General features: G+C 44.2%; 1 protein-coding gene and 15 non-coding genes across 16 annotated transcripts; 2 read left to right on the forward strand and 14 right to left on the reverse strand.

Moving 5' to 3' along the window:
• Positions 1 to 1,216: 1,216 nt before the first annotated feature.
• jcada (junctional cadherin 5 associated a) lies at positions 1,217 to 12,671 on the forward strand. Its single transcript, XM_071539821.1, has 4 exons — positions 1,217 to 1,634; positions 3,645 to 4,568; positions 6,312 to 10,048; positions 10,302 to 12,671. The coding sequence occupies exons 1-4, from the start codon at positions 1,264 to 1,266 to the stop codon at positions 10,334 to 10,336; spliced, it is 5,067 nt and encodes a 1,688-aa protein (XP_071395922.1). The 5' UTR covers positions 1,217 to 1,263; the 3' UTR covers positions 10,337 to 12,671.
• Positions 12,672 to 22,676: 10,005 nt separating this feature from the next.
• On the reverse strand, positions 22,677 to 22,748 carry trnag-ucc (transfer RNA glycine (anticodon UCC)). The gene has a single exon. It is a non-coding gene; the product is annotated as a tRNA-Gly (tRNA).
• A 567-nt stretch (positions 22,749 to 23,315) lies between these two features.
• On the reverse strand, positions 23,316 to 23,397 carry trnas-aga (transfer RNA serine (anticodon AGA)). Its single transcript has one exon. It is a non-coding gene; the product is annotated as a tRNA-Ser (tRNA).
• Positions 23,398 to 23,779: 382 nt separating this feature from the next.
• On the reverse strand, positions 23,780 to 23,851 carry trnag-ucc (transfer RNA glycine (anticodon UCC)). The gene has a single exon. It is a non-coding gene; the product is annotated as a tRNA-Gly (tRNA).
• A 3,305-nt stretch (positions 23,852 to 27,156) lies between these two features.
• Positions 27,157 to 27,238, reverse strand: trnas-aga (transfer RNA serine (anticodon AGA)). The gene has a single exon. It is a non-coding gene; the product is annotated as a tRNA-Ser (tRNA).
• Positions 27,239 to 31,689: 4,451 nt separating this feature from the next.
• Positions 31,690 to 31,761, forward strand: trnag-ucc (transfer RNA glycine (anticodon UCC)). Its single transcript has one exon. It is a non-coding gene; the product is annotated as a tRNA-Gly (tRNA).
• A 415-nt stretch (positions 31,762 to 32,176) lies between these two features.
• On the reverse strand, positions 32,177 to 32,258 carry trnas-aga (transfer RNA serine (anticodon AGA)). The gene has a single exon. It is a non-coding gene; the product is annotated as a tRNA-Ser (tRNA).
• A 3,350-nt stretch (positions 32,259 to 35,608) lies between these two features.
• trnag-ucc (transfer RNA glycine (anticodon UCC)) lies at positions 35,609 to 35,680 on the reverse strand. The gene has a single exon. It is a non-coding gene; the product is annotated as a tRNA-Gly (tRNA).
• A 3,003-nt stretch (positions 35,681 to 38,683) lies between these two features.
• Positions 38,684 to 38,765, reverse strand: trnas-aga (transfer RNA serine (anticodon AGA)). Its single transcript has one exon. It is a non-coding gene; the product is annotated as a tRNA-Ser (tRNA).
• Positions 38,766 to 39,165: 400 nt separating this feature from the next.
• On the reverse strand, positions 39,166 to 39,248 carry trnas-aga (transfer RNA serine (anticodon AGA)). The gene has a single exon. It is a non-coding gene; the product is annotated as a tRNA-Ser (tRNA).
• A 456-nt stretch (positions 39,249 to 39,704) lies between these two features.
• Positions 39,705 to 39,786, reverse strand: trnas-aga (transfer RNA serine (anticodon AGA)). Its single transcript has one exon. It is a non-coding gene; the product is annotated as a tRNA-Ser (tRNA).
• Positions 39,787 to 40,925: 1,139 nt separating this feature from the next.
• trnas-aga (transfer RNA serine (anticodon AGA)) lies at positions 40,926 to 41,007 on the reverse strand. Its single transcript has one exon. It is a non-coding gene; the product is annotated as a tRNA-Ser (tRNA).
• A 416-nt stretch (positions 41,008 to 41,423) lies between these two features.
• trnas-aga (transfer RNA serine (anticodon AGA)) lies at positions 41,424 to 41,505 on the reverse strand. Its single transcript has one exon. It is a non-coding gene; the product is annotated as a tRNA-Ser (tRNA).
• A 508-nt stretch (positions 41,506 to 42,013) lies between these two features.
• trnaa-ugc (transfer RNA alanine (anticodon UGC)) lies at positions 42,014 to 42,085 on the reverse strand. The gene has a single exon. It is a non-coding gene; the product is annotated as a tRNA-Ala (tRNA).
• A 364-nt stretch (positions 42,086 to 42,449) lies between these two features.
• On the reverse strand, positions 42,450 to 42,531 carry trnas-aga (transfer RNA serine (anticodon AGA)). The gene has a single exon. It is a non-coding gene; the product is annotated as a tRNA-Ser (tRNA).
• An 898-nt stretch (positions 42,532 to 43,429) lies between these two features.
• trnag-ucc (transfer RNA glycine (anticodon UCC)) lies at positions 43,430 to 43,501 on the reverse strand. Its single transcript has one exon. It is a non-coding gene; the product is annotated as a tRNA-Gly (tRNA).
• Positions 43,502 to 70,939: the final 27,438 nt, after the last annotated feature.

Consider the following 70,939-nt stretch of genomic DNA (forward strand, 5'->3'; position numbering starts at 1 on the left):
GCATTACATCATAATGCACCCTGGGTATCATCAGTTCAATTCCTCATCAGTTCTTGATATTAATACTTACAGTAATTTTTGGAAGAAATTCAATGTTTCTAAAAATGAATTATCTTATTTACATTAATGTATCAGTGTAGATTATATTTTTAATAAGTAGGTCTCAAAGATTCTTCATAATTTTCTTGTAATGTTCCTCAAGTATTCCATCTTCAAGTTTGGTGTAACACTTCAAAATCAGGGCATACAACGGAGCATGGATCGTGTTGAAGCATCAATGCCTGTCAATTCTGCTGTACTTTTATCACTTCCAATTCTCTCATTTGCATACTGATTCAGAATTGGGCTTAATTTTTCAATACCCAACCCTAAGGCATTTTAAGGCATATGACCAAAAAAATGTCCTCTGAATTTTCGACTAGAACCAGACGATTATTTTGAGGTGGTTGGAGGAGAGAAAGAGATGTCAGGAGAAAGAAAGAGAGATCGTGGAGAACGGAGTACAACATCATTTTCCAACAGTCTCTAATGTTGTCCCTAATCCCCCAGCGCCTCATTGATGCCAAACATGAACACTGCTTGGCTGCTAACCGCTACCTTACAGCCACTGTATATAGGTCTACAGGGAACCCACTGTAAACAGTGACATTTTGTGTTTTGACTGCAGTACCAGCAGCCTTCTGAAACTCTTGTCGTCACCGATGCCAGTGTTACTGTGGGTCGTTCTGGAGAGGGTTTGTTTACCTTCCTCTCCTCCTTAGCTCTGGACGTGCATGGGTTTGGTGCCAGTGCTTTCCGAGTGAGATGGAGAGAGGGTTGTTGCTAGGAGGACTGGAGACGAGAGGAGGGAGGGAAAGGATAGGCAACACGGGCTGGCGCGAAAACGGGCGATCTCGGTTCGTCGCGGCGGCTCAGAATTGGGGTTTGGGGGGGTCTTTTTGTTCCGTCCTCTCGACTGTCCATTTGGGTTGGGACCCTTAACAAAGACGGGACACGGGCAGAGGGGATAATGGTTTTAACGTCACCTTCTTTTCTCTCTCTCTCTTTGTCTCTTCCTGTCGTCCCCCTCTTGTTTTCCCAGTGATGGCCTCAGCTGCGCAGCTGTGCCGGTGATCCCGCCGCTGCGCATAGGGAAGAAGCAGAGACGCCTTGACAACCGACCTCCCTTCCTCTCTCTTCTGATTTAAAAAAAAAAAAAAAAAAAAAAAAAAAAAGATAGAAAAAAGAAAGAAAGCAAACACACCAGCATAAACAAATGCGACCATGTACAGTGTGGAGGACCTCCTCATCTCTCATGGATACAAGCTGCCCCAGCACCCCTCTTCCTCCTCCACCCCTACCCCAGCCCCTGCGTCCTCGTCCCGCCAGGCGCCCTCCCCCTCACCGCCGTCCTACAACAAACGCCACGAAATCCTGGAGAACAGGCCCGGCCACAGGACAGTGAACGGGTATGAGAGAGGGGCCGGGGGGCCCTACGGGAACAGTGGCGGCACCAGGCAGCCCCAAGCCTACGGCGGCGGCTGCCCCAACAACAACAACGAGCCCAGGGACAGGAGCCAGCCCAGACGAGAGGGCGACATCCGGAGCCAAGGTGACACCCACTCCTTGGGCGAGTCCCTGACCTCAGACAGCGGGTAAGATGTAGTCTGTGTTATACCTTGAGACCAATCATTTGCTCCTGTCTGACCGACCCTTTACATGCCTGTGGTTGTCCTTGTTGCTTATTGAATAATGACACAATCAGTCTTTCTTATGGCGCTTTGAAGGAACAGATGAATGAAATTAAAGAACTAGTCAAGGACTTTCGCATGGGGATTTTGCACCACATTTTGAGTGGAACTGCCTCACACTGTCTCTCGATCCCTCCCTCCATCTCTCTGTCGCTCTCATCCCTCCCTCCCTGTGTCCCTGCCTCCCTTTTCATCTCCATTTCCCTCCCTCTCCTCCTCTTCCCAATAAAGTCATGGGCCAGGGAGGAGGGATAATGTGTGCTGGAGTCTTAATCTGCCACATGGGACCTTGGAGTTGTAAACAAAGCTGCTGTTTGGTAGACCTCTGTGCCCCATTGAGCATGCCCAGTCTTACACACACACACGCACACACACACACACACATACATACACACACACACAGACATACACACACACACACACACACACACAGTCGTATACAGACACACACACAGCTTGCCATGTGCTGTCAGGTTTATCAGACCCCCCCCACCCCCAACACACACACACGTGCACGATCAATATGCCTAACCCACCTCCACTGTTTCAAAGGCATTATACCTCCTTATATAATGCATGTGCCATTAATAATACAGGCTTCATATAGGGTTTATTTAAATATGTATATGGAAGTTAGGCTATATTTAGCTCAGTCTGGAGTTATGCAATTGAAACCCTCCTGGGTAAGGAGTGTTAAAACGTATGATGTTTCCAGAGATACAGGCTAGCTGCAGTCAATCTGTTTTTTCCTGAAAGCAGGCCTGTTTAGTTTGCCTATTCGCACCAGTACTGGGGGTTAGTGTGCTGTAACTGAGACAAAGTCAATACAGCTGTTCCCATGTCCACACAATTAGATAGGCTTGTCAGATTTTTCCCTTTTTTCCTTACATTTTGTTTGCCTGATTTTCTTTTTTTTCTCCTAATCCGTTTTTGCCGACAGCCAGTGACAGAGCATCTGAAAATAGTCATATGACCTTGAATAATGTCAATGGGTGTGTTAGTGATTTTTTTTTTTTTTGAGACGGGTAATCCGCATTTTCATGTCCCTGCTCTGCCAGTGCTATCAGAGCATTCTATTGGGAATGTGGGAATTGCTAAGACATATGTTCTGCAATTTCAGTCTGTTGTTTGTTGATCCTTCTTTTTTCCCCTCATCCAAATCCGTTTTGCCTGGCAGCTTTAGTTTAGATAAGGAACAGGCCTATCTTGGCACTCCCATTAGGCAGTGCTACTTAGACCCAATTAAACTAATGATGGTAACTCATCTTACATGAGATGCCCCCAAATGTAGCAGATTGGCATGGCCGACTTCCCCCCCAGCACACGTCTCTGGCCAATGATGATCATGGATGGAAATGTCAAGGATGCTCAGCAGCCTCGGCCCCGGGGGCGTACACATGTGCATGCGTCTTGTTTACATTGTCAGTCAGTCACTCCAGAAATAACCGGGCTGTATCCAGAGACCATTGAGCCTTGCTGCAGCCCATCAGGACTGCCATCACAAAGTCCCCTCAGATGTAGGAGCTCTCCTTAGACTATTCTAGTGAGGCATTACTACTTTTCTCAGGTCAAGAGCGGAATAGAAAGATGATTGTCAAAGAATCGTCCTTTGAGTTGTTGATCTATCTTGAAGGACATCCAGGACTCACAGCCACAGTGTGTCATTGTGTAATGTGTTCATTATGCCCCAAAGAGAATCACAGTACCAGGCACTGCACTGCTACTCATGGTCATCTGTCTCCATCTAGTGGGAGATGGACTCAATTCACATCTGCCCACATTGTAGGACATTTCAAAGTGCTTGTAACTCTTCGGGTCAAAATTTTCAGTGGGTCTTGTTGTCTTATGTATATGCTCATCTTTTAATCAGTTTGTAGTGAATCATATGAACGTTCTTTGTGTTTTGGCTCTCAGGTTCTGTGATGGCCCCAGAGGTCCGCAGTCACAGTCCAAGGATGTGTCCTACTGGAGAAGAAGAGGCCAGGACTTCACTGTGCTGCTGGACTATGCTGACTTCAGAGAGTCCCGCGGAGGAGGACAAGGGGGCTACGGGAGGCCGGAGGCGCCACAACAGCCAAGAGGCCAAGATATGTCTGCAGAGGAGCGTCAGAGGGCAACCCAGGAGAGGCAGCGCTGGGCGGCCCAAGCCCAGGTGCAGGCACAGGTCCAGACCCGCTCTAGAGAAAGGGAGGCTGCTCTGCACCAGTGGAGGATGGCCGCTGAGAGGAAGTGCCAGAGCCTGGGGACCGATGAGTGGCGTCCGGCTGTGAGCTTTGGCCGCCAGCTGTCAGAGAGTGAGGGCGAACGTTGGGCACAGGAACAGCAGCGGCTCCATGCCAGGACACCAGAGGGCATGGTAGTCCACCCCAGGACCAAAGCCAAATCCCAGTCCCTGCCGCGGATGCTGCAGCCTGACAGCCTGCAGTATGTTGACATGACCTTGTCCGGTCAGGAACTGTACAGGAGGGTCAATGGCCACCCACTGTCACCCCATGACCTTTACAGAGCTCCCCGCTGGCCGGAGAATGGCAGGCCGGCTAGCGCCAGCCAACTCTCCATGACACCAAAGCCCCGCTTCACCCGACCCCCCAGGCCCCCTTCCTATGAGGTGCACCAGCAGATCAGGGGAAGCTGTGAGGTGTTGTCTGGGAGAGACTCAGCTGTTCCCCAGGCCAGGGACCGAACACCACTTCCCCTATCCAGGACGGGTGACCCCCAGCTGGACTATTTTGCACAGGACTCTGGACCTCCAGGATACATCCCTCCCCCATCATATAAGAGAGCCCCTATAATGAGAGGGGGTCGCCGGGGCTATGGTGAAATCGCTGTTGACTACAGGTAATTGCTATTTTTTCACAGATATAAATTAAGCCTAGTCCAACACTAGACAACAAGATCTGTGTAATGTTTCCTAGGATTTAGTTTGAGTTGTCATTCCATAATAGTTGTATGGTGCCCTTGATTGAAACACTGTCGCCCCTCTAATAGATTTGTTTATGTTTTGATTTGCCTTTATTTCATTCATTCAAGTCATCATTTTCACTTTCACATTGATTAGCTGAGTTTTCGAATTAAAGACTGACAGTATTTGACAACTAAACATTAGTTTTACATGTATTTTGATTCTATAAAAGGCTGTAATGTATGTAAACATTCAATTAGGCTAAATTGAGGTATAGAGCTCTATTTTCATGACGGCGCATGGCGGGCCTTTGCACCGGCAAAGTGCCATTTTCATTGGGTGCAGGTTTTTTTCTCGCCTGCGCCTGTTTGGTATTTCAGTGAATTGCCTTGAACTTGACTGCGCCTAAGTGGGAGGAGAGGTACAGTATGGGGTGTGTCAGTAACGATCAAGCAGTGCAATGCAATTTTGGTGTCAAGGATTATTGGGATTTGCGCTTATGACTTCTATGCCATTTTTGTGGCTTTACCAAGTGATGCGCGCATGGACAGATCCTATTCAAAAGCTTACCAAACCTTTTTGTGGATGATATGTCGGCCAATTTAACTTAGATATATTTCCTAAAGATCTAACTATATACACATGTGGTTGTGGTGTGAATGATTTTCATCCAACATAGAACTGTCAGTATGTGCCGTGATGCACAGAGTGGGGATTGTGGAGGTGGCCTCTATAGTGGGGGGCTGGTGGCTGCCCCCTTCCCCTCGCCAAATTGTCCCTGCGGTTGGCCGCCAGCTTCTGTTTGGCTCTTCACATAATATCATTGAACTGTTTCCTATAGTGGACAACAATTCTCCTAGAACCTGAGAAAAATGTTAACCAAATGATTATATGAATATACTTAGAAAGTATGCGGGCCAATAAATCCAGATTAAGGCTTTAAAGGAAAATACCACTGAATTTCAGCATTCAAATGTTATTTTGCCCTAGGAAATTCACAAGGTGTTCCTGAACAGAGATAACATAGCCCCTTCATGTGTCATGTCACACCTATATAGCTACTCCTGCATTGATAGTCAGTTTGAAAAAATATGGGAAAGCTGAAAATGACAGTACCCAATATTATTTACAAATAGCGCTCAGGTAAGATAAATCTACTATAAAATCAAGTTCAAATAGGTTTCTCTGTCAATGGAGCCGCTCCAGTCTCCTCAAAATCAGTGTATTTTCTAGTTTCTCTGGTGAGTTTTGTTTATAAATTGAACTGTTTTCAGAGTAGGTCCACTAAAAGTTGACACAGCTAATGAAAACCAATTCAGATCAAAATGTTTGTTTACACAGAATAAACTTTTAATGGAGCATATTTCTGTGTGGACCTACTTTGAAATTTGTTAGAGCATTTTTTGGCCAGCACCAATTAGGAACTTGGATGTACGCATCAAAATATTTTTTGGGATTAGCTGACCTGTCCAATGCAGTAAGGATTATGTTGTTTTCTTAAATTGAGTGGTATTCCCCTCTAAGCTATATTTCTAAAACCAGTCCCTAACACAATGAGATCATCATATTGGCTAGCATCCCTTTTATTATATTATTAGCTTGTACATTTTCTATTCCATTATTACTTTTTGAAGTCATTGCTATATGATGAAATGCAACTGTATTGTTGTAACTCTCAGGTACAGAGGCGATGTGTACCAGCAGATGCAGATGGCTCCAGATGGATCTCATTGGTTCACCAGACATCCAGCAGGTTCCTGGCCTGACCCCCAGAGAGAGAGAAGCATACCTAGCCAGAAGCAGCTTTACCCTGTCTATACCGCCCAGGAGCACCCTGGTGGAGGGGTCCAATACATCCCCTTTGACGACCCCCGTGTCCGTCATATTTCCTCAGCCCTGGGTGGCAACTCCCTGACGGACGCCGACAAGATCCGCCACATCCGCAACGAGCTTCCCAGCGTCACCGTGTCGGAGCCTGTGTCCGACGACAGTGCCTTTTTGCCCCCACCGTTGGGGCCCTTCATCGCGGCCAAACCGATTGATGATGCCAACCAGACGTCTTCTAGCGACTTCGACAATGACAATAACAGGTGGCACAGCGATTTGCACAAAGAGACTGTCGATAACTTCCCAGCAACTGACCAAAACTGCAACAACAGATATCCCAAAAACCAACGTCCTCCTCCCTCGCCATCCTCAGCCTTCCAGGCCCCATTAACGACCTGCTCCTCATCCCGCCAGGGCTCCAGCTCAGACCAGGGCTTTGCAGAAACCATCACTCAAGTGAAGAAGATTGTCCCAGATTCAGGGCCAGAGAATAACAGGAACAGTAAGAGAAGGGTGAGTGAGACCATCTTCTGCCTTGTGTCTGTCCCCATTCACACACCGACTAACATTAACAAAGACTCAGATCAGAACAATAATGAGACGATACCAAGCCTGACTGTCACCAACACAGACAGCATCACTGTAGGCCACACAGAGAGCCAGAACCTCCGGAGCAAGTCGATGACCGAGATGCCCATCAGACCCCACCACTCCCACTTCCACACCAGCAGCACATCCTCAATGAGGAACTACAAGAGGGCTCCTCTAAGGAAAGAGATAATAGATGCCTGGGCCCTTCAAGCCAGTGAAGACAAAGAGTTATGCTACGCCGGGTCCTGGCCTGGAAACCAATACCGTAATCAGGAGACCCAGACCAGCTCACCTTTGACAGTGATGAAAAGCCCAGTCCCCCAGAGCCCTCCTGGAGGACAGGAGCCTGGCCATTCTGCCTCAGATGCAACCACAGACAGTGGTGTGGGGACAGATAGTGGCTCTTCCTATGGCTACCCCATGGCAGGTCAGAAGAACCTCCATCCCTCCAGCAACAGCGCCTTCTCCCGTCTCAGCCTCAGCCCAGCCCAGCCGCCATCACTGCAACCCTCACAACAAGCCCCACCCTCCCCATCCAAAGAGGAGAGGGGTCAGGGAGACCAGCAGCCATCCTCCCCCAGGAAGAGTAACTCCAATCCCCTGGACAGTGCAGAACAGGTAGCCTTTGGTCAGTTCCTCCTAAAGCCAGTGAATCGGCGACCCTGGGATGCCATAGGAGAGCTGGAGTGCTTCAACAAGGAGCTCCAAGACACAATCAGCAAGAGACCCAATGTGGACCAGTGCATTGAGGATCTGGATGAGGTGCATAAGAACATATTAGAGCTGAGTAAATCAGGAGGGCAATTCCAGAACCCAGCACTTTTCACTGCTGGTCCAGACCCAGGCAGGGAAGCAATCAGTCTTCCACCAATGCACATAGATAAACCCAACAATATGAAAACCAGATCAGAGTCCTGGTCTTCTACCACTGATCTAGACTACAGGGACATGAAGAGTGCATTCTCCAGGCCACAGACCAACACCACACCATCAACAAATGAGCTATCCATACTCCGAGACCCAAGCCCCAGAGACTATTGCCTCCTGTCCTCGCACACTGACTCAAACCGGGTCTACAGGCAGGACATCCCAGTCCCCCAAGAATCCTTGCTGAGGGACGTGGGGTTAACAGTCTACACAGAGACTCCCGGAGGTCCTGGAGAGCCAATCCAACGCTCGCTTTCAGTCCCATCTCCACTCGATCACCAGGAGCTTAATCAGTCTGCGCAGCTGTCATGGGAAAGCAGGACAACACTTGTTAAAACTAGTGGTAGCTCTGAGCACAATTCAAATACAGAGCTTCAAGCTGAGGATGCTGAGAGAAAAGCTGAAGCAGGTAACATGCTGCGATTTAGGGGTGAGCAGAATTTGAACATCTGTAGGACCAGGAGTGAAAACAGCAGATCACCCAAAGGTGAAGGCTCACCACATATCACCAGGCTGACCAGGGAGGCTGCATTTGTTTTTGTGGATGAAGTTGATGAGAGATACACCATCTCTGAACCTCTGACCTATAAAAATGAGTCAACAATAGCAGACAAGCATCTGGAGAACCTACTCATTCAGGAGAAAGCCAATGCTCTCCCTACAGAAGACCTCAGTAAACTGTATGAGGTCAAATGCGCAAAAGGTATCCCTGAGAATGAGTCCATTGAGCAGAGGGCAGCCAGGATCCTGGGCATAGCTGTTCCAGTGGAAGCCTTGGGTGTGGCTGACAAACAGGCAGAGGACAAGCAGGAGGACTCAGAGATCACCGTAGCCGCCAACACCACCAGTGTAGACATTAAAACCTTTCCAGTAGAGGCTGAGAAACACAGTCCAGGCAGAGAGACACAGCAGGTGATGGGACAGTGTGAGCAAGTGATAGAGGAGTCCCTGATTAGCCAGGGACCAGAGACGGAGGAAGACAATGAGACAGGATCAGGTGTGGACCATGTAGAGGGTGAAGACAGACAAAAGCCCAGCAGCAACCACAGTGACAGTGCAGACAACCATGATAGTGAGACTCAGCCCGCGGTGGTGCTGGACCTGCCTGAGTTCCCACCCAGTAAGCTTCCCCTGTCCCTGCCTGTCACCCCTGATGAAAAGCTAGCTCTGAGCATGTGCAGTGGGGAGAAGAAGGGGCGCGGTGGAGCCTCCAAGCTTATTGAATCCCTGCAGGACAAGCTAAGCTCTTCTGCCTCTTCATCAGCTATGTCTCTGGGCAGGTCAACCACAGACAGAATGGCCCGTCTGAAGGAGTTGGACTCAGTGTCCCGAATAAGACGCCTCAGTCTCAAAAGTTCAGACTCTGGAGGAGAGGCTGATTCTGAGGAGAGAGATGGAGACACAGAGGAGAGTGGGGCTCACGAAGAGGCGACAGGGGAAGTTATGCAGAAACAAGAAGAGGAGGAGGAGAAGCAATTGGAGGAGGAAAAGATAGATGAGCTTGAAAAGGCACATGAAACACACGAGAGGGCAGAACCTGAAGAGGAGGAGGAGAAGCAATTGGAGGAGGAAAAGACAGATGAGCTTGAAAAAGCACATGAAACACACGAGAGGGCAGAACCTGAAGAAGAGCAGAATGACGAGGTAAATCAGGTAGAGCAAAGAAAAGAAGAGCAGACGGAAGTCGAACTTAAAATCAGTGAAGAGATGAATGCAGAGATTGCACTAAAAGCAGAAGACAAGGAGGAGAAAGAAGAAGAGGTTGAAGTAAAAACAGAGGAGGAAGGAGAGGTAGAGGTGGAGCTGAAAATTGTGGAGGACGACAAACAGAAGCCTTTGGAGAAGGAGAGAGACGGAGAGAATACACCAGAGGTCAGCGGAGCGGAAGCGACGCAGGAGGCGGAGCGAGAAGAGCTGCCCAGGCCGAAGCAGCGCACCAGGCTCCAGAAGCCTCCGCTGCTTCCCAAACCTCGCAGTGTTCCCAAGAGAGAAATCACCCTGCCACTCAGCTTCAACAGCGGCACCTGTGGCTCCTCAAGCATGGAGGACGAGGAGATGCTCTCTGTCTCAGGTGGGTGCAAACTAAGGAAATTAGAGATTAACCATTTTATATGCCTCGTTTGCCTCCAGAGGGAAGCAGCATCACAGCAAATATACAAAGGAATTAAAGTAAAGTAAGTTACTATGTATTGAAATAGGAATACTATTGATTGTCATCCTATTGCTATAAACTTCAGATTTCCAAGCTTCTAAGAGGAAATAATATCATTCTGAGTAATTTTTGATTGTGTCCTTATCTCTTCTTTCCTCTCTTTTCTCATTAGACTCGTACGACCCCAGTCGAGTGGAGCGAGTGTAACCTCTGACATTGCCTTCACCACTGTGGAAATTTGGCTTTTTCACGTTAACAGCTTTTCCCAACAACAAAGCTTCCATCTCACCTCACGGTTAGTCAGCTGTGACCCCCAGTGTTGTTACACAATACTCCTCACAAAAGTGACTGTCCTGGTGCTGCAAGAGCATTTTTACAGCCAAATAAAGGTGCCACTGGTGCCAATTCTCCAGGCCTTCACTCCTTTTCAGCTTCCTCATCTTCATCCTCCTTCCATTCTGTCCACCTCTCAAAAGTTTTATTTGCTCAAACAAGCGAACCTCCTCCTTTTGAAGTTGTCTTATTTTGCTTTTTGGAAAAATGCATGTCATTGTCCCCCTCTGCACTCGGGCTCCTCTTGAGCTTTGGTGTTGAAATATGAATGTAAAAGTGCTTCTGCTCTTCAAACAAAAGAAATGTAACAGAAAAACAAAATAAGAAAATGGTATTGCATTACAATCAGTGTTAACCTACACCAAATGTACATAAGAAAGAGGTATAAGATTTTATTAAGAAAAAAAAAAGGATTTAAGACATTTAAATGCTGAAGAAATGTATATTTTCTTATCTGTTAAGAAAAGACTAGGTTTTTGGAAGTGTAGTCTTGGGGTGCATTACCAATAACAAACCCCCCTGCTCTTTATTCTTATACTTGTGTGATAGAGAATGTATTGGATTGGAATGAGAAACACTGTGGTCCTTGAATAGTTTCACTCAAGAGCAATATTGTTGTACGGGGCTTTCGTGACAAATGTTTTGAGTAGCAGTTACGTCTCCGGTGCAAGGAGCTGATCTCATTTAAACGCCTGCTTTAAAGCTAAAGTGTTAGGGAAGTTGCACTGCTAAGATTACCGGCTTTGTGTTACTTGTGAGCACCTGATAATCTCTTCAAGTCCTCAGAGATTACACTCGGTCCGTTCTGTTCTCAGTGTCACTCCCACCCAAGTCTTCAGCCTCCCGGTTTCCCGGTGCCATCAGTTGTGCTTGTTCTCTCAGCATCAGCAATCGCAACGTGCATCAGAAATATCTGATTTCGCAAATGTGTTTATTTTTGTTAATCAATCCTCATACTGTACAAAAAGAAAATATATATTTTATGGCATTAACAGAAGTTTATATTTAACCGTGCAGTTTTCTTTGCTCACATCTTAGTTTAAGATTTAACGTGTGAAAATATATCTAATTTCAGAAGTGCTTTTTTGCAAGAAATGATAGATGTAGCTATATTGATCGCAGTGTGCCTTGTACACACTACTGTTTCTGTGGAAAAGTTCATTTGTGTGTAACACATACAGTATTTTTGTTGTACAAATCTTACTTTTACTCATTTAAACTGGACATCGGTAATCCATTTTACTTTTATGAATAAAAACATTTGGCGTTATTTTGGCAATAATACTAAATATTAAGCTAAAGATGCTTAATATTGATGCTGTACAGAACATTGCTGTTGGAATACTTATTGCGGTATCTGAAAGTGTTCAATAATTTAATGTAACTTTTGACATATCAGTGCTTTATAAGTCGAGAACATAACTGGCAATTGGTTTACACACTCTTCACTTATGGGGTAGCAATACAAGAAGGTTGAATAACATACCAAACAGAACTATGTGCTATGCATTGGACATCAACATTTACTGGGTTTAATACCAAATTCAAAGCTAAAACTGGGTTTTCAACATATGATTTGCTTGTTTGACCATGTCACTTGCAAGACGTTGCTGTTGTCTTTAACCCCCTTGATCCACCTGTATTTGATGTTGATCTTGTTGGATCTGGTTCTAGACTTGCATGAAAGTGGCTTTGACCTGAGTTCGTCAGTGAAAGTTCGATACGAGGTTTGTCATTGTCCCGTTGCCAACCCAGTACCTGTACCTCTGTGTTCCAGGTAGACTAATGTTATCTGGTCATTCTCATAGATCTTTTTGTACTGCAAGTTATTTGTAACATATAGACTATTGGTGCACATCTTGCTTTGATATTTTCTATTTTCATACCGAAGTCTGTACAGCTTTTTTTGTATGCGCCAGCATCCTTCTTTTTTTGTTGTGCATGAAATGCGTAAGAAGTTACAGAGAAAAAGGTGTATTTGCATATAATTGCATTTGGTACTATATAGTCTATCCAATAAACAACTGTTATATTTCATATAATGCATATTTTATTTTCAAAAGTTATGCTACATATTTAAAACAGAACAAGGTATTTTTAGATTATTGTGAAAAGGGAACTGTTTTTGAGGGCACAACATTTGTCTATATTTGGCATGATCATTAAGAATGATCATAAATAGAGACAAGTGTGTGTTATTATTGTACAATACTGCAGACTATTCATAAATAAAAGTCTTTGCATGTAAAGTCTTTGCCTCTGATTTTATTGTGTCCATTTAGAATCTACATGACTCAGTGCAAAGACGCAAGTTAGTTTAAGTTATATAATTTTCGGACATAAAGGCAGGATAATAATATTGTTGTGATCGTGACTAATGATGTGGTACCGTATTGATTCCTGTAGGGAAACTGGAGCTGGTGTGTGAGCTACTTAGCTCTGCTGTAGTTTTGTGATACCAATAAACTGTCATCATCCCACAGAGAGAAACAGCAGCACTACAGCACTTCTAGTCTGCATAGAACAATGTATGTTTCCTTGACTTATGTAGGTTGAGTTAAGCAACCAAGTAAAGCAGAATCAGTCAAAACAATTGCTATTCTATTTATTGCGTTATTTATAGAATAATGCAAGTCAATGCAACAATAATAATCATGCAAGTTATGGGATCTTCAAAAGATGGATGACAGCATTTTCTCCTGGCTCCTTGCCGGCTCATTTTCTGACTGCATCAAAATGAATCTTTGTTTTGATGAACTTGGTGTTGATCCTCAACATGTAACTGCCTGGGCCTTTCATGTAGCTTTGTGTATAGATTAATTTACCTTCAGCAAATAATTAGTCATACACACTATTACTATACTATTACTTAACTATATTTTACAAGGTAGTTCAGATGCCTGTTTGGAAATATTGAGGACTTTACAATGAGATTCAGAAATAGTAGAAAAAGAAGTGTCAAAATATGTCACAGCCACAATGAACATTCTTTTGCCCTATTTGCCATATAAATATTTGCTTGTGTATCATCATGTTAAGAGGGTAGAGATACTGGCATTTTTTTGGGCAATGTGAACAGGCAACACTCCCAACAACAGACAATCAAAATGGAGTTGAATTCTACTTCTTCAGTATGATGAAATGGGTTTTTAAGTGAAATTTCTCGACATTATTGTGATTATCAGGACTCTTGATGAAACTTAAGGGTTAGGCTTTTAAGGAGTGTAAATATCATTCAAATCTAAAATATTACACCAAAATTGATTGAATTTGATACAATCTAGTCTTAATGTGCTTCAGAACTGACTTGATAATACTTTTTACCATTAAATATTCATTCAGTTGCCCACTGAAAGAACCAAACCCAGATTGATTTTACAGAATTATATTGGCTCTATCTCTCTTGTGGCTCAATTCCTAACTGTCCCAGGAATTTGATATTTTACATTCAAAGTGCCACTGGGGCACTATAAAGAGCTGTAAAGACAGACTGGAAGAGTTTCACCAGTGTGTGCTGCTTGTTCCCAAAGTGCTCCGGGGGTTTCTGGCTTCATCCACCAAACCTTTCATTTGTTTTGCCCTCATTCCAGCTGAATGACGCGGCCACTGGAGTCACAAACACTCCGGCTCACTACATGTCATACGGCATCTGACCACATCTTCTAGCTCCATCCAGGATGACAAGGTACTTTCCATTCGAGGAAAAGTCAAAGAGGAGTTTTTCCCCAGAACTCGTGGTGGAAGAGTTTAGAGCTGTTGACCACTACCACTGGGGGGAAATCTGTCCCTGCTGAGGGGATTCCAGTGAACACCAAATATGCAAGAGGAACTGCTCACACATCATGAAGAGTACTGTGTGTACAGAAATGTGGTAATAATAAGGTCTAATGTTTCTCTTAAACTGTGACCACAGGCAGCAATACACACTGTCATAACAAAGGTTATTTATAAAGTTTAAGTAAAGGTGAACTCTCCATTTATCATTGCATAAAGGTTGCGTTATATCTTGGCCTCCTGTATCAGATAATACTTGATGACAAAACTCAGAGCAACTCCCTCCACCAAACCAGCAGCCGGTCACATGATGCTGTTAGAAAGGGGAAGAGTGGGCTGGAGCCACAGATATGAGAAACACTTCACACGTTTCAAGCACTTGGGCTTCCCTGATGCATAATCAGGAGTAGATACCGCCCACGGCTGATAAAAATAATGTAGTAGTAGCTTCACTAAAAGTTTATTAATGCTCTCATCTGCTGTATATGTGCTATCAGAGCATCTAGCTGGGGATTTGTCAGTCTGGATTTGCCATTTCACAACAGGAAGAAATTTGGTTCCAGTGAAAAGGGATATAAAAAAGTTTTCACCATGCTGTGTTTCCCTTTCAGTCTGCAGCCTGCTTCACTTTGCTTCTGTAACACAATGCCCGGACCCTTAGCTCTCTGAATAAGTGACAGCAACATATTTGACACTCTGAAACCTGCTGAAGCTGGTTGGTCATGTTGGATCTAAACCTGAGACTCACATCAGGATATTATCTCTGAGCAGCATCAGACGACAACAAGGGGTTTTCTGCTTCAATCCTCTCATGGTTTCCAGCTGTAAAACCAGACTGCGCTCGTAGATCTGGCCTCTGATAAAGAAGTGACAGTCAAGATGAGTATTACTGGAAAGGACAGAAGAGAGGTTTGTTTCAGGTGAGCTGGGGTACGAGCTTCCATGGTGACGGAGGAGTGGGCGGGGAAACTTCCTCTCCTCTCTCTCAAATCTTAGTGGACTTTCTCTCTTCAGATTTTACCATGGAAGTCAATAACGAAATAGGACAGAAAACCTTGCTGGAAAGTTCACCCACTGAACTTCATGTCTTCAATGTTGAACACAGGTTTTCCACACTGATTACACCTAAAATCCCACTGGGACTGTATAAGATTCACTAACAAGGAGCAAAATGAGAGAGATTGTGATAACATCAAAATAACTATGATGTATAGATGAATCATGAATAATAAATACGGAGGTGAAAACCTTTACAGACTAGAGTTTTCACTTATTGGAAGTAAATACTTTCATATATTTGTTTTTAATTCCTAATCCACTTTGATAGAAAAAAGTATTTTGTGTAGATTTTATATCAAGCATCCCAAATGAATACATCATTTTGTGGTGCAAAAATCTCCATGGAGTTGTATAATATTCTTGATATCCAGCGTATATTTCTTACCCACATGGAAGGAGTAATACTGCTTAAGATCCATGAGAGATAAACTTCAGTAGATAGTGCTGATGGCTGAGAATGTTTAATCTATGACAGTATGTGTGATCAAGAAAAGCAATAAAAATGGTCAAAACTCCCAAAGTGCCGTTTCATTAGAAGTGGCATGGTGTGGCTTTACTGGATTCCCCAGCTAGACACTCTGATAGCACATAAACAGTAGATGAGAGCATTAATAAACTTTTAGTGAAGCTGACTAATACATTATTCTTATTATTCATATTGAGTGGTGGGCGGTATCTACTCCTGATTATGCATCAGGGAAGCCCATTGCTTGAAACGTGTGAAGTGTTTCTCATATCTGTGGCTCCAGCCCACTCTTCCCCTTTCTAACAGCATCATGTGACTGGCTGCTGGTTTGGTGGAGGGAGTTGCTCTGAGTTTTGTCACCAAGTATTATCTGATACAGGAGGCCAGATAATGATATTCACTGGTTTTCTCCCAATATGACAGACTGATACCTCCATCTGCTGGAGGAAGCAGACACAGCTCCCTCAGTCTCTTTCTCTTCTCTAGTTTGACCATGGAAGTCAATGAAGAAACTGGACTCACTGAAAAGTGCAGCCTGTACTTTCATCTATAGTGATGTTGATGTTGATAGTGTTTCTTAAAACCTGAGGCACCAGAACCAAATGTGTTCCAGGTATTTCACACTGTAGTTTATGGAACAAGTTTAGGAATATTTACTGCTAATTGAGGAAACTTAATTTCCAAAATGACCAATATTAGAAGGAACCAATAGGCCTCCTGGTGAAATTGTGTTCTCTGAATATGAAGCACTAACTTTTTAAAAGTGAGTATGCAGCAAAGTGAGTGTTACACTTCTAACAGCTGTTTATACAAGTGACGTTTTTATGTTGCATTGTCTTAAAAGTTATGTTGGTTTGGTGAAAATAAAAATAAGATGGATGACTGTTCTTAAACGATTAAATTAATAATTTAGCCTGTAGCCTGATTAGATTACTAAATTAATTTAATAAGATGCGCTAGGCCGACTATGTTGATAGAGTCACTGTTGCTGTTTCAATGCATCTTCATGTTTATTCCATGATAGAGATTAATTAATAAGTACAGGTGGGAATGACAAGTAGGCTACATTCATATTTGGCAATAAATAGGCTTCTTTTTCCATCCATTTATTTGAAGTTGATCCGCCATTACTTCCTATCACATCATCCAATGTTTAGAAGTAAATGTCGAACATCATCAAAGTTGTGGAAACCCGGACAACCGTCCAGAACATCAGTCATTCGGCTCTGAGACGGAGAAGGAAACCTACGTGCAAATTCACAGCTCTTCGACGACTTTTTCGACGTTTCCACGGTTTTTTCGACGTTTTCTCAACTTTGGTCCATCAGTTGCTCTTCTTGACGGTTTCTCATGGAGCAGGTGAGGAGACAAATTGTAGGTTAATTTGGGGGGGGGGGGGTTAAAAAAATGTTTATTTTCAAATTGATATCGGCTGTTTATTTTCAAATTGCTCCATGAAGTGTCAGGAAACTGTGAAAGTTCCTGTCGGTTATGTCACTAATGACCAGACTACTGTGTTGTTCCAGACGAGCAGCAGCCGCCATGTTGTGCCCAGACACCTGCTGGACCACAGCTACCGGAGGAGCCACAGCAAGCTGAGAGCCAGGAAGGAGGTTCAACTCTTTCTTACTGTCAGCCACAAAACATGATGCACAAGACAACTGCACTGTCCTGTGTCATATTACATGACCTGACCTCTCTAAATGGATCTTTGTGTTTAAATTGTCTTTACTTTATTTTGAGTTATTTTAATTTATTTAAATGAACTTTGTAAGTAGTCTGTATGTGAAAAGGGCTTATTCTCAATTGTACATATTATTCAGTCTGCTTTGCCATGCCTTGTATTGTGAGGAAGAAGTCATGGTACTGGACAGGTAATAAAAACAATAGAAAGCAGTAGAGTTGTTGTCATTGTTTGTGGTGTTGCTGTTGCTCTCAGGAGAGCGAGGCCCTGCACTCCTCTCCAGCCGCTCCTGTCGGCTCCTCTGGCCCGCAGCAGGCTTCCCCTCGCTCCCTCCCAGCTGAGGAACAGCAGGCTAGGTTAGCTGAGTCAGCCTCATCTTCACAACTGACTGTTTAACATTCTGCTACTATTTTATTACCTTTATTTCATTTGACTTTGCCTATAGTTTGAATTCATCCTTTCCTTTGCCTCTCTTTTAATTTTTACTTTTGTATTCTGTTCTATTGTATGTTTGTTTTACTTTTGTATTTTGTTTTTATTTTTTAAAGCACTGTGTAGACTCTATTTAAGAGAGACTATATAAATAAAGTTTATTATTATTGTTATTATTATTATCATTATCTCTGCTGCGCCCCTGGTCTCCAGGCTGGCTGACCCCAGACCCAGATCTGCTCAGTTCTTCCCACAGCTGGAAGACTCCTCCCCTGACTCATCCCCTGATGATCCACGGCCGCAGCGTAGCAGAGTACCGGCGGCTTTACCGCTCGGTCGTGGATCCCGTGCTGCGCTTCTCCTCCGGCCGGCCTCGGCCCTACAGCCTGCAGCTGGGGCGCAGGATCGAGCGGCGCCTGTGGGAGGCGGTATCCTTTGGTGTGGGAGGAGAGCAGGTGTCCCACATAGAGATAGATGTTAGTGACAAACCTAAATGTTCTCAGCCTTGCAGGAAGAGGGCCAGGCGCTAAACTAGGCTGCTGCACTAGCTCTGGGCATCTGTACATTAGCCTTAGTTTTATATTAAATAGTACAGTCAGGTATGGATTCAATTAAAAGATTCAACTTTATTGATGCCCATGGAGAAATTAGATCTTTGGCAGCAAGAGTAATAGGTGCAAGAGGTTAATGGTTAATAAAAGCCAAATAGAAATATGCATATAAAAGTCAGTAAATTAGGAATATGGGGTAACTAAAAATATATAACTATACAAGTAAACATGATAAAATAATATTACTGATAATAATAATAATATAGTAAAAAAAAGCAGTATAATATAAAATAATAAAACAATACAATCCATTATAGACAGTTGTGTAGCAGGTGACAGTTTAAACATGTTCTCTATGGTATTGAGATCTCCTCCTCACAGGACCGGCTGGCTGCTCACACATGGATTAAGCCTAGTCCTGGACTAACATTTCATTTCCAGTGGAGATCTCCATTGACGTAAAGTTTTTCAGGACTAGGCTTTGTCCGTGTCCGAGCAGCCGGCCCAAAGTGTCATGGGAACTGACCCACCTGGGTTAGGTGACGTGGATAATGAGACAGAGGCTAGAAGCAGCTCATGCTACTGAGCGTTTGATTCCACGCTGTGCTGCAGGTCGGAGGTGACAGATAGTTGAGCTGTTTCACTTTAGGCAGCAGCAGATCGGCCCGCCCACCATTCTGGACAGGAGAGCTCGTCGTCACGGTTACCTCTCTAGGTAGCGATGATGTAGGACCGGTTGGGAATCTTTGGTTCTACTGGTTGTTGCCTCTCCCAAAGGCTCCTGTGCTGCATCCAGGCCTACATTTAAATCTCTTCCACCTCACTTCACCCACTGGCAGTCATGCAGTTTGAATGTGTTGTAGAGCGGTGGTTCTCAACCTCATGAGCCCTTAAAATGAGACGATGCCTGCCTGCGACCCCCAGTCACAGGCTGCAGAGTGATGAACAGTTCATGAGTTTCCCTTTCCAGGTTGTTTCGTTTGATTGGTTGTGAGAGGAGGCATGGAGGCTGAAAACTAATCAGTATTTCACAAGAAAAATTAGAGAAAAATCAGAAAAAATAGACACAATGATAAATTTGTATAGTAGAAATATGTTTTTTTCCTATTCCATTAATCATCTTGCGACCCCACCAAATTATCTCATGATTCCCTGGGGGTCCTGACCTCCAGGTTGAGAACCACTGTTCTATTTGCCAGGTTCCTTTAATTAAATGTATTCAAACAAATGTAGAAACAGCTTCAGACTGGGTCAGAGCACCTCTCTTTTTGTGAAGCTCACAATCCGATAGGTAGTCTAGGGTCCGTCTTGCCCACTCCTCACTATGAATTTCTTCAAGTGCTTGCTGCAACTAACTTGAGCTGTTCCCTATAGTTCTCGGCTTCAATACTGTCACACATTTTCTGTCCAGAGCCAGCTGAGTGGTGAGAACAGCTGGAAATTTGTTTCTGTGTGCAGGATCGAGTTGATTGAGTATCTCCATACTCCAAGGGCAGACAGGAATCATACACTTACCCCAATCAAGTAGTACCTGGAGTCTAGATCAATAACTTCCCTCACTTTTGTGTATATTCCTGAGTGGTGCATCTTCACATTGCACTGCATGCATTTCAAAGGAATGCCCCACATCCGCATCGGTGCCCACAGAAACATACCCTGTCTGAAATAACTGTGGATCAGGTGGTGATCTTGTGGGCTTGCAAGGACTTGGTGGATGAAACCAGTTCTGTGAGAAGTGTTGTCTCAGCTGCCCTGTGCTGTCGTAGAGACACTGGGCAATCCATCCCTAGTCTGCTGGTTTGATCACTCTGCAGAACTGCTTGGGGAGAAAACTGGCCCATTTAACCTCCGGAGGCCTCAGATTAACATATGGTGCATTTTGTAAAGCTCCTTGCCGCTCTTGGGTAAAAGCTGATTTTTGTGGACCAGTAGCAACTGACATTGGTGCTTGTGCAACTGCATGATGATTCACCGGCGATGTTGTGGGAGGAGCTGTAGGTGGATCCACAGTTGTTCTCCGTGGGTCTGCGAGACTAGTCACAATATGGTCATTTTCAATGTGTTGCAGCAAACCAATTGCACCCCTGACTTTCTTGCCACACTGGTCACAACACTCTTCAGCATGGTAGTCTATTAAGTGTTCAGTGAAATCCTCCACATGAACTTCCTTGCTATATAGAGAGCACTTGATTTGCAGTTGATCAGACTCACTAGGCTGATTCCCTGTACTGGTCTGTGGGGCTGGTTCCTTACCCTGACTCACTGTACTGGTTTGTGAGGCTGGTTCCTTATGCTGACTCACTGTACTGGTTTGTGAGGCTGGTTCCTTATGCTGACTCACTGTACTGGTTTGTGGGGCTGTTTCCTTGCGCTGACTCCCTATACTGGTCTGTGGGGCTGGTTCCTTACATTGACTCACTGTACTGGTCTGTGGGGCTGGTTCCTTGCGCTGACTCCCTGTACTGGTCTGTGGGGCTGGTTCCTTGCGCTGAGTCCCTGTACTGGTCTGTGGGGCTGGTTCCTTGCGCTGAGTCCCTGTACTGGTCTGTGGGGCTGGTTCCTTATGCTGACTCACTGTACTGGTCTGTGGGGCTGGTTCCTTATGCTGACTCAGCTAACTGAACAAAAAAAAGTGTTTATTCTTTCTCTAGGTCTGAGAATATTTCCAGTGAAGTTTTTAACTACTTTGTTCATTAATTTAAATTAAAACAACTGAAGCAAAATTAATGGGGAAATGCATCATTTTCCTGTTTTGGAACAGAAAATATTAAAAGAATTAATGCAAAATGATTTATAGCAACAGTAAGCAGTGACCAAAATATCTAGATTTACTTTTTTCATCACATACCTTATGATAACCACATTTGCAAGGAATTATTTTCCCGAAGATGTCAAAGGCACGGGTTTGGCTGTGTAATGGATAGGCATCAATACGTTGCAACACATCCTTCCACTTCTTGCTCCCAGGCTTTTTGTCTGTTGTAAACCGGATTCCTGACCAGTATGAGTCAGGTTTACCATTTTTTGTCATGTCTGCAAATATCAAATATCAGGGTAAATATCAGACAAATCTATAAATTATGTTAATGTTGCTGTAATGGCGGCAGAAGTGCCAACACTAGCACTAGAATAGAACAAGGGCACAAATGATGATGGCACGTTTATCAACCATCAACTAGCTAGTGTTGCCACCTGTTCCGGTTTTCCTTTGTCCTTCTTTAATTGTCTGTTCCGGAAAATGAGTTGCTTTTCCCGGGACACAAAATGTCCTGGCTCGTGACCGTCACTTGTTGGACCACGACCCGCGTTTGAGAAACGAATAGTCTTAAACGTGTTTACGAGTGTTGAATCTTGCTGTTGCCTTTTATGAACACCACTGAGAGAGAGTGAATTTTTACAGTTTTTTTCCCTGTCACATGACTATGTGTTGTCACATGACTGAGATGTTAGCACTGGCTAGGTAATTCATTGGGACTTGTTAGGCATTCCATGGTGATTGTTAGGACTTGATTAGCACTTGTTAGGACTAGTTAGGATTTGATTTGGCAGTCCGATTGCTGGAGGGTGTCCACAAAGATATAAGTTGAAACTCTCCCTACCTGCTCTGGTGTGGAGGCTCAGAGTTCAGTAGAATAGTCTTACTGCTCTCCCAGTTCTCCCAGTCTGACTGCTGCCTTTCTGTTCTTCACACTGACAGAGAGCTGATGGTTCAGTCTAGACCGGTCTGCACTGGAACATAAAGAAAACACAGGGAGGATGATAGAGGTGTTTGTGTGTGTGTGTGTTCTTCTTAACCAATCTTTTCAGAACCAAAAGTAAATTCCAGTAAAGTCTAAAAGAAAAATAAATATTTCTGAGGACAATATTTTTTTCCCATTGCTCTCATTGGAAAATGATCAATTTTATCTTTGTTGTTCATCAAACATTGTCTATTAATCTAGTTTTCCTCATCAATGATTGATTCCCTTCTTCCCTGCATACCTAAATAGGAATAACACAAAATTTTAGATTTCACAAATTGTATTCCAAGACTGGAAATTCAGTTTGCGTTACTTAACATTCACAAATACATGTATGAGGTTCTCAGATAGATTGAGGAAGAATTGTAAACCTGTAAAACGTGGATGGTTTTAAAAATGTGTAAATGAGAGAATACAGCTGAACATCACTGACACCAAAACCAAAAGACAGAAACAAGGTATTTTAATCACAGTTCATAATTAAGTACTACCTGGGAAAAGAAAGCTCTGCGATGGCCGGGAATCGAACCCGGGTCAACTGCTTGGAAGGCAGCTATGCTCACCACTATACCACCATCGCTGAGGAAAAACAGCACTCCTCCTGCAAAGTCAGCAGTTTATGGCAGGAATTCAACTGGAAGAAGAGGAGGCAGGGAAAAGAGGAGGAGAGGAGGGAGGGGAAAGAGGAGGAGGAGAGAGGAGGAGAAGAGGGAGCTACAACAGCAAGCAAACAGAGAAGAGAAGAGAAGAGAAGATCAGTGAAGATCAGTCTTTAACAGTAACAGTTCTACTGATTTTATACACTGTGCTTCCAAACCAAACTGAAATAAAACCACTTCAGACTGCTCAGACAACACAAGGTAAAATATCAGCTCATTAACTCAGATCAATAAAGTCGGCCAACTTTCCTTTGTGACCCAGGAACTGATGTTCATGCAGCCATTTTGTCTGCAGTCTCAGTAGTGGAGGACGTGACAGAAGTCTCAAAGTAAATTACAGAAGTCTTAAAGTAAATTACATGTTTGCATATGTGACCTGCAGCAGCCAATCAGAAGCTTCTCCATAATCTGTTGAGTGGGCTCTTTGTAGACAATTGTTTCTACAAAGCTCTCCATCAGTTTGACAGAGGTAAACCAGTAGAGTCTGTCGTTGTCAGCTGGATTCAAACCTGCGCGGGGAAACCCCAATGGATTTCTAGTCCATCACCTTAACCACTCAGCCACAACAACTCACATAACAAGATGTTGCCATTTGCCAAGTTGCTGCTATTTAAACACCCTGACTATATTTGTAGAGGAGTTAAACTACCAATAAAGACGAAGACTAATAGTTCCTGACTGAACTTATTTGTACTTTAGTTACATGCAACATGGGAAAGAAACACCTGGCATGAGCCAATCAGTGCTTAGTGATATTTCAAGCACCTTTACAATTTCTGTAGATGAGTTGCCATTAGCTAATGCCAAATTTGCCTAATTGTTCAAAAATAAGATATAACTTCATTCTCATAAGTCCAATAACAAGAAGCACTTGAGCAGCCTAACGTCCCCTCATTTCTCCTCATTAGTATGTAAATTTTATAAGTAAGTACTACCTGGGAAAAGAAAGCTCTGCGATGGCCGGGAATCGAACCCGGGTCAACTGCTTGGAAGGCAGCTATGCTCACCACTATACCACCATCGCTGAGAAAAACAGCACTCCTGCTGCATAGTCAGCAGTTTATGTCAGGAATTCAACTGGAAGAGGAGGAGGGAAAAGAGGAGGAAAGGAGGAGGGAGGGAAAAGAGGAGGAGAGGACAAGTGAGGAGGAGGAGGAGGAGGAGGTATAGCATCAAGCATACAGAGAAAGGAGAAAAGGTGGAAGGCCTACCATGGAGGGCCAAGAGTCTGCAGGTATTCACTAAACCAGGTGATTAACCTAGTTCCTCTCTGGTTGAAGTTGTGCTAATCAGTGAAATCAACTGGTGCAGTGATTGGTTGCACACTCTTGGCCCTCCATGACACATGGTTGCCCATCGCTGATTTACAAAGCTCTGTGTTGGTCCAGTAGAGTCGGCTGTTTCCCACCACAATGAAAACAGTCAATGGATTTTTAGTCCATCGCCTTAACCACTCGGCCACGACAACAGACATTACTGATAATACTGACGCATAGAAATGAAACTTGGGAGATTTTACCAGTGTTGCTCTATATTCCATTGGTTTCAAATCACTAAAACTTGTTTAGCCTCTGTAGTGGAATTAGGCTCAGAAAGCCCTCAAGTCACCATTTGCAAATTCAGTTATTTGAAGCTCTATAACTATTTGAACAGCCCAGTGTTGTCAGCAGGATTTAAACCTATGAGGGACGCAACAGATTTTTAGTCCATTGCACTAACCTCTCAACCATCAACTCAACATACTATTGTGCTTTGAGTTTATCAGCATTTTAACTCCTCTACAAACATGAAGGTGCTCAAATTTGATGAAGAATTGCAAATGTATCTCTTCAATATGATCCTTCTGAGTTGTCGTGGATGAGTGGTTAAGGCTGACTTGACTGTATTGATCCAACAGAGAGCTTTGTAGAGCTTCCAAACATTTATACAACACCTCTAACATGATTGATAGAGCCGAACTTTACTGACACCAAAAACAAGAGACAGAAATCTCAGTTCATAAGTAAGCACTAGCTGGGAAGGCCATGTATTGGCCAGGAATCAAACCCGGGTCAACTGCTGGGAAGGCAGCTATGCTCACCACTATACCACCATCACTGAGTAAAAACAGCACTCCTCCTGCAAAGTCAGCAGTTTATGGCAGGAATTCAACTGGAAAAGGGCCTACTTTTGATTCTCACCTCATATACTTGCAAATGAAAGCATCCACTTGTCAGCAGGATCAAACCAACACAGATAAAGTCTCATCAATTTCTAGTTAATCTCTTTAACCGCTCCTGAGACAACACATGAGGTAAAATATCAACTCCTGAACTCAGAGACAACAGATCCATACAGTCGTCCAACTTTCCTTTGTGACCCAGAAACTTATGTTCATGCAGCCATGTTGTCTGCAGTCTCAGTGGAGGAAGTGACAGAAGATTTTTAACACATCTCAAGTCTCCATCAAGTGTTTTCTCACTAGGAAGTATAGTCATTGTTGGTACAATGAGTTTCCTGAAATGTAGTAAAGAGCATTTCAAGATGATCAACTGGTATAAATCAGAAAGAAAGAAACCCCAAACAGATTTCTAATCCATAGCCTTAACCACTAATCTCTATGTACAAAAATAAAGTCATTTGGATGACAGTTATGCAAATGCCAGTCAAACACAAAGGTTCGGAGCTGCTGAGAGAACTGTGTCAAGTCATCAGAGTTAGAAAGTCCATTTACTTTGGTATTGTGTGTTTAGGACAGAGGGAAGGTCTACAGAGAACGATGCATCATTGTCGACAAGATTCGAATCTGCGTGGGGAAACTCCAATGGATTTCTAGTCCATCGCCTTCACCACTCGGCCACAACAACTCTCTATGCAATTGTACACATGCAGCATCTATCTGCAGTCAGTATCCACCATGGGAGACAGACTGGAGTTATCCTTCATGTGTTACACATAGCAATAATCCTATAAAGAAGATAAAAGGTTTCAGTTCAGTTTTGTTATTCGTGGCATGGCATGTTATTCTGACAGCACAGTTTTTGTGGCACAGATAATGATTTATTCTGCTTGTTGATTCTTTCCTTGACATTCTCTTTCCCAGAACTTTATGGAAAAGGTATTTTCTCAATGGAAGAAAACTTCATTTCTTGTTTTACCTGCCATGAACCTTACAGGTCCTTCATAGCAACCCTTCTGCATGTTGTCTCACATTGCTTCTGACTGTTTCAAAGTTACAACTGTTAAATATGAAAAACTGTAAACTGTACATCAAAGCTTGTCTATAGAATATTGGCTGTTACATATACAGTAATTGATATAGCTTCCTCTTCTTGGATAGGGAATCAAGCAAAGGTTGAAACATGCAGTGTTTCACTAGGAGACGACACAATGCTCTCACCACCTGCAGCCAAAATCAGAAGAATGCAGTGGGCACAAGGTGACATGATCCACATGCTTATAGCCTAAAACACAACAACTCTCTCATGAATGAGCTGTGGGACTGAACACAGTCTGTACTGTTCACCTCACAAACCACTTGTTCACACAAAGTGAATTCTCCATAAGAGGGAGGTATTTCTGTCAATAGAGGCCTGTCAAGGAAGAGTTAAAAACCATTGGTTACCCTTGGTTACATGTTGTAGTGACAAAAAAGTAGCGATTGTCATAAACAGTAAATAGTTCATCCTCCCAGAACCTTTTCAGCCAGGAAAGTCATGATATGACAAACCTTCCAGTGCAGAGAACCTTCTCATATTCTTTCGTTTGTTGTCACTCCTCTGCAACATGGAGGCATTTCCTACAGTTACCGCTGGTAGCGAATAGGGCTGGGCAATATATCGATATTATATCGATACCGTGATATGAGACTAGATATCGTCTTAGATTTTGGATATCGCAATATCGTGATATGGCATAAGTGTGGTCTTTTCCTGGTTTTAAAGGCTGCATTACAGTAAAGTGATGTCATTTTCTGAACTTACCAGACTGTTCTAGCTGTTCTATTATTTGCCTTTACCCACTTAGTCATTATATCCACATTACTGATGATTATTTATCAAAAATCTCATTGTGTAAATATTTTGTGAAAGCACCAATAGTTCAGTACAATATTGTCACAATATTGATATCGAGGTATTTGGTCAAAAATATTGTGATATTTGATTTTGTCCATATCGCCCAGCCCTACTTACAACTGAACATTTAGCCCACTTCGGAGAAAATACCGAGATATATATTGTGTATCGTCATTCAGCCTAAAAGTACCAAGATATGATTTTTGGTCCATATCGCCCAGCCCTAGTAGCAAACACACATTACACAGAAAAACTGCACAGGTCTTCAGTCACACGTTGTCGGCAGGACTCAAACCTGCGCGGGGAAACCCCAATGGATTTCTAATCCATCGCCTTAACCACTCGGCCACGACAACTCACATCACTAAGATTTACTCATAGAGCAGAAACGTGGTATTTGCCATACTTGCTCATATTTAAACACCTTGATATTTGTAAAGGAGTTAAACTACTGATAAACACAAAGCACAAGAGTGTTTCATCATGACAGGTGAATGGACAGAGAAGTGACTAAAGAGTTCATGTTCAGAGCATGACAGAAGATTAATGACAGAAGATTTTTTAAATCATCTCAAGTCTCCATCAAGTGTTTTCTCACTAGGAAGTATAATCATTGTTGGTACAGTGAGTTTCCAGAAATGAAGTAAAGAACATTTAAGATAATCAACTGGTCCAAATCAGAAAGAAACCCTGAATAACAGTCACTGACTGAAGGTCAAATTTTTACTAACTTTTATTTACCACTACATCACTGCGAAATGACTGGTTGTAATTTTGGGTGGTCGCAAGATGATTTATGGGATAGGAAAAAATATATATTTCTACTATACAAATGTATCTATTTTTAATATAATGTCATTTTTGCTTTTTTGCTTTAGAAAAACTGAATACTTTTCAGCCTCTTGGCCTCCTTTGGTAATTAATCAAATGAAACAACCTGAAAAGTGAAAATCATTCTTTGGTTGAACTGTTCACCACTCTGCATATGCAGCCAGTGAGTACTTTGTTTTAAGGGGTCACAAGCTAAAAAAGCTGAGAACCACTGCTCTAAGCTGTGTGCATCTCTGCAGGATAGTTTGGTGACCTGCGTGTAATAATTTCTCACACTGACCAACTTATTATTTCTTCTCAGTCATCATCGTTGTTCTTCTTTGTCCCCAGAGCTTGAGTCCATATGAGCAGGTTTGGAGGTCTTGGTGGTAAATGATATTAGATGCAGGAACTTTGCCACAACTTAGACACAACATAATGAATATTGCTGCTTCTACAGTAGCTTCACACTGTTGACTGTGGTGGAACTTACAACTTTCTACAATAAAACTATACAGTCAGTACATGATTTTAGATATCATTGTAGATATTGTTTATTGAAAGAAAAAGACAAAGGGTTTGGAGGAATTTGATGGAAATGGATGTGTGTGAGCACAGGTGTCGGTGGGCTCAGTTTTTTCACTTGAAGAATTTGGAGCCCTTGCTGGATTTGGCCTCCAGCTTCTTCTCCTTCTTTTCCTCCTTCTCCTCTTTGCGGGCCGGGGCACCCAAGAGTTTGCGCAGCCAGCTACGCTTCTTGGACTTTTCCTTTCCAGAAAACTCAGAGACGTCCCTGTGCAGATCAGCAATCTTCTCCATGATGCTTCTCTCTGTCTCGGCCCACTCTCTCTCTTTCTCCTCCAGGACCATCTGGCTCTCATCTTTGGCCCTGGGGAGTTCGGTCTTCTCCTCCTGCCACTGGAGGAGCTGTTTGTCCAGGAGCTGCTCAGACTTCTTCAGGGCGGCCGCGATGCTGTTTTCTGCAGCACTTCCCTCCTGCTGAGCCTTCTGGGCCTTCTCGCTCTCCTTTCGCAGAGTTTCACGGAGCTCCTCTGCCTTGCAGACAGCCTGCTTCTCCCTGATGTCCTGCTCCAGTAGCTGGGCCTGCAGGCTGAGGATGGCTGCCTCACTTTTCGCTGCAGCCTGGGCGCTGAGCTTCTTCTCTGCGCTGAGCTTTTCTTTTAGCTCCTCCATTGTGTGCTGAACAGCCTCCTTCTCTGCCTCAAAGGCTTTGATCTGAGCAGCCTGCTGCTCAGCATCACTCTGGGCTCTATGTAGCTGGAGCTGGAGCTCAGAAATCGCCATCTTTGCAGCCTGGGTCTTCTGGCAGAGAGCTTCCTTCTCTGCCTCCAAGGCTTTGATCTTAACTGCGTCGTCTTCAGCTTTCTTCAGCTCAGGAACCTTGTTCCCTGCAGCCTGGGCAGTCCAGGTCCTGTTGCCGAAGGTCTTCTTAGCCCCAGAGACGTCCAGCCGGATGGCCTGTTGCAGGAGTGTCATCTGCACATTCTGGATCTGCAGACCGACTTGTTTGATGTCGTCTGCAGCCTTCTCTGTTGCACCGGCACTCAGTCGGATGGCCTTCTGGAACAGCTTGTTCTGCTCCTCATGCAACCCGAGAAACAGCTTCACGATCTTTTCCTCCTGGGCCTTGGCCTGGGCCAGTGCCTCTTCCTGGGCCCCAGGAAGCCTGAGATGTTCTGCTGCTTTCATATCCATCTGATGTGCTTGGCTGTTCAATTTCTCCTCCTCCTTCCCGTGGAGCTGGGTCAGGACCCCAGTACTCCTCTCCATAGGGGGCTCCAGGTAGGCTCTCCGCCCGGATGTTCTGTGGGCGGGGCTTACCTGGGCCTCCAGCTCTGTCTGCTTGAACTCCATGTCTTCTTTCCACTTGGCTCTTTGAGGTTTTCCTCTCTGTGTTGCTTCCATCGCACCAAACACAAGAATGGAGTTTGAACACTGACACTGCTAGACACTGCTTTCACTGAATCATTGTGGCATCACATTGGATGAGGTCAGTGAGATTCCAAGTTCCCCCTGACTGATGCCCACAAAGATTGTATGTGTTTTGAATGACAAAAAAGTGAAAAAAAAGTGTAATGTGATTTAAGATAATACCAGTTAGTAGTGGGTGTTTAGAAAAACTGTTTTGGTTACAGCTGTCTCCATTTGATATGTTAGCAGAATAGAGACTGAAGTTGGTACGGTTCAGGAAGAGAATTTACTGTAAAAAATTTGTTTAGATGCATTTTTATTCAGTTAGGGATTATTTTGACACTTAACATAACACCAGTGTAAATGGCAATTGATAAGGAAAATAGGTGTATTTTGGAGAATAAGGTTTTCTGTGGTCAGGGTAACTGTGGAAGAAAGTGTCAGAATAAACATTGTGCTTGAGCTGTTCACACTAATGACTTCAGTGTGTGTTTCCTTGTTGCTCCACAGCCTGTTCCACACTCTCATTATGATAATGAATATTGATAATGACTTTTTATTTATAGAGCACCTTTCATACAAGGACAGTAGCTCAAAGTACTTTACAGGATGGCAAAAGAAAAACAGATAAAACTGACATAGTATCCAGTCAATGTATTGAGGAAAAAAAAAAGAGAGAACAGGATGTACAGAGAAATCACATCGAAGAAACAATAAAATTGGCAAAGCAAAAAGTAGACAGTATTACTATTTGTAAGCTAAGGTATCAACAGGACATCTGACGAAAATGTATTTCCAGTGTTTAATTATACTTCAAATTAATGCCATCTACATGTATATAAATATTTGCCATATTTCAGTGTATTTTCAAGCATTTCTCTAAATATTTTCTGAAATATACAGTATGTATATTTCAGAATATATCCATCCATTCACATGTTCATGCATTTACACGTTAGAGGATGTCGCTACTTTGACAATTGTCCTTATACGTCTGTGCAACAAATGCCTAACAGGTAAATGGAATAAGAATCGGCAAATACACTCAAGAATGGTTCGCCTAGCTTGCCAAGACCCTAAAGACATTTTCCGTGTCCTAATTTAGAATTTGTCCTTATTTACAAATAGTTACTGTATATGTTCTCAAATAGGGAAGGGCTTCATAAATTAAGAAGTGAATTTAATTCTGAAAAACATTGCGTTCGTACCATGCAAAAGAGTGTGTGCATTTCAACTCATGCAGTGAATCTATTGCTTAGATGTAGAAATCAAACAAAGTACAAATCTAAATTAGTTGAAGAAGTCCAAAAAAATATTTTTAGAGATATGAGATGTACAAAATAGTGTAAAATGTAACATACTACATAGGTGGTAGTGGACGAAAGGAATTGTGAAGTGGCTGCTGTATGAATCTGTTTTAATAATTACTGAGTGTGTTTGACAATTTGTACACTACCAGTCAAAAGTCTGGACACACCACATTTCTCTATATTTTTACCATTTGCCGCATTTTAGAATAATAGTAAAGACATCAAAACTACAAAATAACACAAATGGAATTATGCAGTGACCAAAAAAGTGTTAAACAAATCAAAAGTATCTTATATTTTTGATTCTTTAAAGTAGCCGCCCTTTGATTTGATGGAAAGGCAAAGGCTTTGGAAAGAAATTCATACAGAGGCATCAACTTCACTATTTATATTTGTCTAAGAAAGAAATTTCAAGCATTTAAGCATAAAGAGATTAACTAGAAGTTGATGAGAGTTTGTCTGTGTTGGTTTGATCCTGCTGACAACAAGGGGATGCTTTCATTTGCAAGTATATGAGGTGAGAATCAAAAGTAGGCTTGTCCTCTACACACAGGGCTTTAAAATACTTCTCTTCTTTTCTGTTTGCTTGCTGTTGTACCTCCCCTTCTCCTCCTCTCTTCTCGTCTCCTCCTCTTTCCCCTCCCTCCTCTTTCCCCTCCTCCTCCTCCTCCTATTTTCTCTGCCTCCTCCTCCTCTTCCAGTTGAATTCCTGACATAAACTGCTGACTGTGCAGCAGCAGTGCTGTTTTTCCCCAGCGATGGTGGTATAGTGGTGAGCATAGCTGCCTTCCAAGCAGTTGACCCGGGTTCGATTCCCGGCCATCGCAGAATTCTCTTTTCCCAGGAAGTACTTACTTATTAACTGTGACTAAAATACCATGTTAGAGATAGCTGGCTGTATCAGTCTGGTTAGAGGTTCAGCAAAACGTTTGTAGTAATGTAATGCAAACTTGATTTCTAGTCTTGGAATACATTTTTTGAACTCTAAAATTCAGTGTAATTTCCATTTAAAGGATAATTCTGGTTATTTTCAAAATGGACCTTTTTTTTCCCTAATTTTTGCCATCATGACGATTGATTGTGTTTTTTCAATGTAGAGCATGCATAACTCCAGGTCCTGTAATCCCTGTCTGCAAAGCCAGCCTTCAATGTCTGATTATCCGTTGAGTGAAACTTGCAGTGTTCGATATTAGTCTGCGAAGGTCTACAAAGGCTGTTTTACACCTTAGTAAATTCATACTTCGTTGTCGGCAGGATTTGAACCTGCGCGGGGAAACCCCAATAGATTTCTAGTCTATCGCCTTAACCACTCGGCCACGACAACTCACACTACCGAGCTCACTGAGAACACCTTGACCTTGTAGAGGAGTTAAACTACTACTGTAATAAGCTCAAAGTACACAGTAAATGTACACATAAATTCTCTGAAAGTGAGGACGGTGTTACTCTCTGTTCTAGGTGTTTTATGGTCTCAGTAGAGGCCTGTCATGGAGGAGTTAAGAGTGGTTACCAGGACATCCAGCCATGTTGGAGGAGTGACAAAAAAGTGAAGACTGTAATGTAAAGAGCTGTTCCTCCCTCAATGTTTTCAGCCTTTTACATTATAATTTAAGAAACATTTAAGTGCAGAGAATTTGAACATTTTCTTGTCCTGTCTAGGGACAAACAAAGACGACAGAATCTGCTTTTGTTGTCACTCCACCAACAGAAGCATTTCCTACAGTTAGCAGTTAGTTACAGTTAGTTACTCTCCAAACATTCCATGTGAAACCTCAATGGATTTCTTCTCCATTGCCTTCACTCAGCCACAACACCGACACAGAAATTAAACTTGGAGTTGAGTGTTGTTAACCCTCTTTCTGGATTATAAATGTTACGAGTGTTGGTCTATATTCCATTGGTAGTTTAGCCTCAGTAGTAGAATGAGGACACAAAGCCCTCAAACCACCATTTGAGATTTTATAAAGTCATTTGAAGCTCTATAACCACTTAAACAGCCCAGCGTTGTCAGCAGGATTTAAACCTATGAGGGACACAATAGCTTTTTACTCACACTAACCTCTCAACCACCAACCCACAGCATAAAATGAGCCTCAGAACTTATTTGTAAGTCAACATTCTTTTTGGGAAAGAGACACCTGGCATGAGCCAATCCATGCTTAGTGATATTTCAAACAAAACCCAGAGATCCTCAACAGTAAAGTCTACTAACTAAATAAACACTTCTGAGGACATTATTTTTGCCATTGCTTGAAAAAGAAAATGCTAAATATAGGGTTAGGGCTCTGTGTTTTGTTCAAGGTCAAATCCAGAGTCTGAGCTGAGACAAGACTTCTACAACACTTCCAAACAGACTTAAGACTGGTTTATGCTGAGTTCTGAGAGGGTTTCAGACGTGGTCTGAAGTTTGGACAGGGCTTCTGTTTGGGGGGGGCGATGCAGTTTGAAAATGTGACCCCCTCCAGTTCGCCTACCAGCCCGGACTTGTAGTTGAGGACGCCATCATTTACCTGCTAAACCGCGTCTACGCCCACCTGGACAAACCGGCGAGCACTGTGAGGATCATGTTTTTTGACTTCTCCAGTGCTTTCAACACCATCCGGCCGGCTCTACTGGGTGAGAAGCTGACAGCGATGCAGGTGGATGCCCCCCTCGTGTCCTGGATTGTCAACTACCTGACTGGCAGACCACAGTATGTGCGCTTGCAACACTGTGTGTCGGACAGGGTGGTCAGCAACACTGGGGCCCCGCAGGGGACAGTCCTGTCTCCCTTCCTCTTCACCCTCTACACCATGGACTTCAACTACCACACAGAGTCCTGCCATCTTCAGAAGTTCTCTGATGACTCTGCTATAGTTGGATGTATCAGCAAGGGTGAGGAGGCTGAGTATAGGGCTGTGTTGGGAAACTTTGTCACATGGTGTGAGCAGAACCATCTGCAGCTCAACGTGGCAAAGACAAAGGAGCTGGTTGTGGATCTGAGGAGGGCCAAGGCACCGGTGACCCCTGTTTCCATCGAGGGGGTCAGTGTGGACATTGTGGAGGACTACGAGTACCTGGGAGTGTACATTGATAATAAACTGAACTGGGCTAAGAACACTGAAGCTCTCTACAAGAAGGGCCAGAGCCGTCTCTACTTTTTGAGGAGGCTGAGGTCCTTCAAAATCTGCCGGACAATGCTGAGGATGTTTTATGAGTCTGTGGTGGCCAGTGCTCTCCTGTTTGCTGTTGTGTGCTGGGGCAGCAGGTTGAGGGCAGCAGACGCAAACAGACTCAACAAACTGATCCGCAAGGCCAGTGACATTGTGGGGGTGGAGCTGGACTCTCTGGTGGCAGTGTCACAGAGGAGGATGCTGTCCAAGTTACATGGCATCTTGGACAATGTCTCCCACCCACTCCATGACGTGCTGGTCAAGCACAGGAGCACATTCAGTGCAAGACTCATTCCACCGAGATGCACCACAGAGCATCACAGGAACTCATTCCTGCCTGTGGCCATCAAACTTTTCAACTCCTCCCTCAGAGTGTCAGACACCCTGAGTCAATAGACTGGCTCTTGAACTTATTTCACCCTGTCAGCAGTTTATAACCCATAACTTATAACTTATATTTAACTGTGCAATACCGATTTTTTTTGTGCAATAATTCAACTCTGCAATAATTATTTAATTATTTAATTATTTAATTATTTGCACTGGTGTATATATTGGAGTATGATGCACATATTGTACATAATTCTTACTTTCTTATTTCTATTTTTCTTATGCTTATATATATTCTCTTCTACAATGTGAGCAACTGCAATGTAACCCAATTTCCTCTCGGGGATCAATAAAGTATTTCTGATTCTGATTCTGATTTTGAAACAGAAACCTCTGCCCATCTCTGCACACAATTGGCCTGATGTAATGAGGTGTGAAGGGGGCTGGGAATGGATTTCAGTCTGTACCTTCTCCTCAGAACAACTTCTGGTAAGCTGCTGTGTAGACCAGGTGAAGCTGTGTGTTTGAGATACGTCTACAAAGTTCTCCTTTGTCCATGTCGGCTGTTTCGAATCTGTGCGGGGAAACCCCAATGGATTTCTTGTTCATCGCCTTAACCACTCGGCCATGACAACTCATACTATAAAGATTTACACATAGAAGAGAAACCTGACATCTGTCAACCCATACTTGTTGATATTTAAACAGCTTGACTATATTTGTAGAAGAGTTAAACTACTGATAAACATAAAGCACAATAGTGTAAAATCATGACAGCTGAATGGACAGATTTGTTGTTCATCAAACACTGTCTATTAATCTAGTTTTCTTCATCAATGATTGGTTCCCTACTTCCCTGCATACCTAAATAGGAATAACACTGAATTTTAGTGTTCAAAAATTGTATTCCAAGACTGGAAATTCAGTTACTTAACTTGCGTTACTTAACATTCACAAATACATGTATGAGGTTCCTAGGTTGATTTGGAAAGAACAAATGTAAATCTAAACCTGCAGAAAGTAGATGGTTTTAAGAACTTGTAAATGAGAGAATGATCTGAGAATGAATTAGTAGGCTACACGTCTAACGTGATTGATGAAGCTGAACATCACTGACACCAAAACCAAGAGACAGAAACAAGGTATTTTAATCACAGTTCATAATTAAGTACTACCTGGGAAAAGAAAGCTCTGCGATGGCCGGGAATCGAACCCGGGTCAACTGCTTGGAAGGCAGCTATGCTCACCACTATACCACCATCGCTGAGGAAAAACAGCACTCCTGCTGCACAGTCAGCAGTTTCTGTCAGGAATTCAACTGGAAGACGAGGAGGAGGGAAAAGAGGAGGGAGGTGAAAGAGGAGGAGGAGGAGAAGGGGGAGGTACAACAGCAAGCAAAAAGAGAAGAGAAGAGAAGAGAAGAGAAGAGAAGAGAAGAGAAGAGAAGAGAAGAGAAGAGAAGAGAAGAGAAGATCAGATCAGATCAGATCAGATCAGATCAGATCAGTCTTTAACAGTAACAGTACTAGTAGTACTATTAGTAACAGTACTACTGATTTTATACACTGTGCTTCCAAAACAAACTGAAATCAAACCACTTCAGAGTAGAGACTGAAGAGCTTTCTGGGATCAAACAGGTCAAACTAACATCTCATATGTCTTCATGTAGTGGAGTTATTTTACAGCCCTGTGTGTATTTGTGTATTCAACATCAGTACAGAGATATCTGCTCAGACAACACAAGGTAAAATATCAAATCATTAACTCAGATCAATGAAGTCGTCCAACTTTCCTTTGTGATCCAGGAACTGATGTTCATGCAGCCATGTTGTCTGCAGTCTCAGTAGTGGAGGAAATGACAGTCTCAAGTCTCAAAGTAAATTACATGTTTGGATATGTGACCTGCTGCAGCCAATCAAAAGCTTCTCTGTGGTCTGTTCAGTGGGCTCTAGACAATTGTTTCTACAAAGCTCTCTGTGAGTTCAATAGAGCCAAGCCAGTAGAGCTAGTCGTTGTCAGCCCAATGCACTTTCTTTGTTTCTTCTTCTTTGTTTTTCAATTTCTTTGTTTCAGTTCAGTTTCGTAGAAGGACACAACCCTTGATGTGCTGAGTAAGCTGGGATTTTCTTTACATTATCATGGGAAATAGGTTACAAAGTCAGAAAGACCTATTTTGCTGTAACTCCTCCAACATGGAGGCATTTCCCACTGGTAACCAATCACTACACACGCCTTCATACAGCATTTCTGATTGATGATTACTGCATGAAAACTGTCAGAACCTGTGCGGGGAACATGGCGTCATTTACACTAAGGATGCTGGGGACAAGTCCTCATCACTTTTTGGAATGTTTGGTTCTGTGTCCACCACTTTTTAAACCTCCTTTAAGGGATGCAATCAGCCGCGCCACAAATATCCTCTCAACAATGAGGATGTGAATGAACAAATGTGAATGAATAAAATTTACCAGTCTTAAATTATCAAACATTCTCTGGTGGCGAGTCCCTCATTGGTAATGACTCTCCAAACAGGCCTCTATTGAGAACCAGCAGATCTCCAGGCTGCATGTCAACGTGGTCACTGTCCTTGTTTGGTCTCCTACAGGACTTGTCTTCTTCAACAGAAAACCTCTTGGAGATGCCGGGGATTGAACCCGGGGCTCGAACCCGGGGCTCCACTCCACTGAGCTACATCCCCCTGCTGGCCACACCAGGAACACATTAGAGACACTTGGTGAACAATGAATGAGGAAATGTTAGTTATACAATTAAAATGTTTGGCCAAAACATAATTTCATATTCAAATTTCCTTCAGGGTAAAAGTTGGTACCTCCTCTTTCCCTGATGAAGGCTGCATTAACCAGTCTGACAGAAACAGCAGCAGGTAAACTGAACTGTCTGTTGCTGCAGGTCAAGGTTCATTCACTAAAACCAAGGAGACTTATCTGAAATCTCTCCTGTAATGTAATGTAATCTCGCCTCCTTTCCTCCACTATCACCTCCTTTCCCTTCCTCCATCACCTCCTCCTTTTCTTTCCTAAGAGGGACATGTCACCATGTTGGAGGAGGAAAGACTGTCTCGTCTTTCTGCCTGATCTTTCTCACCTTTCACAGTATAATTTGGACAATCACATAACTATCAAAGCACTGGAACAACAGATTCAACAAAAGAATGAGCTTTCCTCCACACAGCTGAACAGACAGGCTTGTCTGGGTGAGAATAGGAGGCGTGAAGTGGCCAATCACCATTGAGAACTGGCACTGTGTCATTACTCAGTGATGTAGTGGTAAATAAAAAGGTGAGTAAACTTTGACCTCCAGTCAGTGATCATCACAATGCTAATAACCACCAGTAGAAGCAAAAAATCAATAATATTTTCAGAAAAAAAAATGAATTTATACTTTTCCCCTCCTCTGCATCATCTCTGCTCACCACACTTCCCTGTACAGGTCAACATACTGTATGCCAAGCAGGTCAGTAGCACTTAGCTATGGAATAGTAAATGGATAAATGTAGTCTACTGTCTTGCACTGTCTGTAAGGTCCTGTCCCTGTAGAGTGTGTCACTATATACTTGTGTGACTATGTCAATATTTCTCTGCACCATTGTCACCAAGACAAATCCAAGCACAGGATTTACTAAGTGATATCAGTTGTCCTGCAACAGGGCTTCAGTGTGATCTGTGTGAAGTACAGTGTGGAGGAAATTACACTATTATACTATTCTAAATGTCTTTAATATCTGTACAGTTTGTAAATTTCCACACAGAGATGAGCTCTCATAATAATACAAAGAGAGTACAGTACAGATATTAAAGACATATAGAATAGTATAATAGTGTAATTTCCTCCACATACAGCAATAGGAACCAAGTCATGGTCAACTGCTTGGCAGGCAGCTCTGCTCACCACTACAGCAGCATCACTGACAACAACTGACATTACTGTATTTTCTATAGAAGAGATCAGAGCAGCTGATCAACTGGAGCCACAGAGCTGAGATCACATTCAAATAAACCAATTATTAATTTGGTCTATATGTCACTGTGGGACTGTACACAGTCTGTACTTGTTCACCTCACCAACCACTTGTTCTCCCACAGTGAATTCTTAAGTGCAGAGTAACTTGACATTTTCTAGTCTTTTTCCAGAGATAACAACAGAATCTGCTATGATGTTGTCACCTCCAACATGGCAGCTTTTCCAATGGTTAGCAATTGTCACCACACTTCAAATATTCCATCGTTATCTTATCAAAAGATCTCCACGTTGTCGGCAGGATTCGAACCTGCGCGGGGAAACCCCAATGGATTTCTAGTCCATCGCCTTAACCACTCGGCCACGACAACTCTCTATGTGAACATAATGCAACATCTATCTGCAGCATGTCAGTATTCACCATGGGAGAAACACACTTGGCATTAGCTTGCTGATGTTACCCTTGAATTTTCACATAGTAATAATCCCATAAAGAAGATAAAATGTCATGATGGACATGATCAGTTGGAAAACAAAATTGTCGATTAAAGGGACGATTAAAGCACAAAAAGCAGAGGTAAGCACTTCCATAAAAGTTATTGGTTTCAGTTTCATAGAACACTGGATATGACAATCCTACAAGTGCTGAGTAAGCTGACATTTTCTTTACTTAATTATGGAGAACAAGATAAGCATGCCCGCTTTTGTTATCACGCCTCCAACATGAGGCATTTCCTATAGTTACAGGATACAACACACAGGAATATTGCACGTAGACAGTCAGGATTCGAACCTGCGCGGGGAAACCCCAATGGATTTCTAGTCCATCGCCTTAACCACTCGGCCACGACAACTCTCTATGCCAAATCACATAAGCAGCATCTATTTGCAGCATGTCAGTATTCACCATGAAAACACAAACTTGGCATTAGCTTGCTTATGTTACCCTTGATGTTTCACATCAATAATCCTATAAAGAAGGTAAAATGTTCATGATGATCACGATCAGTTTGAAAACAAAATTCTCTGAGGGAGAATAAAGCCACAAAAAGCAGAGGTAAGCACTTTCCTTGTTTTTCAATTTCTCTGTTTCAGTTCAGTTTCGTAGAAGGACATGAGAACACTTCAAGTGGTGAGTAATTTTCTTTACTTTATCATGGGGAACAGGTTACAAATTCAGAACGTCCTACTTTGTTATAACTCCTCTAACATGGCGGCATTTCCTTACCAGTCACTACTGGCAACCACTACACATACCCTCACACATAATTTCAGATTGATGATTATTACCTTGTATGAAAACAGTCAGTCGTTGTCGGCAGGATTCGAACCTGCGCGGGGAAACCCCAATGGATTTCTAGTCCATCGCCTTAACCACTCGGCCACGACAACTCTGAACACAAAGCTTTACACATAGAACAGAAACCTGTCATTTGCCAACGCTAAAACATACTTGCTGATATTTACCTTGACTATATTTGTAAAATTATAACAGGTGACTGGGCAGACCATAATGTGGATAGTTGTTGTAAAATGGCCAGTTACCATTGGTGTTTTGTTCTCTGGTGGAAGGTGAACAAGTTACTAAAGAGAGAACCATTAGGCTAACTCAACATACTTGTGCTTTGAGTTTATCAACATTTTAATTCCTCTACAAACATGAAGGCGCTCAAATATGAGTAAGTTCGGGTTGGCAAATGTCTGGTTTCTCTTCTGTGTGTAGTAGAGCTGCAACAATTAATTGATTAATCGATTAGTTGTCAACTATTAAATTAATCGCCAACTATTTTGATAATCGATTAATTAATTAAACTGAATATCTTTGGGTTATGGACAAAACAAGACATTTGAGGACGTCATCTTGGGCTTTGGGAAACACTGATCAACATTTTTCACCATTTTCTGACATTTCATAGACCAAACAACTAATTGATTAATCGAGAAAATAATCGACAGATTAATCAACACTGAAAATAATCGTTAGTTGCAGCCCTAGTGTGTAGCTGCTTCTGATGTGAGTTATCGTGGCGGAGTGGTTAAGGCGATGGACTAGAAATCCATTGGGGTTTTTCTAACACGGCTGACTTGAAAGAGTCAAATCAGACAAATGTGAAGCTTTGAATTTGATTGGCTGTTGCTGGTCAAATGCCCAGCCTGAAAGTAACCAGAATTATACTTTCATTCGGAATAACAGTAACTTTTAGAGTTCAAAAATTGTATTCCAAGACTAGATATTTAATTTGCAATACTTAACATTCACAAATACATGTATGAGGCTCTCAGATGGATTTAGGAAGAACAAATGTTAACAAATATAAAGCTGCTGAAAGTTTTAAAAACGTGTAAATGAGAGAAAAGATTTATAACACTTCCAATCAGACTGATACTGCCGAACATCACTGACACCAAAACCAAGAGACAGAAACAAGGTATTTTAATGTCAGTTCATAAGTAAGTACTACCTGAGAAAAGAAAGTTCTGCGATAATCATGTAGAGCCAGCCGTTTCACACCTCAGTGAAGACAGTGTATCGTTGTCGGCAGGATTCAAACCTGTGCAGGGAAATCCCAATGGATTTCTAGTCCATCACCTTAACCACTCGGCCACGACAACTCTCTATGTCAAAACTCATAAGCAGCATGTCAATATTGACCGTGGGAAACACAAACTTGGCATTAGCTTGCTGATGTACCACATCAATAATCCTATAAAGAAGGTAAAATCTTCATGGTGATCACAAGTTGGAAAACAAAATTGTCTGAGGGACAATGAAGGCATAAAAAGCAGAGGTAAGCACTTTATTTTTTTCTGCTTCATTTCTTTGCTTCAGTTCAGTTTCATAGAAGGATATGACAGCCCTTCAAGTGCTGAGGAAGCTGTCATTTTCTTTACTTTATCATGGGGAACAGGTTACAAAGTCAGAACGTCCTACTTTGTTGTAACTCCTCTAACATGGAGGCATTTCCCTACCAGTTCATAAAGCATTGCTGATTGATGATTATTACCTTTATTGTATGGAAACTGCGAATCGCTGTCAGCAGGATTCGAACCTGCGCGGGGAAACCCCAATGGATTTCTAGTCCATCGCCTTAACCACTCGGCCACAACAACTCTCGATACAAAGATTTACACATAGAACAGAAACCTGCCATTTGCCAACCCATAGTTGCTGTTTTTTTAGGTGTTGTGAAATGGCGCTCCAAGACTCTGAGCAGTGCTGGAAGTCGTAGCTGGGCGCCGGCGATGAACTCTGTGTTCATCTGTTTGCTTTGTTCAAGGTCACAACCAGAATAAAATTTATCATAGTATTAAATTATCAAACATTCTCTGGTGGCGAGTCCCTCATTGGTAATGACTCTCCAAACCCTCTGTAACAGGCCTCTATTCAGAATGTAAAACATGGAGAACAGAGAAATATCGCCCTTAAAGTTGGACTACGAAGATGAACTCTGTTGTTGCGGATAAATGGTTTAAAGTGTCTGTTTGCTTTCTCCATAGTACAAACTCCTCTAATCTACTGTACAGTATTGTACCAGCAGATCTCCAGGCTGCATGTCTAAATGGTCACTGTACTTGTTTGGTCTCCGACAAGACTTGTCTTCTTCAACAGAAAACCTCATGGAGATGCCGGGGATTGAACCCGGGGCCTCATACATGCAAAGCATGCGCTCTACCACTGAGCTACATCCCCCTGCTGGACACAATGCAAAGACATTAGCTGCTATTAGCTATTGCATTTCTATACAAGAGATCAGAGCAGCTGATCAATTAGAGAGCCAGAGAGCTGAGATCACATTCAAATAAACCGATTATTAATTTGGTCTATATGTCACTGTGGGACTGTACATAGCCTATACTTGATGACCTCACAAACCACTTGTTCTCCCACAGTGAATTCTCAAGTACAGAGTAACTGGATATTTTCTAGTCTTTTTCCAGAGATAACATCAGAATCTGCCATGTTGTTGTCACCTCCAACATAGCAGTGTTTCCAATGGTTAGCAATTGTCACCACTCTTCAAATATTCCATCGTTATCTTATCAAAACATCTCCACGTTGTCGGCAGGATTCGAACCTGCGCGGGGAAACCCCAATGGATTTCTAGTCCATCGCCTTAACCACTCGGCCACGACAACTCACATTACAAAGCTTTACACGTAGAACAGAAACCTGCCATATGCCAAACCATACTTGCTGATATTTAAACAGCTTGACTATATTTGTAGAGGAGTTCAACTGCTGATAAACTAAAACTTGGCCATGACAACACAGTTAAAAAAAAAAAAAGAACCTGCCCCCCCCCACTCCAACATGGGAAAGAGACACCTGGTGATCTTTCAAACACCTTTACCATATTTGAAGAGGAGTTCCATCAGCTAAAGCCAAATTGTCCTAATTGTCAATAAAATCAGATATAAGTTGAAACTCTCCCTACCTGCTCTGGCGTGGAGGCTCAGAGTTCAGTAGAATAGTCTTAGTGCTCTCCCAGCTCTCCCAGTCTGACTGCTGCCTTTCTGTTCTTCACACTGACAGAGAGCTGATGGTTCAGTCTAGACCGGTCTGCACTGGAACATAAAGAAAACACAGGGAGGATGGAGGATGGAGGATGGAGGATAGAGGATAGAGGTGGAGGAATCTTTTCAGAAATCTTTTCAGAACGAAAGATCCTCTCATGTCCAGTAACTAAATAAACACTTCGTTCCCTACTCCCTGCAAACCTAAATGGGAATAACACTAAATTTTAATGTCCACAAATTTTATTCTAAGACTAGAAATTCAGTTTACGTTACTTAACATTCACAAATATGTATGAGGTTCTCAGGTGGATTTGGGAAGAATGAATGTAAATCTAAACCTGCAGAAAGTAAATGGTTTTAAAAACCTGTGAATGAGAGAATGATCTGAGAAAACATTCCTACAACAGTTCTAACCTACTTGACACAGTCGAACATCACTGATACCAAAACCAAAATACAAAAACAAGGTATTTTAATCTCAGTTCATAAGTAAGAACTATCTGGGAAAAGAAAGTTCTGCGATGGCCGGGAATCGAACCCGGGTCAACTGCTTGGAAGGCAGCTATGCTCACCACTATACCACCATCGCTGCGGTGCACAAGCAGCGGTTTTTGTCATCCAAGACAGGAGGAGAGTATAACAGAAGGGAACTGAGCATCGGCATGCAAACATCCTTCTACTGCTGGTAACCCTGCATTCACGTGCTACCTGACATATCATAACAACTATTTTCCTTGTCTGAGAAAAATCTGTGTCAGATGATGTTAAGAAAACATTTAGTTACACACACGCCTTTATTACACGTTTGTAATTAACCAGGCTAAACATCGTAGCTTCTAAAATAAGAAGCAACCGAAGCAGCCAACTCCATATCCTGCTTTTCAGGACTTCACCTGAGTCAGTCAGTTTTACGTCTGGGTTTGATTTTCCGACAAAACAGCACATGAATGCGATGCTGTTTAGCAGCCACCTTGGAGGTCTCTGATGCTGGACCAAACATGCACAGTTTGCAGGCTACACCAAGTTCAGGCATGTGTCCAATTCCAAATAATCGTGTGCTGTTTGTATTCTGAGAGAATTACCAAAAAGTCATCGGGGTAGCGTTAAATGATGATTTTGGCTAGCACATTAATTTGCTCCATTCGTTGTGACTTTCCAGCAGTCAATACATTTTAATCACTCGGGCTTCCCTAATGCATTCAACCAGAAGATTAGCAAAAACTAGACATCTCTTACCTTCAGAAGAAGCCGCAAATTGTTCATACAATATGACAAACTTCCACAGACTTGACAATTGTTGGATAATCCATGACAGTAAACATGGAGCCTTCATTTGGGTTTGTCAAAGTTTCTGTTGTATCGTTATTTCAACGCGCTCGAGCTGTGTTCTCATGTCAGCGCGCGCATTCAATCACACCCACAGGAAGAAGCGGAAGAATTCGCGAGGAAATAATCCTTTATCCCATGTTGTACCATGGGATTTTTATTTTTATTTTTTAAACCTTTTTTGTCACAATTTTTTTTATAATCACGTACAAAACATTACGCATCCGAATATGTAGATAAATATTAACTAAGTAACTGCGATTCACAGCATCAGTAAAATGCTCAGGCAACAGCAACATATAGGCTGGAAGTGAAGGTGGAGAGCCTGAACTTCAAACAAACATGTGGTGCTGTACCTCACTCTCGTGGATCTGAGGCAGTATTACACCTTTTATGTAGGGAATATCACAGTATACAGTATCACACTTTCAGAAATTACACATTACACTTCAATACCAATATAATATAATATCATATCATAGCATAGCATAGCATAGCATAGCATAGCATAGCATAGCATATCATATCATATCATATCATATCATATAGTACAAAGGCTTTTAAACCGATTTGTTGTCATTGGTATCAATGGCTAATATTATTTCCAGAAATATAGCCTTAGATGACTTATTATGTTGAATTTTTAATTAAATCTGACTCTTGCAATATGTGACAGCTAACCAGGACTTGACTGGAAAAGTTTACAGGTTTACATTTGTAATGTCTGTAACCACTGCAGTAAAACAGAGCTGTGTGTTGTATGGTCATGATCCATAACAACTGTTTTCCATCTAGAATGATAAAGAATAATGTATCAGTCAGCTTCATTAAAAGTGTATTTATTATGCTCCCATCTACTGTTAATGTGCTATCAGAGTGTCTAGCTGGGGAATCCAGTAAAGCCCACACCATGCCACTTCTAATGAAATGGCACTTTTTTTTGACAATTTCATTTTTTTTTTGTGATCACACAGACTGTAATAACTATCAATTCATTTCTCAGCCATCAGAAACGTCTATAGAAGTTTAGAGGAAGATCCTGAGCTCCAGGCAACATGTGGGGCTTTATCTCTCTCTCATGAATCTGAGGCAGTATGACTCCTTCCATGTGGGTAAGAAACATATGCTGGATATAAAGAATATTATACAACCCCATGGACTTTTACATGTTTCCTTGGGCCGAATTCAAAATACATTTATTTGGGATTTTCAGTCTAACGTCCATGTAAAGTATTTAGACCCTTTTTACCCCCTTTAGTCACTTTAACAATAGTAAATTGTTTCACTGGCAAACTGGCAACATGTCATCATATCTATTATTCATACTTCATCTTTAGGTCATAGTTTGATATGGTTAGGTAGGCAGGGAGAGAAACAGAGTCATGACTGCTTTCTCCAGCAGATGGTGGCATTAGACCATGATATTCATTGAAAGCATGGCAATCCAAGCCTGTCTCTTCCCTGCTATCACATTTTTACATTAGTAATACTACACCAATACGGTGTAAGGCGTTAAGTTCACTTTAAAGACCAGAAGATACTCATACAAACTATCATTCAAAGATTAAGTGATTTTACTCTTTTAAAATAATTGCATAAAGCACTTAAAACCACGAATTACATAAATTACATAAACATGTTTGAACATGAGTTATATCAAGCAAACTGTTTATACATACATACATACATACATACATACATACATACATAGCCTACATACATACATATATATTTATATACAGCATATGAGACTAGCAAATTCTACACAAAAATACTGAATGTTTAAGGAATGTATCAGAATCTCTCCATCTGCATTACTCTGTGTGTGTGTGTGTGTGTGTGTGTGTGTGTGTGTGTGTGTGAGAGAGAGAGAGAGAGAGAGAGAAAGTGTGTGAGTTGTGTTGGCAAGTGTGAAAGCCTTCGCACATATGGAGAGATTAGCACAGTCTTGTAGGAGCAGGTTGAGTGAGCTGCCCCAGACGGTGTGTGTGTGTGTGTGTGTGTGTGTCCCCTTCCATACGTCTGTTCTCGTGTGCATGTGTATGATTGCGTTCATAAGCATGCCTGTGTGTGTATGTCTGCGTGTATAGAGAGGGTGAGTAAGAAAGACCGAGAGAGAATATGTGTGTATATGCATGTGCCCTGTGTGTGTGTGTGTGTGTGTGTGTGTGTGTGTGTGTGTGTGTGTGTGCCACAGCCCAGAGCTATGGGAGTCCTATAAGCTCACCCAGGACTAACAGTGGAATCCAACTGGCCACAATGAGGCCTTTGTCTGGAGTGCAGAGCCAGCAGGTGAAAACTCTGCTTCAGACCTTGGAGAGAGCATGTGATGGAGAACTGCCTCACTGTACACACCACTGTACTATCTCAAACTTATCTGTGTGTGTGTGTGTGTGTGTGTGTGTGTGTGTGTGTATACAACATGAATGTACTGTATGTATGGGCACACATGCTTGAGCGAGTGTGTGTTTGCTTACAGGCATGTTTGTGCTGATGCAAACTAAGTGTAACTATGTTTAAACCTTTGAGGATGAAGGGCTGTTTAAATGGTTCTAAGATCAATAGGCCTACACCTTAAATATGATAATACCATGAATCCATAGTGTATTTATGATAATACAAAAATGTCCATCTTAACAAGTCATTCGGTGTGATATTTAGACTTAAAATTGTATTTTTCTTAAAGCAAGTGAAGGATTCTGTCATTGGGGTGAGATGATTGCACTTGTTTCCAGTGTAGTTTCACTTGTTTCAGAGATTTTCTAGAAACAAGTGTCAGTAACTTGAAACAAAGCAGAATAAGACCGAAAGTGAAATTATTTCTTCAAATTGGCAGAAAAGTTAAATTTTAAGACTTAACACTAGATTAAATAACTCACTAAGATGGATATTTTTGCAGGGTATTATCACTCTACAAGTTATAGTCTGTATATTGTGTTATTACAATGCCTACAATGCATCAGCTCAGCTAGATATACAACTACAACCAAACCCAAAACCTCATTTATTTCAGTATTCGACCACAAAAAACCCAATCAAAAGCCCAAGGCTGTTTCTCCAAGAAGCCTGATCCTGGAGGCCTGTACGATACGAAGAGGCTCTGTTCAGCGGGCCCCTCTTCAAGCCCGAGGCGCTCCGTCATCACGTACAAATATGGATCTGAGCAGGCCCGGCCCGGCCCGGCCCCGCTCCGCCGACGCCGACAAAGCTGCGTCTGTGCTGCCGTGAACCGGGCCAGTGGGCCGCGGCCTCCATGAGAGCCGCGCATTCAGCCGCTGACATTTCGACAAGCGTTTACATGACACCCAGCCATGAAGAAGACGCTCTTTCCCTCCACGCACGCAGCAGCTGACACCGACACTGACGAGCATATGGGTCGACGTCTGAGTCATTTTCCTGGCTGCGTCCTCGTGCAGAAGGCCGTAGCTTTACCATAGATCATGCATACATTATCAGCGGTTATATGCGTGGCTCACTCACTCCGTCTGTTTATTTGCCTTCGCCCAAATTGCTTCGGTCTGTTGACTGCAAATATGAAGCGTGTTCGAGAGAGTAATTGCCTGCGAGAGAAAGGGGATGTGCGATTACGAAAGTGTGTGTTCGTGCATATGCATCGCTGTACGCGCCCATTTGTGTGTGTTGCATGTGTAGCGCCTGTGTGCATGCATATTCCCCCTGTTGTTTGACTTGGCTGCCGTCGCCTCCTGCTGTTCGCCTGTTTACGTTGCCCTCCGCCGGGCCGGGGAGCCGGGCTCGCAGCGCAGCAGGAGTGACTAAGAAGGGACGTGACACATATTCTCTGAGGTGAGTTTCCCCACACTCCTTGGCACCGTCCGCCTCGTCTGGCTGCGGGCCTACGGGCAGGGAGCGATGCCCGGGGGGTGTGTATGTGTCTGTGTGTGTGTGTGAGGGGAGAGGAGAGGAGGGGAGAGGAGGGGGGATGCTGGACACATACCCGGTGCCATCCCTTGAGGAGGGGTGGACTGGTAAATTTCACCCAAGCAGAACCCAAGTTGTTCCAATGAAACCGCGTGTGTTCCAGCCTCCCTCCGCAACACACTGGAAGAGTTACGGCTGCCTGCCGCACAGCGGAGTCGACCTGAGCCGAAGCGGCGCTGGTAGAGTTTCACATCTGCAGTTTATGAAAATGAAATCAAATTCCAGATTAGTCTTACAGCCCAGGAGAATGAGTTGATACGCTCTCCAAGGGTCCAAAGTTCCCACTCTGAATGATGAGTAGGGATATTAGGGGGAAGTGAAAGCAAAACATGTAGTGAACTGAAACAACCTAGATTTCATGGTCTTACCACAGAAATGCAGCTTGTTTTCAGATTAAGCAACGCTGGTGATTGGCCTGGAATGGCCTCTGTGTTCAAAATTGGACTTCACACCCACAGGAATAGCAGCCCTTTCAAAACACAGAATTTCACTGCAGTTTTACTTTGCGAAACGCAGCAGAACAGCACACAAACATTCGAATGAAAGAAAACAAATTGCGGAAACTTTGTCACCAGAGGACTTTTCTAGGACACAAACACAACATGGACACACAACCCTTCTTGAAGATTCAGTTTGTGGCTTTTGTTGACCTTCCAGTCTGTATGCCACCATGTAGAAGATTGTATATTGTCATTGGCAATATCTGGGGTCCGGACATTTTACACTACGGCTGAGTCTGTCCAGTGACAAGAGGGTGACGGTCATCTTGGCAGAGCAATAATCTGGATCTGTTTAAAGCCAATAAACATCTGAAAATGAATCCTTTGTGGGTTGCAGCACAGTTTCACAAACAGTAGTTACCCAAATCACATGCAATCTCTCTGAGAATGCATCAATGATCACGGGTGGTCTTTGATACAGAGCATTTCTCCACTTTTCCTTCTGTATAACAGCCTTTCCCCCCCAGAAATCACATTCTACAGGGTCCGATTCGATCACATGTGACATTTTATCAGGGCTACCTAAAAACCTTTCATAAACACAACGTCAGGTACGTTTAGTGAGGACTTGAGTTCGCGCAGAACTGTCAGATTTGCCTTTCTCCCCCTTTTCACCACAAAGACCCCATCTGGAGGAGTCTGTCAGGAGGGATTCTGACGCTAGCGGAGGCTTGGAGGTATTTTAATGTGGCCTGGACCGGGAAAGGTATTGCTTCTGGAAATCGTAGGCCCTCACATCGAGCCACCAATATGGATTCCATCTGTATCACATTACTAAGTCCTCGCCGCTCTGCGTTGTTTGTGTTACCGCTGTGCGTACGTTTCTCAGTCTTAACGGCACAGATACCAGTAATCTCTCCTGAGGTAAAAGCGACCAGCAACCCCCTCCGCTGACCCCCATAGGGACCCCCTCCAAGATGGATATCACGCTAACACGGGCGCTAGCACAAAGCGGGATCGCTATCACGGCTGGCTACTGTAGCTAGGGGCCCAGCAGCGGCTCAAATCCTGACGTGAAGCTGATAACGGCGGAGTTAGAGGTTCATTCCACATCCTGGCTCTGAAAAAGGCTGAAGGAGAGTGTCACAGAGTCTCCCATAAACAGAGAAGCTCTAGGGAAAGCTGCTGCGGTGGCACACAGCCTGTCCTGATGACAGCCTGTGGCACTACTGTGGAAACAGTCGAGGCTGAGTCACCTCACAAAACGGAATGATTACTAGTGACTGCCAAAGATCATTTATTATCCTGCAACAAAGTAGTTATGCCTGGACATTTTCTGGGACATTAACAGGCTTGTTTTGCTGTTAGCCGAATCGCAGTATCAGTTTCAAAATGCCAGCCCTGCTGCACTGATGAAGTGTATTTTGGGAAGACCAGCGGATGTGATTCAATGCTATTACTTGGCCTAGCAGCCAGACCGACTTCAACTTTAACTTCCCTGCTTTGGGTAACATTGTTGATTTAGCTTTAATCATCCACTGTCTCATATTAGAGATAGTTAGCTTTATGACTTCCTATGCGTTCCCTCTCTGAAATTCAAAACTCCGGCCCCCCTCCACCTTTCCACCGCTCCTACGAAAGTCTACAGAGCCAATCAGGCAACTCACATTTTATTCCCCAATACATGAACCAGAGTGCACGTCTTGTCCATGTTAAATATAGGTGAAATGAGAGATCTGGCTGAAGGGAAAAAACACACCAGGTTGGATTTAACGGGACATGCCGTGGTTATTTTACTGTCTCCTTAACCCTAATCCCTATTCCAGAGGACTTGGCACGCATCTGAGCTTTCAAACATTGCCCGGCGAACATTGTTAATATAAGCACTAAATCTCAATTAACAACGAGGAAGCATATTCTGTGGCTCCCGAGGAGATTTATCTTCTGCGGCGGCCAGGCTGGTGGAATGGAGAAGGAGTATTAGGGAGGTTTGAACGCGGAGTCTAAACACACTGTGCGCTTTACAGCTCATTAAACAATCACTAGCCTACATACACAGCACCTGCACTATTTTCTCGCTGATATATCGCTGTGTATTTGCAGCGATGACAAATTCTAGTGCTTGCAGAAAGAGAAGAAACTTTCCCCGTCACAAACATTAGTCTCGATGATTTGCTTCATGCGATCACCTGGTTCAGTCTTGGAGTCCGTGAGTGTGATTCCTCTCAAAATCTACAGCGAAAAATCCCTTCCAGTATGAAATAAACCAGTTAAAAGCAGCTCACATAGAGCACAGTGTCATTACCGTTATCAAATTCATTTTATATCTTTAGAAAAAGCATCTGATTCTGATTCTGATATTGATTCTAGCATCAGAGGTTTCAGGATCTGATTACTTGACCATAAGTAAAGAGTTTTCCACCCTTGCCAGCTCTCTAAGGGGGTTGGCTTGTGGCTGGTTGGAGATAAATGAGCATTCAGATCTACCATGACCCTTGACCTCAGAGCAAGGTGGTGCCTTTTTCATTCTTTTCAGACGGCAAGTGTTCACATGAAACAGCGAACCAAACACATATGGAGCCCGCATTGTTTTCTGGGCAACCCACTGCTCTCAATCCTGTCCTCCCCCCCCCAACCCTCCCCCCTCCCTCCTCCCTCCTCCCTCTCTGTCTGTCTGCCCTCCTGCCATCCTCTGCTCTCTGTGTGAGGCCGGACAAACCCCTGGTTCCCTAAGCCAGAGGCCAGGACCCTGCCATGCAGGCCAAGCATGACTTCAAAAGCGTGGGTGTGTTCTTGGATCAAGCATGGGGTTTGTTGAACATTATTTGTTTATGTAGACCTATTTTGTATTTTATCTCTTTATTAATTTGCCCCCCAAAAAGTCCACAATCTTATGTCAGGATAATGCAATCTTGAAATATTGCTTTACTCTAACAAACTAGCTAGCTAAGTGGATACAGCTATTTGGATGTGAAGAAATAGGAAGGCTAGCAAGATAACATTACTTGTTTGGCCGACCAGAGCTAAAGTTAGCAGCTAAAATATGTTGGGATGCTTCAGGTAACATTACACACCAGGAAGACTAAATCTCTGCCACATTCCTACATTCGTATTTCGTTTGTCAAGATCTTTAAAAGCTGACAGAGTTAGGTCATATAATTCAGAAAATCTTGACAAAGCTGTACAAATTACCCTCCTCCATCTTCCATTCTCAGACGAAGTGGAACTAAGAACAAAACTTTACACCTCTGTGAATCACTGTGGATGTCTCTCTCTCATAGCTCACCGCTGTGACCTTCCACTTTGTCATGTTGGCCAACCTCATGTTCCCTCTTGCTCACGTCTGTTTGCAAAGTGAGCTCACACTTTTATTGGCCTGGTGGAGTGCAAAAGGCACCTTCGGTCTGTATGAAAAGAGGAACAAGAGGAGGTGAAGCTGAACTGAGGCTCACGGAGGACAGAAAAGTCAAGTCTGAGGTGAAGGAGGTGAAGGAGGTGGATTTATGGCAGAGGTCTGTGCCGCCTCTGACATTTCTTGCTAGCGTGTGTGTGTGTGTGTGTGTGCGTGTGGTTTTCTGTGTGTCTGCGGCCAGTGTGTGTTTGCGTTTGCATTGTGTGTGACCCTAATCGTCGCTCTGTCTCTCTCTCTCTGGCTGTCTTGTCTGCGCAGTGTGTTTGCTCAGCGCTGACGTACGGTGCCGCGGCCGTTTATCTGCACCTCCACTAGACAGGCTGCCAGGAATGTGTGTGGGAGAGGACAGCGCTGAGCTAACAGACGCTTCTTCCAGCACCATCTCTGTTTACCTGCCATTGTTCACGGCTTCTGTGTCCGCGACGGAGAGAAAGGAATGATTTATGTGTGTAGTGACAACAACAAGTGTTCGGGCTGCGGTGGCGCCAACGCGGCTTTTTTATCCGGCGGAGTCGGCTGAAGCCCGGGAGCGCGGACTCGCTGTTTGTTTGTGGAAAACATTTGCATGAATGGTGAACGAGAGATCAGTGGAAGTTGTTTATGCCGTGGCGCTTTCATCTGATTATTCACCGACACGCTCAAATCCGGTCGAAGCTACTGAGGCGTAGGGAAATTTTAAGGCCAGGCAGGCTGATTTTACAGGCAAATAAGTTATGTTCAGTCTCTCAAAACAACATCTAGTTAAAGAAAAAGCAGCCAGTGGGTTCCATGGGAAGAGACGGGCTTCATTTGTTAATGAAGTCAGGTCGCCTGCTAGACTCCCCCCCCCCACCCCCACCCCAGACCCCCTCCCCTCCCCTTTTCCTACCCTGCATCTGATATTGTTGATGTTGTTTTTCTTTCTTTCTTCCTGAAAAATGAATAGTGGCTCTGTCACGTCGGGGAGTGCGGGGTTCTGGGTAGTCTCCTTCCTGCTCGCCTGTCTTATCTCGCACGGAGATCCTGGCCTGTTCTGCTTTGGTGTCAGGCCTCTAGCTCCCCTCTGAGGAGATAGACAGAGTGTGTGTGTGTTTGTGTGTATGGGGGGGGGGTTGGGGGTTGCTTTGCACCTCCCCCTCCCCCACCCTTCATATTACGCAACCCCCCGGAGTTTAGAGAGAAGGCAGGAAGCTTCTATAGCGGCTCCTTCCGAGCCCAGGACCAGATCGGGACACTGGAGGTACTGGTGGAGAGTTTTAGATGGGAAGGGGCAAGATGTAGGATGAGGAGGGGTGAGTGGATGGAGGGTGTGTGTGTGTGTGTGTCTGTGAGGGGGGGGGTCCCGAGGCTTTTACTGGAGGCCCCGCCATGAGGTCCTCATTTGTTCCCGGGACCATTACTGTGACAGACTGTTTACAATCACCGACAGATTACATTTACTTAAGGATTTATGTTATTCCTTGAGCTGAAACGTATAAACACCGCTGACTTCCACCACCCCGCTGTTATAAATGAATACTGCCTGCTGGGGCCGCGGGGCTTAACCTCCGAGCATGCTGAAAATGTGTGAGTTTCTAAACCCCCGCGCAGGAAAAAAATACGCTCTCATTCTTCCCGAGGAGATGGACAGAACAGCAGGGCAGGCCCGGGCCCGGGAGGAGCCTCTCGCACCACGCCGCCCCTCCTTCCTGGTCCATGTGCCAGCTTTGGCATTACTCACTCTCTTTTCACTTCACACAACTCAACACCCTCTTAAAAAGTAGTACCTGTGGCAGGAGAGGGCCTAATGGTAGCCACTGGGTGGTGCACTATGGAGGAAAGATCTTTTTAAAAGTTCATTTGGAAACTCAAACTGATAACTGTGTTCCTTCTTCCTCTTCTTCTTCTTCTTCTTCTTCTTTTTGTAGTTGCTCTACTTCTTCTTCTTACTTGTTATTATTTTTATTATTAATAATAATAGTATCAGTAGTAGTAGTAGTAGTGGAAGTAGTATTAGTATCATTAATATTATTAGTAGTATACCTTTAGGCTGAAGTACTAATTATCAAGAGATAATGCAATAATAGCAAATATATTCCATTTGTATTCATATTTTCCATGCTCCTCTATTCAGTTTCCACAACAGGAAGTGCAATGCAAAAAAAAAAAAAATCTTTACAAATCATTTCGAACTTACAAAACTTAACTTAACGTCATTCTGTTCAATGGTTGATTGTTGATCAGTTAGATCTAGTTAGGCTTATTCTCTGTAAAGTCCTTTGTGACATGCTTGTGATAAAGGGCTTTAGAAATAAATGCACCAGAACGTAAACTTCAAGAGTGGTGAGTCTTAAAATCTTACTTTTTTTTAAACAATTGAAAAATAAATCTGTCAATAGCTTGAGGTAATTTCACTTGATTCAGTGCAAATTAACAAACTAGCAATTCAAGAAAATGTTCAATACAGGTGAAACTGCACTGGAAACAAGCAAAATTATATCTTTTTTTTAACTCGATTTAAGGAAAACCGGAGTGACTTGCTAAGACGGCCAAGCTGAAACGTTGCTGACCCTCGGCGTGTGTCTCTGGCCTCCTGCCCCAGCCTCTCCCCGTACCGTGCGTTGCTGTCATTGTCCCGCGGGCCCCGCCCAGGCCCGCCGCAGCCCCTCAGATCTCACCCTAATTACACGTCTGAGCCTCCGTCCCAGCAGAGCCGCGCGGCGTGGAGACCGTTGCAGCCTTTTGAATAATCAAAACAGTCAATGGCATCATCCTCCCTCCCTCCACTTCTAAAGCAACAACAATAACTAACAGAAGAGAAGGGAACGAGGGAAAAAAAAAAAAAAAGCCATTATCTCTCCGGGCTTTGTTCGGCCGGCTGAATAATAACTTTCCGAGGGGAAATGACAAACATATGAAGCAATTACACTAGACGAAAATCCAACTCAATTCAGACTCGCTTGCTTTCAAGTTTATGACGCCGGTTCAGTGTTGTCTTTTTCAATTTGCGGCCCGCCAGGCGAAGCTGCATTTGAAGTGCATGTCGTGAGCCAGTGACGGTAGTGGGCGATAGTGCTGTCGTTATTGCTTCGTATTTATAGTACCTCCCTGTCTTTTCTTTGAACTCTCGTCTTGTATTTTTTCGCTCTCACACGGAATCAATAGTTGCAGTTTAAACAAAACGGGACGAGGGCCTAAGTTCATTACCGAGCCGGGCCTCTGATCCGTGTTTTTCCAAAATGTGAAGGGACTCTGGCTGACCTCTTGCCCACCTGCTTGTGGACGTTTTTTAATTAATACATTCCGTTTTTTTCCATAGGTCTGTTCTGACAAAAAAAAACAAAAAAAAAAACAAAAACTGAAACACGGCATCCTGGGCGGGTTGGTATCCGGAGCAAGGTTTGGCATGCGGCTCAGTGAGACCGCAGATATTCCCCAGCCCTCCGTCTCTCTCCTCTTTTCTCTCTCCTCACCAGAATGTCCCTCTCACACACTCACACACTCCTTAGTGGCACTGGGACGAACAAGTGTGGCACAATCGACGCTGTGTCTTTTCTGTTTGGGTCGTGATCTCTCTTCACAATGCTGTGCTCGGCCTTTTCTTTAGGCGCGGGGAGGGGTCGTGACGCTCGAGCAGAGAAGACTGTCTTTCATTCACTCTCTCTTTCTAAACACAGACACACACTCCCACACACACATACACAGAGCGAGGACTGTCTCCCATTCTCTCCCATTTTTGCATGCAAACAACTGGGGTCTGTGTGAGGCAGTCAGCTTGACTAGCTAGATTTACAGTGTGTGCTTTCCTTAGCATAACCAGAAAGGTCTTCTTTCTCTCATTCAACTGGCCAAGCTAGATCCTGCTCTGCAAAAAATATACCACTTGAGTCATGTAATCACAATGGGAGTTTGGCCCATTCATCTCCTTACCCAATATCACCCACCAAAATAATGTAGGCTATGTGTCTCCAGTAGATAGCTCTCTCTGGTGCGTATGCTAACACTTTAGCATACAGTATGCTAAGTAATCATGTAGGCGACTAGCATGATCCTAAAAGTGAGAAAATAAGAACTTATAGCAGCTGTAAGGCTGATGGTTTGTTAATTTTAATGACATGCATCTAAACCTGCCAGGTTGGTTTAGGGGATTGGTAAAATTGACATAAAATTTGACAAAAAATACAGTCTTCAGAACTACTTGTCAGTTCTCTCCAACGACACTTTTGTTTGTTTTTTTGACACAGAAAGTGAGTGAAGTTAGCCAGACGACTTCGCTAATGAAGAAGACTGAGATTTTGTTTTCAGAAGTTGTGAATCTAAAAGCCAACACCAACTTTATACTTTTAGGAAAACACTAGTTGCCTTTGTTTACTTCACATACTTTATGCTAAAGCGTTAGCATTAGCATAAACAGACAGAACTATCAACCAGAGGCACAGAGATAATTTTGGTAGCAATTCCTCTCGTCACATATTGGGTAAGGTGACCAATGGGCCAAACTCCCAAAAAGTTGATGTAGTCCTTTAAAACAAAAGTGGAAAAAATCTTCCACTGGGGTGAGATAGAAGTGTCATTTTATTTATAGTAGAGGAGTGACCTGCCCTATTCTACCTTGTTTCAAGATAGTGACAATTTTCAGGAAAATTCCCCAAACTTGTTAAACTGCATTGGTGAAAAGTGGAATCATCTCACCCCATTGGCAGAATTTTTCACTTGTTTCAACCTAAGTCGGTTTTTACGCCTGAATATCAGACTAAATGATTTGCCAAGATGGACATTTCTTGCAGCGTGGCCTCCGCAGCGCAGACCACCACTGGCACATGTGTTATCCAGCCCAGTTCAAACAATCTCACGGGGTTTGTTTTTGTCGCTGGTATGCCTGTCGAACACATCCTGGGCACTGGAGCCAACAGGAAACACCACGCAGCTTACCGCACGCACGCAACTCACAACTCACCCACACGCACACACACACACACACACACACGACCTTGACACTTCGGCGGGGGGTAGGGGTCGGGGGTCGGAGACAGACACAGTGCTCCTCATTGAGGTGTTGCGATAAAAATCAGCTGGGGAGGCCAGGGCTTCGAGGGGGAAACGCAGAATTAATGTTGCGTTTGATCTGCGTGGCTAGAGGCGGAAACCACCGCCAGTGTATAACATTATTCAACCACTGTCAATTCCAATAACACAGCAGAAGCTCTCATACATAAAGGCCGGTTTATGTATCTCACACTAAACACAGGAAGCAGAGAGAGAGAGAGAGAGGGGGAGAGGGGAAAAAAAAGCTGGATTCATGAAGCACAGTCTTGGGGATACGCAGAAACGAGTCAAGCTGCCCCTTGTGTGGCTGAGAGGAAACAGAGGGGCGGGAAGGGGGGGGGGGGGCGGCACAAAAAACACGGCAGGCAGGAACTCCGCTGACTCACTCGCGTCCCGAAGGCCGGGCCATTGTGTTGTTGGATGTAGGATGTGTGTATTTTTGGACGGCGCGGTTCCGGTGAGCTTCTGTGGACCCCGGGGCCTTACGTTTCGGGGGCCCCCGGTGTGTTGAGGAAAAGTCAATGGAGCCTATTTTAGGTGAGGAAGGCCAGGACGGAGCGGCGGTCCAACCAAAACACTGGAGAGAGACAGAGGAACCGTCCCGTCCCATCCCCAAGTCCCCTCGCTTCCTGTTTTCTTTCAACCAAGGGGCACCAGAGATCTGTGCGTGCCTTTATGTTTGCTTTTGTCTATGTGCGTGTGTGTGTGTGTGTGTGTGTGTGAGAGTTGAGGAGGATGTTTGGACCGGTAATGGATTTTATTAACACTAAGAAGGAAACAAGTTCAAAGGGCTCTTGGGAAGCGTGTTTAAAACCGAAGAGTGGGTTGCTATTTGAAGATAAGGTCTCTTTGTTTGTAATGCATCATGGGCACATTATACTGAGACCATTAGAAACAACAGCGCTGACTCAGCAAGGTGGAAACGGGGATATTTAAAGTGTTGAGGTTAAGCTACTGCGCAAGAACAGCGCCAGTAAAGGACGGGATAAGTATAGGATGGAGTTAAATAGCTGTTAGCACAGTGGTGGATTTGGTCTCCGACTTGCACAATACACACATGTACACACACACACATGCACACAGAAAATAAGAAATGTATAAATGACTCACCTCTGACCTCTTCAGACCCTGAGCAGAGAGTCTTTGGTGTTAAAAGCCATGAGAAGTATATGTATGTATGTAAATATATATGTGTCCATTTGTGCGTTCTTTATTAGTGGTGTGTGCTTGCGTGTGTGTGTGTGTGTGTGTGTCAAAGCAACATTAGATGAAAACGTCTCGGCTGGGTGACAGAAAAAGAGGAACGGACAGATAGGGAGTGTATGGATGACCATGTGTTAACCATTACTGTAAGTCACACAGGGGGAAAGTCAGAGGAGGGAATTTAAACAAATGTTTTAGCATTGAAACAGTTTGTCTCCCTCCCACTCATTTGGAAACCTTCTCTGTTAATGATACACAATATGAGAGTAAGAAAAAAAAAAGCTTTTGGAGTTTTTATACAAGTTAATAAGGTTTAGGTTGTGGAGGCGCAGGCACTCTTCTACAGTTTCATTATCAGAGGATGACATGTCTCCTCTTCCAGCAGCACATTTGTTATGAAGAGATTCGTAATGCACACTTATCTCTATGTCAATTCAAATTTTACAGATGTACATCACACATAATGCAAGTTTGCAGTCATTCATTCAAAATACACTCAAATATCATCAAGCAAAATCAGGTCCAATTCAGAATAATCAGTCAGAAGTGGCCCGGTAGCGATGACGCTTAGCGTTGCTGCCTTCTCCATCCTCTTCCTCCTCCTCATCCTCCCCCTCTTCCTTCCTGCTCCTCTTTCCATAGACTCTGGTCAGTCCAGAGGAGATGCTGCTGCTGCTGCTGCAGCTGCAGCTGCAGCAGCAGCAGTTTGGAGACCGTCTGCTCCAAACAGGGAAAGATGGGTCCACATTAGACTCCAGGGGAGCGAGCTCCTCATCCTCGTATTCATCATCAGCATCGTAGCTTTGGGAGGTGAAAGTGGCATGATGGCAAAGTGATGGAGCAACACCCCTCACCACATCTTCCTCTTCCTCCTCTGCTGATGGTGACTCTAACGAGGAGCTTGATGACTGGCTCTCCTCATCAGTCCATTCATAAGAATCCTCCTCTTCCTCATTATCAAATGGTGATTGGAGGATCCTTGGATCTAAGAAGTATAAGCCAAAAAATGTAGTACAAACCAGTAAAGTCACAGGTAGAAGGATTTTCAGATAAATGTCAGATAAACATCCTGTCTAATGCACTTGTATTTTGATGCTTTGCCTCTTTTGAGTTAGTTTACTGAAACAATAAAAAAAATAAAAAAATAAAAAGAATGTCTAAAACTCACCATAGTCCCGAGACAGTGACAGGTTGGGAGGCATTTCAAAAAGTCACCTTCCAATCAAAGGTGGTAAAAGCAAAATTTGCTGTTTCATGTTGTCTCTTGTTGTTTGCTTATGATTTTAGCTCTGAAGTCAGAAACTGGAGTTCTATAGAATCTGATGAAGTCAGTGTGACTTTCTCAGGCTGGCAGCAGTGCTGAACTAGATTTCCTAAGCCATGATCAGGCTGTTATCATCTTCTCCCTCATATTGATATAGACATAGACCTTTGTAATACATCTCCATTTGCATTCTATATTAATGCCACTTTTGGACCAACAGTACAACTGGGACACTATAGAGCCCTCTATACTGGATTCTGTATTGTACTGTATTCTTACTGTTACTCACAACTGATACTTCCAAGTGTGTTTTACAATCCAACAGTTTCACAGTTGATACTTGAATTAAGTGTGCTTTAAAAATTTGCTGCAGTTTGCTACAGTGAATAAAAAGCTAAAAAGGTTCATTTAGACAGATAGAGGGGAGACACAAGGCCTTGTTGCTGTATCTTTTCTGTCCTTATCATTGCACCTCAACAGTGTACTGTCCTGTGGGATTCCCATATAAACCAATATGTAACACGATCTGGCCAGTAGGTATTACATAGGTCTATCTGGTCTGGGGGAATCAGAAGAGTCTACCATATTAAAACTTTCTTCCTATGCTCCTTTCTCCCACATCCCTTCCTATATTGACGCAGCACTATCCAAACCCTCCGACTCCCCAGCTGCAAGGCTCTCAGGCCGGTTTGTCCTGCCTGCCTGCCTACAAGCCTGCTGACAAGGGATAAAACATCCTGGAGGTTCCCTGGTCTGGCACCTTCAGTCGCTGTGCACCGACAGCTGATATATTTATGTGCTCGTAATTGGCTGACCTGTTTGCACATAAAACAGTTGAAAAGACAAGATTTATGCGGGTTGAAACACTGAGACTCCTGTTTCGTTACAGTGAGAAACGCAGTGGGTGTGTGTCCTTGTGTGTGTGTGTTTGTTCCGACATGTATGTGCAGATCAGGGTCGATTTTATGCTTCTTGAGGAGAATCACATGTGTGGCTGCTTGCAGACACATAGGCCACCCTCAAGTTCCCCAGCTCCGGAGCATTGCAGAGATATTCTAGACCTGCTCAGACAATATTTAACCAAAAGAGTGGAGTTGTGTTACACTGCACAGCAAGTTTTTCTCATGCCAAAGATGCAGTGAATGAGAGAGGATGGGAACGGGAGGAAAAGAGGGATGAAATACCCCTGAGAAAGCGGAGGAGAGAGTAAAAGACAGCAAGAAATAGAAAGAGATATTTAGAGGGTCTACTGGCACCACAAGGGAAGTGTCTTTAGAGAACGTGTTTCGTTTGTCATTCGTTGCTGTTTTTCCTGGTTTCCTTGCCTTGAAACAGCCCCAAGACACACAGCATCACCGCCATCTGATGAACTCTGTCTAAATGCTGCAGTTCACCAGGATGTCGACTCTATCAAGGCTTTTCTGGTTTGGTGTTTTGGACGTTGGCCTTGTGTTTGGGTAAAGATTATACCAGAATGCAATGGTTTATCCCTCAATGAGAAGGGGAACTGAGAGAGAGAGGGAGCGAGAGGGAGAGAGAGAGAGCGAGAGGGAGGACAGCTAGATTATAGACACCAGTGTTCTCTCATTAGCAAGCCAGAGAACCACCCGTGGATTCATCAACCAACATATAAACATCTATAAGCAAGTAAACTCCCTTCATCAGACTGTCTCTCTCTCTCTCTCACACACAAACATACACACACACACACACACACACACATTGATATGCGCACATCCAGTCTTTCAGAGTCTGCACATAACGTATGCACGTTATGCAGAGTAGAAAAAAGAAAGTGCCAGCAGAGATTGTATTTGAATCGCATACATCTGCATTTGTCATGCTCATATTGAACCTGTGAATTAAAAAAAATAGATTTGTTGAATAGATTTTGGGAGAGAATGACTCGATCGTTGGCTGAGGAGGTGAACGAGGCACGGAGCCACATGGCTTGTGGCGGACCGAGTGAGGAGTGAGAACAAGGCCCACTGTTGGCAGCCTTGGAGGAGGCGGCTGTCGTCCAGTCAACACTCTGGGAAGAAACGTCTCTTGTGCCCACCCATGCGTCTCAAGGAGATGAACAGGAATAAAGACAACTGAACTTGATTTGGGAAACACATATTTGAAGTCATAGTTATAGTTGGATTCAATAATAATCACATTTAATTTCAAATTGTGCCCTTACAAATTCCATTTTTGAGTTTATTCATTAAACAAATTACAGTTCAATATGAGCATGACAAATATGCAGTTCAAATATAATGTGTACTGGCACTAATCGCTTCACATAGATGGGAACATGGAATAGTTAGTCTGCTTTGCTCCCAAACAGAGTTTTGTGTTTTTAACCCTGTTCTTTGAACAAGCCGGTGGATTAAAGGCTTTTTAACTTTATTTTCATGAAGAGTGCCTTGGATTTGCATTCCTTTCCGATGTGTTGATCCCACACCAACAAGCAAACCTCTACTTTAGATTTTCACTGGATAAACACAAATGTGGCGCTCTCTCCCCTGTTTTCCTGCTCCCTTAACATTCACTTAACAGTCGGATGGAAACATAGCTACAGAGAGAGAGAGAGAGAGTGGGACAGACGGCGAGGGAGTCCCACTGGAGGTCCTGATGATCTTTGATCCCTGTAATGCCCCCCTCTCTCCTCCACCTCCACCTCCAGTCTGCCGTGGGACTTCGGGGGCCTCAGGCCTGCTGAGCATGTCTGTCCACTGCTTATGGAGGGGGTCCCAGTTTCAATATGGGCTTCTACAACTGACCCTCCACCTCTCTCTGTCCGACGCAGCCCCCCCAACGTCCCCCAACACACACACACACACACACACACCTCCCTCTGAACGTCATGCTCCTGAGTGATGGAGTCAGCTGGGCCCGTCTCAAAGGGAAAAGCCCTTCCCAAGAAAGCCGGCGGGGGTCTCCCCCATTTCTCCGCAGCCCTCCCCGTCCTTTAATAAGGCCTTTCTCTAGGTGTCAGGGGGAGATGGGAGAGGGGCCCCCGGGATGGAGGTCAGGGTCACAAACAAAAGAAGTCATACCGAACACTTGCTTAGACTCACTGGATGTCGAGCTCCGTTACATGGGACACATAGTTTTACTTATCAAACGGAAGCTTTTGCGGTATAAAAGCTAGTTTCTATCGTTCACATTTAATTTGAATGTGGAGAAAACACTGGAAGCGAAGAATTGACTAAATGTGTAATGTATGGAAGTGAGAAAAGACAAGTCCTGCATGGCTGTCTTTCTCTCTCTACACACACACACCATTCTCTCAAGCCTTTGGCTCCTGGGGGGGGGGGGGTTGAACTTGCACTGTTTTATTAGTTGTAAGGCATCCATCACATATGGGGAGCAGTGACCTTCTCAAATTCCTCCCCGTGATTAAATACCAGAAACAGCCTTTCAGGGCGCGAGCTAATAGACAGTTTCGGTACACACAGTGTGACCTTTTTCCGCAGAGGTCAAGTTATTAACACTAGGGAAAAAAAGAAAAGCAGATGACAATCTCTCCCCGTCTTTCTCATCGGAGCGGGACGGGACTTGTTGGGAAGGCGTAGCGGTGTGGTTAATGGCAGCCATTAGTTTTGCTGGCGCTCAACGTGGAGCGTATTAAAAGTGATATGTGCTAATTCCCCAGACTCGGGGCCAGTTTAATTAAGAATACTGTTGAGGGAGGAAGTCACACTGAGGTGGAAAATGGGATTATAATTCTAAAGAAGGGTAAAAAAAAAAAAAAAAAAAAGTCCTAGTGTAGGCAAATGTCAAGGATTAGCACAAAAACCACAGCGAGTGTTTTGGGGACAGAACTTTCCCACACAGGCGTGCGCACACACCCGAAAACGCTCACACACACTCTGTCCTGGGCCTGTCGTGGGAGTTATTATTAAACGTTTTTTCACAACCGCCGCGTTTCCACACAAAGAGCGGTTTGTCCGAGCGTGTTTGCTCGGTTTATTAAAATAGCCGCTGCACTAAAGTGATCAAACCCCCGAGTTCACCCTCTAAATCTAAGTAGTCACTCTAAAAATATTTAATATGCACCATCAGCGCAAAACCAACAAGCCGCCTCTCCGCCTCCCCTCCCGCCCGCGCTTTTAAAACAACACACACAGACACTGTGGAATGCGGCCATATCTCCCAGATAAATCCCGGCTTTTGATTCTCGGCGATGCCTCTCATGGAAAAATGCCCCTCTCTCCGCATGGAATGTCTCTCAACATTTGCCTCACTCCTATGTGACCGATATTGCTTTTTAAGAAAGAAAAAAAAAAAACGTGAATACAGACATTGTCTAGTGGAGGGAGAGTGAGGGAAAGAGAGTGAGAGAGAGTGAAAAAAGGCCAATAATGTTGGTGTTGTGTTGGCCCGGGCCTCCTTTTTGCCATGTGAGGCTTTATCTTCTTCCCTCATCGGGCGAAGTCTGCTCTGGGTTATTATTGCTGACCTCTGGGTGCTTTAGCCAGCGGAGAGAAAGCTTTTAACCCTTCTATAATTTCCAGACTGTGTACATCATGCTTTAACTGTGAACGCGCACTCGTTTATCCCCGGCTAAGCTACGCCTGAAACCGAACAATTTTCTGACACCGTAAACCCGACTGCGACTTTTCTTATAAACGCTTTCCGCTTGTGTAAATACGTTACAGAGTGATTAATCCCATGGTTTCCATATGACCAAATGGAAGCCCCCCCCCCCCCCCCACCCCACCCCGATCTCAGCCATAAGCGAAAACATCCGCGTTCTGCTCGACCCGAAAAACAAACCCGACATTCATAATATCCACAAAATAAATGAGCGTCTCCCTCTGAACTCTGGGGGAGCCGTGTACAGTGTAACACAATCTGCATTCAAAGTGTCGCTCGCACAGGCCTCCACTATGTCCCTCAGCGGTGCCCTCCCAGCCGACTCCAAAAAATGACACACACTCGGAGCCGCACTGTCATCCCCTTGTCCTGTTCTCACCCCAACCCCAACCTTTACTCCCCCCCCCCGCCATGCCCCGCCTCTCCTTTCATCCGAAGAAAGTGCCCATTGTGTGGGCAGTTTGTTGTAAAAGAGGGGTGTAGCAATGCCCGGCCGGCGGGTGCCGAGTTTCCGTCTCGGAAGAGAGGACACCGCTGCCTTGTTGTGATTTCAAGCGCTCTGGTTCAATACTCAAAGGACGGCCTTTCTGGGTTTATCTCCGAAAGGATTTTGCTGTAGTCTGTGCTTGTGCATTGTGGTGCAGAGAGATATAGAGTATCTGTGACTCTACACCAAACTCACTGAGGCTTTTTTATTAGGGAAGCAAAGGTTGGTTTTAAAGAATTTGTCTTGCACTGTGCCAAACAATGTGCCAGTAAGCTTCCCTCTGCTTTCTTGCACTGGGATTTGACTCAGGAGACTTAAACCCTTTTTACAAGAATCTTAAGCGCACCCCCTCACAAGAGTTGATTCTTCACAGTGTGCGCCTGACTTTTATTTTTCCCCTTTTTCCTTCCCCGACGCCTCTGGAAAATCCTCTTCAGCAGGGCACACAAAGCCTGTCTTCACCGTGGAGGGGAAGGAAGCTGCGGGAGACTGGAATACCGAGGCTCTCCGCGTCAGAGCTTCAGAATGGAAAGTCATTATAATCGCCACCGAGGCGCTGGCATAATATTTACAGTGTGTGTGCGAACACGCCGCTGCCCAGGCGCTGTACCGTAGGAAACACCGCCCGGCCGCCTTGGCCCAGAGCGGGACGGACGTCGGAGTCCCGCCGCGCCGCGCGCTGTCAGCTGATGTTGCCGTGGTGACGGGTTGCCAGGTTTCCATGACCCCGACACCAATGCCCCGTCACCGCTGTCCACACACCCTTCAGGCAGTAAACTGGCATGTCTGTTAGCTGACACAGTGTTCCCCTTTTCAAGTGACACCCCATGTTTTTTTAGTTTTTATCAATGACTTCTGAGCACAGTTCTGTCTTTATTCACTTCAAACGCCTCGTCCCACACCGTCCAATCTGTGGATGCCATCTTTCCCCCCTTTCTTTGGTCTGTGTTTTCTTCCTGGTGGTCTCGGCCGGGACAGGGCCACTGCAGGAGGGAGATGAGTTTCTGTCTTTGAAGTGGAGCGCCTCTGAGAGGAGGCCCGGCTCGGCCTGAGTGACGGAGCCCGCCCGCCTGGCAGACATCAAATAGACAGGTCACCCAGCTTCGACAGAAACGTTTCAAGACCCCCTCCCCCGCCCTCCCGTTTCCCCCTCTCTCTCACCCTCGCCCCTCCCTCTCTTCCATGCACATCAAACTTGTAACTTTCTTCAAAAAAAACTTTTTTGAGCTTGTAATTAAAGCCAGGCAGGCTCGCAACAGAGGTCAGTTGTTTGGGCTACAGACGTGCTGCTGGGGTCAAAAGTCACGTTGGGTTTGAACCTCCTTCTGTGGGAAGGGACTTGGCCCGGATGGACCGGGGCACAGACTTCATGTAGGATGAAAAGATGAGAGAGACAGGGCAGGGTGTGTGTGTGTGTGTGTGTGTGTGTGTAGAGCTGAGCCAAACTCATTTCTCGCTCAGTGAAGTATTATAGAGTCAGTCTATCTATTCCTGAATATGGAATTGAAGACCTATGCACTTTTATTGTATGTATTTGGATAACGTCCCAGGTACTTCCCGTTTGCATATTGTCTATTTGTGGACTACCCTGAAATACTGTATGTGTGTGTGTGTGTGGGTGCAGAATCGAATTCCTTCAATATTGTGAGGGACTGGGAGTGTTGTAAGGCCTGAGAGCAAAGCTTTGTGTGGCTTTAGTGACACATAGTGTAACACTCAAAGATCTGAAGTGGTGACTCATGTAAAAGCTTCAAGGAACGATGATGTGGGAGTGGGAGCTTACATGGCACAATCAACCAAAAAGCATTCACACCATTGACTTTTCCCATGGGGAAAACAATACAGGAAAAAACACAACACACTCATCCTCAAATTGAGCCTTTCAGGCCATTTTATGAGGAGTTTCTTAAGGGACTCCATATTGCGCCATGTATCCTCACGTCCTTTAAGTACTAGTGAGTAAACATAACCAAACTGTCCTTGACTCTTTGTTTGTTCGACCCGTTAAAACATGACGTTTATTGGCTTGGTGTTCCTTTTCATTGGGGCTTTTAGCTCCATTAGTCTCTTAAGTTGCCCTTTTATAAGTCTGAGAGTGTTTATCTAACTATGTTGACTAGGAAGGATGGAGGGAAGGGCAGGGAGAGGGGGCAGATGAAACACAGCGTGCCAAAACTAGTCACTCAGCAGTCTATCAGCGACAGGCCATCCAGCCTGAAATGTAGAAGTAAGCCTTTTGGCTGGTGACCCCTCCCTCCGCACCCTTCTCCTCAACTCCAGTCTCTACAAACACTGGCTGGTCACATTCACTAGTCCTCTAATTGCTAATTTGCCTAATGGATGTGAACTCAAGTGCCTGTGGTTATCTGGGCCCGGGAGGGGTAGAGGGGTGGAGGGGCAGAGGGGCGGAGGTCGCACTGGAGACCCCCCTCAGGGGAATTTCTGCCCCGTCTGAGCACTTTACAGGATTATTTAGGCTAACTTTCATCTCCGTTGCCGGGGCTAGAGCTCGCAGAGTGATCTGACCCCGCGACCTCCGCCTCTGTTCCTCTCTCTTTGGAAGTAAAATTCCAACATCTGAAGTGTCTCTCCTAACCGCAGTCTCATAAGTATCATTCGGGCTAAGCTCCCCTCCAGGTTTGCCCCTCGGCCAAAAGACGGGGTGTCATTAGTGGAGTAAGAACCCACAAGGTCAAGTTTGCACAATGGGCTTTTTCAGGGAGGCTAAGAGGAGCTTCTCTGCTGAGCCGGAGGAGCGTCTCTCTGTGGGACGGTCCGGTGGATCATAGCAGGATGCCAGTGCTTTTCCATGTCCAGAGAATGCACACCACAAGATGCACATGTGCAGAGAATGGCTCTCCACATATGGTCTTGTGCAGACAATGTTTCGCATATGGACGACTGCAGATCATTTCCATAAGATGTTCTCGCTGATTACATTAGTTTGAATGCTGTATTAACATGTAATTACATGTGGCTGCAATCAATGCAGAATCGCTTTGTTGCATGGCCAAGACCTGGCATGAAAATTTGACATACAGACAATGCAACAATAAACTCTGAATATCCAATTTACACAGTACAGTATTACAAGGTTCCTAGAAATGGTACGTAACGGTCTGTTGGCTACAACGCAACTTGATATAAAATGTTTCCTGATGCCTACAGAAAAGCACAGAGTCACCTAATGACCTGGGTAAACGTTGGAGATCGGCATGCAAGCCCCCCCAACCCCCACTCCACCTCACCCCCACCCCCCACTGCTCTTACGTCCTTATGAAAGAATGTAATTGTATTTTGGCTGGGCCTTTCAGCATGTGTATCAGATATTGACTTGGTGTGGGAAGATGAGGGGTGGTGGGAGGGTCCTGGAGGCCAAGCCAAGGGGTGGGGTGGGGGTCTAACATGTGGGGGCACTTTGGAGCCAGAATGGATGGGTCAGGACTAGGCGGCATATGCATGTCCAGGCTTAGTCTGAGGCTGAGAAGGGATTGAAACTTAGTATATAGCTGGAGCTATAGGTAGATATGGATAGAGTCAGTGGTTAGGACCAGGGATGTAGTGAAGGACAAACCCACTTTTTTCACCTTTTTAGGCTGACATAAATGTTGATGGCAATTCATAGTATACATGATAGTAAGTGGTATCAAACTGATGTAAGAGGATAGGGTCTATTAAGAAAAAAACATAAATGTATGCTTTTCTTAAAAAATAATTGCTTTTTGCTCATATTGGTGGCTGTTTGACAAACTGGAGGTCATAGTTTACCCACCACACCCACAGTTTTCTTTTGTTTTTGTGTTTGAGCTGAGGTTCGAGCTATAGTGAGGAGTTGATAGCCAAGAGACAGTGGGAACATCAACCTGGACACTGCAAAAACCTACAGCCACTACACAGACTTTCTCTGTTTCAGTGTCTGCCAAAGAAACAACAAAAGTGGACCCACTGTTCTGCTCTCTGCCTTTTATCTTCAAAATACTGGAGCCACCATTAGTAAAATAGCAAAATAGTCATTGTCCATATGTAGGTATTTTAGGATAAATGAAATAATGAGAGAGTAATGAGAGCGAGGGCCTGCTCTTGCCAACACACAACTGGGAGTTGGAGTCGGACTTGGCCCTGTTGCCAGGATACCAGGGTCACCCCCTGCGGGCGGTAGTGTTCATTGGCCGGTCTTTGGGACAGGGAAAGAGAAAGGGGAGGAAGAGCACGAGTGCTGATCAAAGTTTAGCCAGTGCCCTGCTGCTCTCCAAATAAATCCCCCCACCGCTGGGCTCTCAGTGCCAGCCTTGTTTCAATAAGTCCCCCTTATTGTACACACAGCCAGGGGTCTTTGAGCCGAGCCATTCACTGTGAGCTTCCCAGAGGATTACATATCTAAATATATGGTGTGAGAAGAGCCACTGCCGTGTGTGTGTGTGTGCGTGTTTGTACGTGCATACATGTGTGTGAGGGGTGTTTAGGGATTCTGTTAAATTAACCAGAGCTGAAGAGGATCAGTGCATCGAAGGGCCCACCACACACTGGCTGCTCATGCATTAGTGGGAATTTAGCAGTGATCCTACTGCGCAGCCACTGTGCCTTTTGGTTAGAATAACTTCAACCAAACTGTTGCCAGAAAACTACCCATGTTTCACAGAACACTCCACACCCTCTGTTGGTGATTTTTGTTTTTTCATTCACTTTTACGTATCCTCAAGTTTCTAAAGTAACGTGTGGCTCCAGATATGAGAGCGACAGAAAGTGTATGGTTGAACAACAAAGCCCCGGGGAGCTGGTCAAACTGAACGCTAAAGTTACACCCTCTCTGTAGGTGAGGTGTTTTGTTGATACCAAGGCACGCCTGGATGGAGCATAGAGGAGAGGGGTGGGGTGGGGTGGGGGGTGGGGGCTCATTGAGTTCTGAGGTTTCTAAACGGCAGACAACACTGTAGATGTGGCTCTAGACTAATAGGGGGTTGGGGTTCCTAATGTCAAGCCTGATGGAAGCCAAACGCCGCAGTGAGTAATTTCATAAATATAGTGGCAGGTGGGACTTGTTGGACATGCCTACTCTCTCCTTTACAAATGGTGGGTAATGTTCCTGACCTCCTCACCCCGCTGGGGGCCACGGCAGCTGGGGCGCCTCAACCTATACTACCCATACTGTTGACTCCCTTGGTGTACGTGCGTGCGTGTGTGTGTCTGTGTGTGTATGTGCACTTAAGCACACTCACACACTTGTGTCTGCTTGTCTGCCTACATAGATTGCCCCATGGCCACCCGAGCTTTCCTTTATCCCGGACCATCTTTCAAATCCGCCACACGCAATTTCCCATACGAACAGTTGCACAGCACCCTCCCATTCGTTAGAGTCTCGCAGCCCAAATCCCTGCATTACATTAACTCCCTGCTGTTATCCTCTATCTCCCATTAGAAACAAGTTAGCCCTGTTCATTACAACCCATTTCTCCGCAAACTCTTCGCACTGACGCTCTGTCACTGTTGTGCCTCTGTGGTAGGGGGGATAAATCACCGCTTGGTATAAACATGTCAGCATGTCTCCTCGAGGGGGGGGTGAGGAGATCCAGGGCTACTGAGGTGAGGTAGGGTGGGGGGGGGGGGGGGGGTGTGTAGCACCCTGACCTAGGGAAGGTTATCAAGGATACAGGGTCTGACGTTAGGGGTCAGGAACACAAATCTAGCCCTAGCGTTATAAATTAACCGTTCTGCTAGAGGCGAGACGGCATCCCCATAACCCCACCAGGCTGTGAGGCTGCCGTAATGGGAACATAAAGGTGACATAGGCGGAGACAGCCGCGGCATGCGAAGCGGGTGCCCCCTCGACCATTAGGACAGAAGATATGGGTCTGAGTGCTGCCGCTGTCCTAACGTCATGTCTTCGAGCCGGCGAGGAGGAGAGAGGAGAGGTAGGAGGTCAGGTGTCGTCATGAGAGATACCGTCATGTCTGCTGCTGCCGCTGCTGCTGTTCGATAGAGGGAGGTGAAGGAGAGGAAGAAGGAAGGCAGGAAAGAGCGTGAGAAGGGAGCAAGAGCGGAGGAAGAGAGGTAGAGAGCGAGAGAGCAAATCAGAGGACAACAGAGTGAGTAAGACAGTAAGTGGGTGGCCGAGACAAAGAACAAAGGGACTGTCTCCTCAACACTCATCCCCACAGTCTGTGGCCAGATAGCGAGGTGTAATAAGATGTTACAGTACATGGCTAATGCTTGCCTCATGTGGAGAGACACAGAGGGACAGAGTGTCTCCATATCCTCGGGCCGCGGGGGTCAGCTCATTACAGCGAGTGTCCCTCCCTATAGACACTGGCGCTCTTTGATGAGGCCGAGGGCTCCGTGACAGCCACGAGGGCCCAGATAAACTGCCA

The sequence above is a fragment of the Centroberyx affinis genome, unplaced genomic scaffold (assembly GCF_046629955.1).
Source record: "Centroberyx affinis isolate AG114_WGS23_722 - 3 ecotype Tasmania unplaced genomic scaffold, CSIRO-AGI_Caff_v1 ptg003526l_1, whole genome shotgun sequence".
Taxonomy (NCBI): domain Eukaryota; kingdom Metazoa; phylum Chordata; class Actinopteri; order Beryciformes; family Berycidae; genus Centroberyx; species Centroberyx affinis.

Bases quoted from the DNA above. Each gene is read 5' to 3' on its own strand.
- jcada (XM_071539821.1), top strand. From the start codon at position 1,264: ATGTACAGTGTGGAGGACCTCCTCATCTCTCATGGATACAAGCTGCCC. The intron at 4,569-6,311 runs GTAATTGCTATT...TGTAACTCTCAG, and splicing joins GAAATCGCTGTTGACTACAG to GTACAGAGGCGATGTGTACC. The intron at 10,049-10,301 runs GTGGGTGCAAAC...TTTTCTCATTAG, and splicing joins GGAGATGCTCTCTGTCTCAG to ACTCGTACGACCCCAGTCGA.